Source organism: Acinonyx jubatus, chromosome X (genome assembly GCF_027475565.1).
Source record: "Acinonyx jubatus isolate Ajub_Pintada_27869175 chromosome X, VMU_Ajub_asm_v1.0, whole genome shotgun sequence".
NCBI classification, from domain to species: domain Eukaryota; kingdom Metazoa; phylum Chordata; class Mammalia; order Carnivora; family Felidae; genus Acinonyx; species Acinonyx jubatus.
In genome coordinates, this window is record NC_069389.1 from 93006315 (window position 1) to 93078403 (window position 72089).

Consider the following 72089-nt stretch of genomic DNA (forward strand, 5'->3'; position numbering starts at 1 on the left):
GAGCCTTCTCATCACACGAGTGGACTTCTCTCCCTGGCTGCCTAAAAGGCCTTCAACGGGACTTCTCTGACAAAGGGCTTAATTTAAGCTCATAGTAACAATGATTGAGAGTAGTTTTGGGAGTTGAAAGAGAGATAATAAGGAGATTGGAAAAAGGCAAACTACATGTACAAAGATCTCCTGAACCTGCTCAGTGCTCACATCGCCTGGGAATAATTCCAGTTCAGCATAAAATCCTAGGCCATTCTTTTTTTTTTTTTTAAGTTTATTTATTAATTTTGAGAGAGAGAGGGAGAGAGAGCGAGCAGGGTAGGAGCAGAGAGAGGGAGAGAGAGCGAATCCCAAGCAGGCTCCAAGCTGTCAGCACAGAGCCCATTGTGGGGCTCACACTCACGAACTGGGAGATCATGACCTGAGCCAAAATCAAGAGTTGGATGCTTAACTGACTGAGCCTCCCAGGTGCACCTCCCCCCCACCTTGCCCACTGCCCCCCAGTGAATTGTTAATGTAGATCTGCTTTTATGGGATCTGGCTGGAGGCTGGACTACTTCCTCAACTAGTAACAGGGATTCCTTAAACCACATAGCAATCAAAAGGGATATCCTTGGCCGCTTTCTTTGCATGATAGTAGTGATGAGAACGCGTTGGGAAGAGAAGAGGGATTGCAAAGAGCAATTTTCTGGACTCGCTTCAGGACCGCCTTGTCTTTCTGGAGCAATCTGGCCTGCTACTAAAACACTAGTGTTCACATCCAAGAGAGTTGTTTTTTTTTTTTTAATTTTTTTTTAACGTTTTATTTATTTTTGAGACAGGGAGAGACAGAGCATGAACAGGGGAGGGTCAGAGAGAGAGAGACACACAGAATTGGAAACGGGCTCCAGGCTCTGAGCTGTCAGCACAGAGCCCCACGCAGGGCTCGAACTCACGGACCGCAAGATCATGACCTGAGCCGCAGTCGGCCGCTTAACTGACTGAGCCACCCAGGTGCCCCCAAGAGAGTTTTTTAAAACGATCACCACACCACTCCATGTGAACTGTAGGGATGGTTCCTGCTGTGTATTTAACATGTCAGTTGAAATTTGCAAGAGGCTTCAACTTGTTCTGGACTTTTTTTTTCATTTCCGTAAGCTCGGTCGGTAGATGTGTTTGTAAATTCCTGCTTGTTTCTAGAAAGTGGGGGTGGGGGTGGGGAAAGAGGAAGGGCCTTATCTCCAACTGTTCCCATTAGTCTGTACCAAGTAATTTAATTTTTTTCCCCGCTGTTGTGCTTACAATGTTTTCATTCCTATGTCCGTGCTACGTAATTAAAAATTATTTCTTACAAATCTGTCTAATGAGTAATGACTTTACCATCAAAATCCCCCGACTCCCACAGAGTTAAATTATAGGGAGGCAGTTAACATTTGCCTGAAAAGTAATGGAAATAACTTTTGGAATCAAAGAAATGAGACAAATCTAATCCGGCGTGGTCTCTTAGGCTCTAGGATTTACGTGCGTGTGTCAAGTGCACGCATATCATGCGAGACGGGGCCCTTGGTGGTCTGTATTAGCTATGATTTCTGTTTGAGGATTCCTCTTACTCTCTCTAATACATCCGAATTCACATGCTTTTTTTTTTTTCCTCTCTCCAGCAGATTGCTGGAATCTGTCCTCAAAAAGGCTGGACTTCTACAAATGCTATTTCAACTATCGGGTGTCTACTCAAGCTAGCACTCTCCTGGTTTGGCCCGAGGGTGGCTGAGAGGACCCGTGGCCATTTTGCAAGCTTCTGCTGGTTCTACAGCCCATATCAAGGTCTGTCTGCCTATTGCCCAATGCACAGGTGGATGAGGCCCTCCCAGGTCCCTTGATATATGGCGCTGGATCCTCCGATTCCCACTGAGGTGCTTTTGTTTGCGAATGGATGCCAAATTAATTGTTAAAAAGGGAGGACAAAAAGGAGGATGTCCTATGCCACCATGATGCTGACATCACTCTCATTGCTTGTTCTTCGCATTGTTCAGTAGTATTCTACGGTATGCATATAACGCAGTGGGGTTTTTTTTGTTTTTTAGCCATTTACGCGTCAAAGGGCATCACGGTTGTTTCCTTTATCTTTTAATGTTTATTTATTTTGAGAGGAAGAGTGTGTGCACAAACGGGGAAGGGCAGAGAGAAAGGGAGAGGGAGAATCCCAAGCAGGCTCCTGGCTGTCGGCACAGAGCCAGACGTGGGGCTCAATCTCACAAACCACGTGATCACGACCCGAGCCCAAGTTGGATGCTCAAACTGACTGAGACGCCCAGGTGCCCTGCTTGTCTTTTCTTTTTTTTTTAATTTTTTTTTTCAACGGTTTTTTTATTTATTTTTGGGACAGAGAGAGACAGAGCATGAACGGGGGAGGGGCAGAGAGAGAGAGAGAGAGAGACACAGAATCGGAAACAGGCTCCAGGCTCCGAGCCATCAGCCCAGAGCCTGACGCAGGGCTCGAACTCACTGACCGCGAGATCGTGACCTGGCTGAAGTCGGACACTTAACCGACTGTGCCACCCAGGCGCCCCCCTGCTTGTCTTTTCATCCCGGGTTTTAGGCAAAGCAAAACTTTCCAATTTTGATGAAGTTCAAACATCAATTTTTCTTTTCGTGGATCATACTCTTGGTGTCAAGTCGGAGAGCTTGTCCCCTAGCCCTGCGTTCTCCAGATTTTCTCCTGCTGTTTTCTAAAACGCCAGTTATACATTTTACGTTTAACATCAGTGATCCATTTTTAATTCATTTTTATATAATGTGTGCGATTTGGCTCAAGGTTAAGCGGTGAAACTTAGGTAATTTTTTTCATATTTTTTTCATAGCTTTCTGTTTAGATTCCCTATCTTTTCCTTAATTCCGCGTGTGTTTTCTGTTAACTCATTGACCATCTTTTGAAGAGCGTTGACATTTTTATTTACGCTCAAACTGAAATTTTTGTCTCGCTTGGAGTGGACATAAATTCTGATCCCAGGTCTTTTTTTTTTTAAAGTGTTAGCTGTACTCTGTTTCTAGAGTGTCTTACATATGCTTGATTAACCCATCAGACAGAAATTTAGGCAGTGTTTATACACAGAATTTAGGCTTTCTTTTCATTACTTCTCTCCTCTCTAGGATTCCCTCCTCACTTTCCAGTGGCTGTTGTTGTTTAGTGGCTATGTTCTCTGGTTCTGTAGGACAGAAAATAGGCATTTTTTTTTTTAAAATACAATTTTGGAGGCGCCTGGGTGGCTCAGTTGGTTAAGCATCTGACTTTGGCTCAGGTCACAATCTCACAGTTCATGGGTTCAAGCCCCGCTTCGGACTCTGTGCTGACAGCTCGGAGCCCGGAGCCTGTTTCGGATTCTGCGTCTCCCCCTCTCCCTGCCCCTCCCTCGCTTGCACACTCTCTCTCAAAAATAAATGAACATTTTTGAAAAAAAAGAACATGAAAAGAATTTAAAAATTAAAAACCACAATTTTTGTGACCTCGTGTTGCACCTGTACTGTGATCTATACTTTGGCTAAATTTGTAAAAACAGTACAATTTATTCGTGTCAGTCTGTTTTTTCAAATTTCAATTTTTGTACAGAATCTGCCTGTTTTTTGTTTATTCTCCAGAGGCTTTACATGGCTGCACTTTGTACTTTTTCTCGAGTTTACGTAACGGCTTTATTGATATGTCACCTTGGCCGGTCTGCAGCACCCAATTGTTCTATAAAGCAATAATCTAGGTGTTGGATTGAAGGCATCTTGCAGATACAACTAACGTTTCTAATCAGCTGATTTTATGTAAGAGAGAGTATCTAGGATAATCTTGGTGGACCTGATGGAATTTGCTGGAAAGGCTTAAAAGCAGGGACAAAATTTCCCTAAGAGAAAGAGGCAAAATACTATCTGCAGGCAACAGCTTCAGCCCATGCCTGTGGAGTTTGAGCCAGCCCATGAACTTTGCTTCCTGAGTGCCTGCTCTACGGATTTTGGACTTGTCATCACAGGGATTGGATAAGAAAGTCCACAATCCATAAGGCAGACACCTGGGAAGTCGGGGGACTAGGGGGATGGGGAAGAGAGAGAGAGAATATATACCCTATTGGTTCTGCTTCTCTGGTTCAACTCCGACTGATACACTCCTTCATTCCAAAAATCACTGATAGTTTATATTTTGAATGTGATAATTGCAGGATGTAAAGCCCCTAGAGGAAATCTGTCTAAATTTGATATTTGCGATCCCACTTGACTCATTTCCTTTTGTTAATTGATTGTTTTTCATTGTGAACCGATTTAGGTGATATTAATCTCAGGAAATACTGAAGTAACTTTAGTGTTCTGTGGGGCACATCGTCCTTGCTTGTTCTTTTTTCCTCCAGAATTGCCTTTGTTCTTCTTTATGTTTATTCTGCCACGTGGGTTGTCCAATCACTTTGTACTAAAGTCATATTGGGTGGGTGCCTGGATGGCTTGGGCGATTAAGCATCCGACTCGTGGTCTCGGCTCAGGTCATGATCTCCCGGGTTTGTGAGATTGAGCCCTACCTCGGGCTCCGTGCTGACAGCACAGAGCCTGCTTGGGATGCTCTCTCTCCCTCTCTCTCCACCCCTCCCCGGCCCACTCTCCCTCTCTCTTTCAAAATAAATAAATAAACTTAAAAAAAAATCTCACCTAGAGCTTTAAGAAAATAAAACATAAAATCCTATCAGGATTGGAAGGACACCAGATTGCTTAATCTGGGGTTATGTCACATGTTTACAGAATTGCATCTTCCCACTCATGATCACTGTGTTTCTCTATCAAGCCTTCTTTCACCTTCTTTAGAATTGTTTCATAATTCTCTTCTTAAAGGCTGTCTGTTGCTTTTCTGGTTTTAGTCTAAGGTTGCAAGATAAACCATTAAACTATATTGATGGTATTCTGAATAGGATTATTTTTTCATTTATCCTTTCTAATTCATCTGGGCTGCTATTTACTCTTGTATATAGACATCGTGTCCCCCAAACTTTATGAATTTGATTATTATTTCCGATCATGTATCTTAAGAATTTCTCTCCACGAAATTAAGAAAACAGTCTCATCTACGAGCGCGCCAGAAACAGGAACATATTCAGGAATAGACTGAACCAATAAGGTGAAAGGCCTGCACTCTGCAAACTACAAAACACTGGTGAAAGAAATTGAAGATAATGGAAAGAAATGTGGAGACATCATTCCATGCTCGAGGATTGGAAGAACAAATATGGTTAAAGTGTCACCCAAAGCAATCTGCACATTTAATGTATCAAAATACCACCAGCATTTTTCACAGAAACTGGAACAAACCATCCTAAAATGGGTGTGGAACCACAAAAGACCCCGAATAGCCAAAGCAACCTTGAAAAAGCAAAGCCAAGCCAGAGGCGTCACAATTCCAGACGTCAAGTTGTATTACGAGGGTGTAGCGATCGAGACAGGATGGCACTGGCACGAAAACAGACACATAGATCAATGGAACAGAATAGAGAACCCGGAAATGGCCCCACAGCTACAGGGCCAATTAATCTTTGATAAAGCAGGAAAGAATAGGCACTGGGAAAAAGACAGTCTCTTCAACAATTGGTGCTGGGAGAACTGGACAGCGACGTGCAAAAGACTGAAACTGGACCATTTTCTTACACCGTACACAAAAATGAACTCAAAATGGATGAAAGACCTAAACGTGAGACCTGGAACCATAAAGATCCTAGAAGAGAGCACCGGCAGCCATGTCTCTGACCGCGGCCCCAGCAACATTTTTCTAGATCTGTCTCCTGAGGCAAGGGAAGTAAAAGCAAAAATAAACTATTGGGACTGCAGCCTTGTACAATGTTAGCATCGGGTTATTAAAACTAGCTCTCAAGTGCATGTTAGCAGAAATAAAGCAACCCATGGATGAATGGAAGACAAAGATCTTGCACACAAAATCACACTGGAATAAAAAGACAAAAAGAAAATATGAGAAAACTGGAGGCTCTCCTTAGGAAGTGAAATATTTGAGTAATATGAATTCTGTCATAAGAGAAAAATGTGAAAGGGAGAGGAAGTAATTCAAAGAAGTGATCCAAGGTGATTTTCATTTCCCAGAACTAAAGGGCACGAGTTTCCAGACTGAGTGGGCCCACTGAGAACAATACGTGGAAAAACATCCACAAAAAGGCACATGATAGTGAAATTTCAGAACAATAGGGATAAAGAGACAGCAGTAAGAACTCCCAGGTAGGAAAAAGTAGGTTACTTACAAAGGATCAAGCCTCAAAATGACATCTGAGTTCTCAAGCACAACACAGAGCTATGAGACCATGTAGTGATTCCTTCAAAATTCTGCAAGAACGTTATTTTTCATTTAACATTCCCTATTCAGTCAAAAAGTAGCCATCAAGCAGGAGAGTAAAATAAACATGTTTAGGTAGGCCAAGTAAAAAAAAATTGAACTATCACTCACCTTTTTGTGGGAATCTGCTGAAAGACAAACAAAGAATACCAGTAAAAGAAAGCAAATGAACAAACAAACAAAAAAGAGGTTGAGGGGCAGTTGACATTGGCAAGATGGCAGAGTAGGACGTCCTAAACCCTTCTTTCCTCAACAGACACATTGATTCAGCAGTAATTCATGGACGCATTCCATCCGTGAGGGATCAGAAACCAATGGAAAGTCTCCGGCACCAGACTCACCAAAGCCGGTAGGGAGATTCAGGACACCTTTACATGGAGACCCTGCTCTCCGTGCATCACCATAATAGGAGGAAGCGACTCCCTAGCCCCCGACCTCCCCTAGTGGCCCAACTATTCTGAGGGGGCTCCCAGAGAATTAACTTCTGTCTTACTGGTATTGGAACTCTTGAGTCCAGCATGGACTGGCTGCCCAGGGAAGCATGGAGGTGGTCGCTTGTGCCATTGATCCTTACCCCCGCTCAGCACAGCGTGACCAGGTGAAAAATCCTGGCTGTCAGTTTCCTCCCGTGGAGGAAAAAAGTTGATCCATGTGTCTAGTGCCCCAATTTCCTAGAGGCTTCCCAACGAACTAACATGTTCCCTTCCCGGAGTCCCCCCGTCCCTTTGACCTTATTATCATTGTTTTTCTTTTATCCTGTCCCGGCTGAAGCCTGCTGCTTTTCACAGACTATATCTTGGGCTCTAAGGTAATCCCTATAGAAAACTATCGATTGAAAAATGATCATTGAGAAAATTATCAAACCACGTTCATGGAGTTCGTTGAAAATTCATCTTCCCTAGTCTTAGAGGGCCCTCGTTATATTTAAAAATCTTTGTCATCTTACAGAGTCCCTACCTCAGTAACCAATTACTGTTCCAGACTTTTTTAGATTGCGGCACACTACTTGACTTATACATTGTGTGCTCCCTCGGGATCTATTTTCTCCATTTCAAAATCTCTCTGTCTCTTCCTTTCTTAGAAAATGTTTATTTATTTATTTTGAGAGAGAAAGCACAAGTGGGGGAGGGACAGAGAGAGAAGGAGAGAGAGAATCCCCAGCAGGCTCCGTACTGTCGACACGGGGCTCGAGTTCACAAACTGTGAGATCGTGACCTGAGCCAAAACCAAGAGTCAGACGCTTAGTTGACTGAGCCACCCAGTCGCTCCTCTCCCTTTTGTTTGCTTAGCTTCTTTCCTTCTTGTTCTAGAAGAAAGATGTTTTCCTTTCATTCCCAAGGCAAATCTCTCCCGTCTTTCTAGTCACTCTTTTTCTGGGACCATAACTCCATCAATTATAATCCTCTCCAAGCAAGTCTAGGCTCTTTATATTCTGGTTTCTTTCCTTCTGTTTACACTTGAAAGCCAATATAACATAATGTTTACAAGCACAGACTCTGGAGAAAAGAATGCTTAGATTTGAACCCCGATTCTACTATTGAAGTGCCGTATGAGTTTGAATAAGTCACCTAGCCTTTCTGAGCTTAATTTTCCTATCTATGAACAAATAGGATTGTTTCAAAGGATTAAGTGAGATAATCTACAGACAGTGCTTAGCAGAATGCTTGGCATATGGTAAGAGCTAAATTGTTAGGTATTATGCTAGAAAGTATGATGTCGACCAAAAAAATGAAGTTCAGTTTTCCCCTATCCTAGAACAACTCTCCCCCTTCCATGCTCCCTCCCAAGTGACTTTTAATTGCAACTCTGGCTTTTAGAAATCCCCACCAACAATTTAGTTGGTTTAGCCCATGCCCACCAACCCCTCCTTACTTAATTAACCACAGCTTTCTGTTCTCACTGCCTGACTAACACTGCTCTCTTTCTAGTCCCAGTCCAACGCTCAATCACCTGTACACCATAATACCTCCTGTCAAATATGTTGGCTGATTCCACTGGTATGTTTTCCCAATCATACATGATCTATCTGGATCTAAAAGATAGATCTTGCATTTGCCCTCATGTAGGTTGTCAGAAAAGACAAGATAGGCCTTCAACAGAAAAAGTGACATTTAATTTCTCAAGTGTCATTTCTTGAAGTACTATAATCCGATGTTTCTGACCTGATTTCAAATCATTCTCACTCACTCCCCCACTCTTGTCAATCTTACCACCCTTCATCTACTCTGTGCTCTCCTAAGAAATTTTAAAAATAAAATATTTCATAATACTCTACAAAAGTTGAAGATTCTGGTTTTCATTTTTATTATTAAAAAAAATTTAGAGAGAGAGAGAGAGAGAAAGGGGGGGGGAGGAACAGAGAGAGAGGGACAGAGAGAATCTCAAGCAGGCTCCACACTCAACGCAAGAGCCCCATGCGGACCTCAGTGTTAATACCGTGAGACCATGACCTGAGCCGAAATCAAGAGTCGGAGGCTTAACCGACCGAGCCACCCGGGCGCCCCTACAAAAAGCTGAGGATTCTTGAATCGGTAGTCATTATAATATGACTTCTTCTGCGCAGTAGGTCGGCCTTTGAAACCACTGAACTGCATCCCAGACCTGGGTCGTAACGTCCCTTACTTTGAAAATTGAGCTGTAGCTCCCTACACAACTTTCTTGAGAAAGTGCTGAAATCATTCTGCCATTTCAGGGAAGGGGGAGGGCCCTGCTCCAGGCGGCAGGGAAATCTAATTTTAAAGTCTAATGAGGAAATCTGGGCAGATGAATACCAAGGAGAAGGTGATGTTGACCTAGTTGAGTGCACCCGCAGAATTAAAACTTGGTGGGAAATCATTGCGCTTCCGGGAACGGGACCAGTGAAGGCTTAGAGGACGGTGCGAAGATCAATATTGGAAGAATAAAATAATTGAATTAGCAAATCCTCAGGACAAATAGGCTGAAGGGAACAATGGGCAGCACGGCTCCTACCGACTTAAGGGAAGTTAAGAGGAATTAGGAAAGGAAATGGGCCCAAATCTTTTGGAGTTAGGCCTGCTAATGCCATGGCTGCACACGGAATGCACCTTGCTCTAGAGGTGAGACTGACACTGCCTTTCACAGCAACCTGAGGCTCATTATCTTGGATCAAAGATTGGTCAGCAATCGCGAGGTGGGCTCTTCTAAGGAAAAGGGCACAGTGTTCATTTCAGTTTCTGTTTCAGACACAAGCTGTGTGACTTGGGCAAGACATTTAAGCTCAGTTCCCCAGCTGTAAGATGGGGATAAAAAGAATCCCTATGCTTTAGGGATATTGTACTGCTAAAATGAGATGGCGTGTGTTAAATGCCTAGCACAGCGCCTGGCACATAGTTGGAGCTCCATAAATGTCCATTTCCTTTATTTGTTCCTATGGCCACCCCACAACACTTTTGTTTCGTACCACCTCTCTCAGACTGTAGGGAAAACAAAATAAAAACGATAGAAACACGACGGCGGGGTTTTTTTTGTTTGTTTCCTTGTTGCAAAAACCGAGAGACTTAGTGAAGGAGTTGAAAGCATTAGCTAAAACAAATTTAAGAATTATCAGCGATTCCAGGGGCACTTGGGTGGCTCAGTCGGTTAAGCGTTCGTCTCTCTATCTCAGCTCGGGTCTTGATCTCAGGGTTACGTGTTTGTACCCTGCACTGGGCTCTGTGCTGGGCGTAAAGCCTACTTAAAATAAAAAGTAAAAAAAAAAAAAAAAAAGAATTATGAGTGATTCCATGACGTGTACTTTTATTATTTTACTTTAAACAATTAAGTGACTACACATTACACTGTTTTTTTAAGTTTTCTTTTTTTTTTTAGTTTATTTATTTATTTTTGAGAGACAGTGAGAGCAAGTGGGGGAGGGGCAGAGAGCGAGGGAAAGAAAGAATCCCAGGCAGGCTTCGCACTGTCAGCATGGAGCCTGATGTGGGGCTCGAACTCACAAACTGAGATCGTGACCTGAGCCGAAACCAAGAGTTGGAGGCTTAACCGACTGAGCCACCCAGGTGCCCCTGGTGTTTTTGTTTTTTTTTTTAATGTTTATTTATTTTTGAGAGCGGGAGAGAGACAAAGCGCCAGTGGGGAAAGGGGAAGTCGGGGCGGGGGGAGAGAGAGAATCCCAAGCAGGCTCTGTGCTGTCAGCAGAGAGCCCAATGTGAGGCTTGAACTCAAGAGTTGTGAGATCATGACCTGAGCCTAAATTAAGAGTCGGACGCTCAACTGACTGAGCCGCCCAGGCACCCCCACGTTGCACTGTCTTTTTTTTAAACTTTTTTTCTATTATTTTTTAATTTTTTATTGAACTATGATTGACGTGCAATATCGTATTAGTTTCGGATACACAACACAGTGATTTGATATTTTTATACATCACAAAATGATCACGGCAGTATGTTTAGTCACCATCTGACCCAACACAAAGCTATTATGATATTATTGACTACCTTTCCTGTGCTGTACATTACCTCCCCGTGACTTATTTATTTGTTTTATAGCTGGAAGTTTGAGGCTTTTCACCTATTTGGCCCAGCCCTCTACCCGCGACGCCGTTTTGAACTCAGGTGGCTGAATGTTGGCTGGCTATCCTCTGTCGGAACAGTTCTCATTAAGGGCACGTGAAAAGGTGTGATTAAAAAGAAAATGGGCTCACGGATGGCTGAGTCACCGAAGCGTCCGACTTCAGCTCAGGTCCATGATCTCCGGGTTCGTGGGGTCGGGCCCTGGGCTGACCGCTCAGAGCCTGGGGCCTGCTTCAGATTGTGTGTCTCCCTCTCTCTCTGCCCCTCTCCCCCTCCTCGTGCTCTTTGTCTCTCAAAAAAAAAAAAATCACAAACCACAAATAAGTCGATCGATCAATCGATCGAAAACAGACTCCCTTCCACCTCAGCTAACTCAGAGACCAGAAGTTGAATACGGTTTGTAGTAGTAAAGACTTCCTTCACAGAGCTTCTACTCTTGGCCCCAGCTAGGTGCTTTAGATATCTCCAGTCTTCACCAAAATTCCTGAATGGCAGCTCTTATTATCCTTATTTTACAGACAAGGAATCTGGGATGCAGAGACATCATTCAACCCAATAGCCAAGTCTCCAACTCAGGTCTCCGTGGCCCCAAGTCGTACACCTTGTTTGCCATGCCAGTGTGCCGGGCTAACCAAACAGCAGCTGGTGGCTTGGCCAACCTCACTTGTTCTGTGCTTTCAACTGGTATCACGCTTTTGAAGGGAGAGTGCCAGATACGATCTTTAGGCTGGGAGAGGTGTGCCTTCTTAGCAAATCTAAACTATTCCAGGAGAACGTTTTCGTAGGAAGGCCTTGTAAACATCCACCGTTTACTGAAGTTGAAGTGAGCTTTTTTTATGCACTGTGGTGTGAATCTCGCCTTTTGTGGGAGGGATTTGTGACACAGTAAACGTGTGCGTGTGGTTGAATTTGCCAGCCACACCTGCAGTCTTTCCCTAATAATTGCCAACTTCCGTTCTCACTCTCAGGCTAGGGTAAGTAATAATCGCTGCTGTTTATTGGGCTCTTAGAAGTGTTCAGTGTTGTGTTGGATGCATACAGTATGTTATTTATTCCTGATAACACCCTGTGAAGGTAATGGATGGGGAAACTGAGGCACAGGGAGGTTATTTAACCTGCCCCAAACCAGCCAGCTTGTAAGTATAAGAGCTAGGATTCATACTTGGTCTCGCTCTAGACCCCAGACTCTAACCCATCCGTTCTGCGGAAACTTGTGGAAGTACAGTGACTTGGCCAAGACCACTTGGATAGTGTCGGACCTATATTTTCTACACGAGTATGTCAAGTTCTAAATCCCATGCTCTTACCACTATCAAGTGAGCAGGTCGCACAAAGGTTCATAGAACAGCTTAAAATGAAAAATCGGTGGGCTTTTTTACACCAAAATAGAGTAGTTGTGATCTTGTTGACAACACTTAGCTAGACATTTAAACAATTTTTTTTAATGTGTATTTATTTTTGAGAGAGAGGAAGAACACAAGCCAGGGAGGGTCAGAGAGAGGTGTAAGGATTAAATGAGATAATATATAGGAATAGTACTTTGCCAACAGTATAGTGATCTGCAAATATACCGCAAGTTATTGGTCTCGGTAACTTACGCAATCCTTTTTTTTTTTTTTTTTTTTTAAGATCTGAAGTAATCTCTACACCCAGTGTGGGTCTCAAACTTATAACCCTGAGATGAAGAGTCACCTGCTCTACCAACTGAGCCAGCGGGGGCGCCCCAACAGGATGGTTAGCGAAATGGAAGAGGTAAGTCTCTTTTGACTCTTGGACATACCTAACAGATGTTATTATTGTTGACCTTTTCTGCATTCACTTCTTTTGTCGTTGCCCTTTCCTTAAACGTACAATGTGGGGGAGAACCTGAACGTGAAGTAATTTGATTGGCTAATTGAGGGTTTATTGTATGTAGCTGTGTATGGCTGTGGCTGATTACAAAGGGATTTGCTTCTGTTGTCGTTTCTGACTCGAATAGCTTTCTAAATACCTCGCCCCGTCTTTGCATTCCTAGTGGGCGTGACAACGTGGAGGGGAAAGCCTTTGTCACTGACTTCCTGGTATCTTCCTTTCGACCTAGCTGGGCTCCAGAGAGCCAAGACCCCTCCCCCTCCTGTGCACAGGCTCACACTGACACACGCATTCACACATACAAAGGTGTGCTGTGTGTGTACGTGTGTCGTGCGCGTGTGGTTCAGTGTTGTGTTGGCTTGGGGTTCGTGTGGCGTGTGTGAACGGTATCGCTGTGGTGTATGCGGTACAATCGGTGTGTGTTGATCTTGTGATGTCTAAGAAGAAATACGTATTTGGTCTTGGCCTTAGTTTTAGCACAGAGCTTCTAAAACCCTTGGAATTTCCTCAGTGGTGAAAGATAAAGGTGTTTTTGTTGTCCTCACGAGGCAACTTACAGAAAGCATCTACGCGTGGGGGCTGGTTGCCCAGAGAGCCAACCTTGCATCTAGAGGGCTGGAACTTTCCGTCCCGCCCCCAGACCTCCAGGGAAGGGAGAGGGGCTGGAGCTTGAGTGGATCACCAGCGGCCAATGATGTAATCAATCAAGCCTCTGTAACGCAGCCTCCGTGAAAGCCCAAAACGACTGGCTTCGGAGAGCTTCCGGGTTTGGCTGCAGATTCGGGGAGAATGGCGCTTGCGGAGAGAATGGGGGTTTCGCAGCCCTTCCCCATAGCTCATCCCACGTGGTTCTTCCATCCGCTGTTCCTGAGTCACATCCTATCATCTTGCAACCGGTAATCTGGTAAGCAAAATGTTTCTCTGGTTCTGTGAGCAAATTCATGGAACGCTAGCTCATCAATGGAACCCAAAGAGGTGGTGGTTGGAACCTCTGATCTACCGTCAGTCGGTCAGAAGCACAGGTAACAAACCTGGGTTTGCAACTGGCATCTGAAGTGCGTGCGTATGGGGAGTAGTCTTGCGGGACTGAGCCCTTGACCCGTGGGATCTGATGCTATCTCTGGGTAGACAGTGTCAGGGTCGAGTTAAATCGTAGGACGCTAGCTGGCATCTGGGCACTGCTTGTTAGTGGTGTGGGGGAAACTGCCCCCCACCCCGTCCGAATTGGAATTGGGTGCTCTCTCTCACACCTAGACTCTAAGCTGTCTGGGAACAGGAGTAATGTCTTTCCCTTTCCTGTAACATTTTGCACAGCTCCAAAACTGGGTCGGTTGCTTAATAAATACCGGTCAAGTATTAAAATTGGCTCTAAATGTTGTTGTGGTATTATAGTTGTTGTTCTATACTACACCTTCCGATTTGAAATATCTCAGAGGGAGAGTTTAAAGTTGGTGTTTTAAATATAGGCCCATAGCTTCGTCCTTTAAAAAGAGGCAGAAATCAGGGCGCCTGGGGGGCTCAGTCGGTGAAGCGTCTGACTTCAGCTCAGGTCACGATCTCGCGGTCCGTGAGTTCAAGCCCCGCGTCGGGCTCTGGGCTGACCGCTCCGAGCCTGGAGCCTGTTTCAGATTCTGTGTCTCCCTCTCTCTCTGCCTCTCCCCTGCTCATGCTCGCTCTCGCTCTCTCTCTCTCTCTCTCTCTCTCTCTCAAAATTAATTAGTATTTTTAAAACAACAATAGCCAGAAATGGGCCCCATTTCATACCTTTGGGGCCAAAGGTCTGTAAGTCATTCCTGAAAGATACATAGTTCCTGTCTGGCTTCTGGACCAACTGTAGTACATGAAACATCTTGCTGGCCTGGTATCTGCCAAGTGCGGAAGGGGCACGATGGGGGTGGGGCGCTTGTATCTGTGTAATGTGGGGGGTTGTTTAAGGATAGCTTTGGCCAGAAACTGACATCCACGAAGAGCGGTTGGTGTGGTCATTCTCCTGGTGCGCAGAACCCACTAGACGGCAACCTCAGCTTCGTTCTGGATGCTCCTCTACAGCCCGAGCTAAGAAAAAAACACCACTGGTAGTTGGGCTTGGATGGATGCCTGCAGCCCACAGGCAAGATGACCCAATGGTCTGTGGCCTGTTGTCCCAAGAGTAGGAAGTAACCCCACAGAGGAAATCGGAGCTGGAGCCCAAGGAACTGCCTCAGGCACGATGCCTAAGATGAACAAAGCTATTAAACTTCCAGAATCTGCCTTTCATCGCTTCCTAGGGTTCCTTCCCCAGAGCATGCATCAGATCCATCTAGGTAAGAGAGTGAAGCCTGCTTGGAATTCAGATTCTTGGGCCCCACCCAAGATTCTGAATCAGAATCATTGGAATGGGGACCAGAAATGCGATTTTTTTTTTTTTTTTTTTTTTTGGAAGGTGCTCCAGATGGCTCAGGTTTGAGGACGAGCTATCCGGAAGACTCCAGTCGCTGAATTCATTGTTATTCTCTGTCGCTTTCCTGCGTTTCTGCATTCTCTTCTCAATATTTAGAATTCCCTCCCCGTTCTCCATCACTCATGAAGATCGGGTAGAAATGTCATCAGGATTTCAGGAGGCAGTATTTGTTTTTTGAGAACTCTGAACAAAAGAATCTCAAGTATTTCATGGTAATTCATCCCCTCCACCAATCAAGGAAGATGCTAGCACTACTTTATTGCATTGCTGATAACGATTTGACTTATGTGCTCCCTCGCTAGAGTACGAGCCCCTTCAGGACAATCCCAAGAGTAGTGATGAGGCCATTCATTGGTTGCTCAATACGTCTGCTAAATGGACGGCCGACAAGTGATAGGAAGAAGAAATGGAGATTCAGGCTGTCCAACACATAGTGTATGAACCTGACCGGAGAAGACCACACAGCAGAATAGAGTCAGAAATGCCCAGAATTCAATCCAAGTTTTGTCGCTTTCGGTCTCCGTGACCTTTGACAGTTGCTTAAGCTTTCTGTTTTCTCGTTTATGCTGTTGAGATAATAATGGTGCCAATCTCATACGATTGTTAGGAGGATGAAGTGAAAAGGCACGCACGAAACCCTTCTCTTAGTATCTGGCTACAGGATACATTTTCTTTTTTTTTTTAATTTTTTTTCAACGTTTTTTATTTATTTTTGGGACAGAGAGAGACAGAGCATGAACGGGGGAGGGGCAGAGAGAGAGGGAGACACAGAATCGGAAACAGGCTCCAGGCTCCGAGCCATCAGCCCAGAGCCTGACGCGGGGCTCGAACTCCCGGACCGCGAGATCGTGACCTGGCTGAAGTCAGACGCTTAACCGACTGCGCCACCCAGGCGCCCCACAGGATACATTTTCAATCAATAGTAGCTGTTCTTATGTCTGTAATTACTGCTCAGACTTGTAATGTCTCGACAAGCCCAGGGGCCATTAAGTTGGTAGGGCTGTTTGTCTCTGCAGCAAATGGCTCTAGGCTGTGTGTATTTGTGTGCGCGTGTGTTTTAATAATTTTGCTATCCGCTGTTTCTTTCGTTACAGTCAGTCTCCAACAGTTTTCGCCATGTGTCCTCCCCCTTCCTTTTAATTTGCGGCTCATAATCTTTTGTGAGATGGAACACCAGATAAGCAAACTTTGAGTTTGTGAATCCACTTGTTATCGGCAACACCTCTAATCAAGTAGAAAAATGATTCTTTACAATGCGTTGATGACTGAACTGCACTTTAGCCATGCTGAAAGGGCATTGTGACCCACTTTTTCTACCAATAAGTCCATATGGGAATCTGCTAGATCCTTCCTTTCCTTGGCATGATAGCTGGAGGCATACCTTTCCTAAGGAGGCAGCCCCCATTCAAAGATAGGAACTCTTTGTTATCACAGTGGATATTTAATAACCAGTCATCTGTATACCCTCATGGATATTGAAGACAAACTATTTCCCTTCCTTATTTTATCATTTTACACATGAGGATTTTGAGGCTTAGAGGTTATGTGTGATCTTGCCCAAGGTCATACATTTATTTTGGTTAAATTTTCAATGTTTAGTTACCATTTATATTTTCCTTTTAATGACTGTCTCTTAGATGCTATGCCCTGTTTTGATAAGTGACTTTTTAAAATTTTTTAAATATTTATTTATTTTTGAGACAGAGAGACAGAAAATGCGTGGGGGAGGGACAGAGAGAGAGAGAGAGAGGGAGACACAGAATCCGAAGCAGGCTCCAGGCTCTGAGCTGTCAGCACAGAGCCCGACACGGGGCTCGAACTGATGCGGGGCTCGAACTCCCGAACCGTGAGATCATGACCTGAGCTGAAGTTAGCCACTTAACTGACTGAGCCACCCAGGCACCCCATGCTATGCCCTGTTTCTATTGGGCATTGATACTCATTTCTCTAATTCACTTTTTAGTACTTTTATTCTCAAAATGATAATAGTTTTCGGTTACAAACATCAAGTTTTGATAATCACTCGTTTCCTTCTGGTTTCATTCTGTATTGGTTGTTTTATATTTTATTTTTTGGTTTACCTATTGTATAGTTTAGCGATGTGAAATAATACTGGATTCCAACATACCAGTGTTTTCCAAATAGTCACTTGTATCAGGAAATGTATTGAAGAAAACATTTTACTCTTATTTGAAATAATGTATTTACTTTCTTCTACATTATTTTATATTAGAATATTTCAAGGCTTTCTATTCTCTTCTGTTGATCAGATATGCTACTTACAATAGTGTTACAATTTTAATTACTTAGACTTGTGATGTGTATTTATCTGATAGAGCAAGTCTTTCCTTAAAACTCTTTCTCCAAATTTTCCATTGCCCTTTTATTCACTGTTACGAATGTTGGTACCCATTTGTCAATTCCCAATCATTGAATTTAGTATTTGATTAGAACTGATCTACACATATACGTTAGTTTGGGGACAATGAACAAATTCACAGTGTTGGGTAACAGAAACTGTAAGTCTTGGGGCGCCTGTGTGGTGCAGTCGGTTGAGCGTCTGGCTCTTGGCTTCGGCTCAGGTCATGATCTCACAGTTTGTGAGTTCGAGCCCCAAGTCAGACTCTGCTCTGACAGCACAGGGCCTGCTTGGGATTCTGTCTCTCCTTCTCTCTGTCCCTCCCTCACCTGTGTGCTCTCTCTCTGTCTCTCAAAACTAAATCAATAAGCTTAAAAAAAGAAAAAAAGAAACTGTAAGTCTCAATGTATTTGTCTGCTGTTATTTATACAATTATGTACTTGAAAAAAAAATCTGCCCCTCCCCCCCCCCAAAAATCTGGGCAATTTAACTGAACTCTATTCCACTTGAAATTTATTTTCATGACCTGAGCTGAAGTCGGACACTTACCCGACTGAGCCACCCAGGCGCCCTGGCATTTCTTTTTATGCTCTCCCTTTCTTCATTTGTAAGATGGAGATAAATAGTACTTAACGGCTAAGATTGCTGTGAAAATCAAAAGGGGATAAGTCATCTAAAACAAACAACACCATTGTTTTACAAATGGTAAATCCTCTGTAAATGCTGTTCTTGCTGAGGTTGTTACATTTTTTGGCAACATGGGGGAAAATATGGAAAACGTTGGGATAATCCCTTATGGGGATGTTTACAATAGATGAATTACATCCTATTAAGGAAATACGCCTCTGTACCTCGTTTATTTAAGAATTTCAGAATCGGTAATAAAACTTTAATTTTATCAACGACTTTGTTTTCCATCTGATATTTGCCTGTTTTTTTTCTCACTTGGCTTTTTAATTTGATGGGTTATATTAATAGATTCCCTAATGTTGAAAAATCTTTGCGATCTACATTTCCCTGGGATTGTCATGGTACGTTTTTTCATATACCAATAAATTTGTTTTCTCATAATTTTAATTAGAACTCATCTATATTATGAGTGAGATTTATCTCTTGCTTGCTATTCTTTGAGCTATTTTTGTCAGATTTCAGTATCAGGGTTACGTTCTATTCAAAAAATTATGTGGGAAGCTGTTTGCATTTTTCTGTGCTTTGAAATAATTCATGTAAATTGCAAAATATTTGTCTTTGTGTCATTTAAAAGAACATCCATATATTTCCACAGAATAGTTATACTTTCCTTTTGAAAAGTAAATCAGATTATATATATTCCTTCTCACTCTAAAACTTCTTGATCTTGGGGGCGCCTGGGTGGCTCAATGGATTAAGCGTCTGACTCTCAGTTTCAGCTCTGGTCATGATCTCACAGTTCGTGAGTTCTAGCCCCACATCGGGCTCATGCGGAGCCTGCTTGGGATTGTCTCTCTCTGTTCTCTCTCTCTCTCTCTCTCTCAAAATAAATAAACTTTAAAAAATACCCAACACGTCTTGATCTTGGAATAAACCTACAAACTATTGCTATGGCCAACAAGAGCCTACATGATGTGACCATTCCCACCAGTCTGGTTACCATCCTGTCCCACCATACTTGCCCAGGCTCGCTGTGAAAGAAACTGGTGAGGCTGTAGCTCGGTTCTTCCAGTGTGCTACGCTCCTTCCCTGCACAGGACAACTGCGCTTGTGGTGACCTTCACCCACAGTGCATTCTGCCCCTCTCTTCCCCAACTGGTCACATTCCCTTCCTTCAAGGTCTCAGCTTCAATGCGACATCCTGAGAAAGTTATTCTCTAAAAGTGGGTCGCCCAGTTTTTCTCCATCACATCATCTTCTTTGCTTCCTTTACCAATGGCTTCTTTTGTTCATGTATTTATTTATCCATGTGCTCAATCATTTATTAATTTTCCATCTCCCCAACCCCCATCAGAGTTTGAGATCTAGCTCTAGGCACGCAATTATGTTTTTGTCATCATAGGTCTCTTATGATACAACTTTTTGCCATTGGCATTCAAATTTTCTAATTATATCCCTTTGGGGGTGGGGTCTGTATTTCATCCACTTCGGTGACCAATGGGCAACCTCTTAAGGTTAGAATAGCTTTTGCTTAACTTATTCATTTAGCTTCGTTCCTGGCTGCGCTGGAATATGTAGTCAAGTATTTATTTTTTTAAGAAGGGCTTCTGGTTGGTGTATTTTTTCAGGCTCTTTCATATCTGATATAAATAGATGATAAGTCACTTAGGTATAAAATTCTTGAGGCAGAATGTTTCTTCTGTAGAATTCTGTATGTATCGCACAATTATTAACAATGTCTTTGGAGTATATCCAGGAAGATGTGTGAAGTCTGAAATGTCTGATTTTTATTTCTATGTAGAAAATCTTGCCCCAACCCATGCGTGCCTGAAATTTGTAGGATCTTTTTAATTATTAATTAATTTAAATCAAATATTTGTGAGAATGCATAGGGTAGGCCTTTTTTTTTTTTTCAAAAAGTATTTCTGCTGTATTAAATCCTGAGGATTGTGTCCTCTGATATTTATTCAGTTCAGAAACGTTTCCAATTATTATAGCTTTTGTGATCATATCTGCTCCCTTTATTCTAGTCTTTTGCTTAGGAACACCAGTTATCTGTAGTAGAGTCTTTTTTATTTCTCTCATTGTTTTGGTCTTTTCCTTGCTGATACAGTTTCTTAATTTGCCCTCTATTTCGTTAATTTTTTAAACCCTTCCTTACCCCTTCCTTTCGGTTCTGTTTTCTGCTTGTTGACCATGTTTTATTCAAGGTGTGCTATTTTAGTTTCTTCAGAATCATTTTCCTATGCAGCTTCTTTTTAGCTCATCTAGATGCCTTTGCATAGTATTCTCTAGCCTTCCTCATTTTTCTCTGTTCTCATTTCATAAAGACCATGTCTTGTTGAATTTTATATAGGTTGCTAAGAAGTTTAATTTTTTATTTTTTATTTTGCCTAGAACAAATAATTGTCAGAATCTGCCCCTTTACAAAACCTTCAAAACCTCACCTTTTCTGGGGCGCCTGGGTGGCTCAGTCGGTGAAGCATCTGACTCTTGGTTTTGGCTCAGATCATGATCTTAAAGGTTCATGGGTTCGAGCCCCGCATCGGGCTCTGTGCTGGCAGTAGGGAGCTTGCTTGGGATTCTCTCACTCCCTCTCTCTCTGCCCTTCCCCTGCTCACTTTCTCTGTCTCTTTCAAAAATAAATAAACTTGAAAAAAACCAACTCGCCTTTTCTTTGTTCTGCAATACCGCTTCATAGACCCTATATTAATCATTTATTCTCCTTCTTTGAGGACGAGGAGAGCTCTAGTCCATCCCAACATTGGAGATACATGTAGGCAACCCTTTTTCCCTAATCTTTTCCAGCTCATACATAGATAGAACCTTATTCTCAAGTTAGATTGCTGTTTGTATTTTCCTGGCCCAATTTAAAGTGCTAGTACACATTTATCTAATCCAGGGTTTCTCACCTTCGGCACTATTGACATTTGGGGCCAGATTGCTCATTTGTTGTGGGGGGGCTCTCCTGTATATTCTAGGATTCTAGCAGCATCCCTGCCTCTACCCGCGAGATGCCAGCGTGACCCTCAAAATTGTGCGTCCTCCCTTAGCGTGACCACCAAAGATGTCTTTAGTCTTTCTCTAATGTCCCCCCGGGGGCCAACATGACCCCCGGGTTGAGAACTATTTCCTAAGCAGACTTTGTTGAACTGATCGTCCATGTTTTCGTTTTGTCTCCACGCTCATTGCTGACATTGAACTAAAGAAGAACCTGAAAACGTCTAAGTTCCAGAGTCTACCAGTGCCAGTCCCTTTTCTATCTCTTCCTCCACCTATAGCCTTTTACTTCCCGGGACTCTTCGCAGCTGCCAAGTATGGTTGTACAGGTTGCGTTCTACAAAAGGGTGTCTGGTTTGGGGGGGGGGGGGGTGTGATCTAGCATACACTTCATTCTCCTAGGTATGTGCATGTGAGTCTGGATCCGCCAAGAAGGAGCATCTTTTTAAAATCAAACCAAGCAAGGGGCGCCTGGGTGGCTCAGTCGGTTGAGCGTCCGACTTCGACTCAGGTCATGATTTCGCGGTCCGTGGGTTCGAGCCCCGTGCTGGGCTCTGTGCTGACGGCTCGGAGCCCGGAGCCTGGGAGGGGGTTGGGCACTGAGGAGGGCACTTGTTGGGATGAGCACTGGGTGTTGTGCGCAAATGATGAATCACGAAATTCTCCTCCCGAAACCGATATCGCACTGCATGTTAACCAACTAAAACAGGAACGACCAAACCAAATCAAACAAGGCTCGTGAACGTGGGTCTATTCCTTGTGGAACGCAGGGTATCACTGCCCGTTCTTATTTCACATCACGCCTTCCTGCCACACTGTTTTCTTGAGTTGCGGGCCCTGGATCATCACCAAGGTAAAAACGGACACAAGAGTATAGGAGTATCTTGGTCCCCCACAAAAGTTACCTGCATCGCATCGGTGTGATTGCCTGTTTTTCTGAATAGTGCGCATCCTGGGGTCAGACATGTGGGAGGGATGACGCCTTCCCCGGTGCCATAGTACAACAAGGTGGTCTTCATTTCTACTTGCAAAGCATAGGCCGCCTTCTAATTGCAATCGCCAGTTTCATTCTCGGGGTCCAGTAATTAGAGAAAAAACTGTTCCACGTCCTGGAAGTCACGTGGTTGTGCCTCAAGTCTTTTTCCTTTGGCACTGTGACTTTTTTCTTGTCTCTTTCCTGCCCCCACCCCCGCCCCCCGCCCCGCATCTTTAAAGGTATTATCGCAAAGTGATGGAGTGAGGGAGGGAGAAACAGGAACCTGCTGGCGGGCGTCATTTTAAACCTGAAGTTCTGCATCAGATTTTCAACTTGGAAGGCAGTTAAACTTCCAAGCAAACACATGCTTTTGAAGTTTTTTCTCTGGGGTGAGGGACATAAGAAGATGGGGACGTGATCCCTGCCCTGGAGGAGTTGGTAATCTCACAGGGGCAAGATAAGCATACAAGGGAAAGGAAGGAGGCAAAGTAAGAGAAATGTCATCAGAGAATTACAGGCCGGACACTCTGGGGTTTAACGGAGGAGGAATCTTGTCCATCTCGATCAGGAAGTGCTTCCTAGAAGAGATGACAGTTGACCTGATTCTGAAAAGATCAGTAGTGGCACCTCAGCAGGAAATCACGCGTTAGAGGCAGGGCTGACGGCATGGAAATAAGCACAGCTAGAGGCACTGAGAGCTTTCAGCCTGCAGGCTTAGACCCCCCCCCCCCCAATTTTTTAAACCAAACATGACCAGCCAGCCAGGTGTTCTCCTGATCGTATTCATTAGCCAGATGGATAATATTGGCTCTGAACGCCTATGATACTCCTGGGTGCCTGAGCCGCGGCCGTCCCCCATCATGTTATCTGTGTCTAAATCCGTATCCTGTGGCTTCTATCTGGATTCCGTCATTTGCACATCAGGCCCCTTCTGGAACTCCTAGACTGATCGAGACGGTTCTAGATTCCTTAGAGGGTCCCAGCTCCATTTTGTTGGAGGCTAGATCCTGATGCCCTTCTCACCGTGGCTAGTTATACCAGTGTGTATAAAGCCCAATTTTACCCATCTTTTTTTTTTTTTTTTTTTTAGTGTTTATTTTTGAGAGACAGAGCAGGGGAGGGATAGCGAGAGAAGGAGAGAGAAAGAACCCTAAGCAGGCTCCATGCCGTCAGCGTGGAGCCCCACGTGGGGCTCGAACTCACAAACCGTGAGATCATGACCTGAGCCGAGATCAAGGGTCATACGCTTAACTGACTGAGCCAGCCAGGCGCCCCTCATTATGACCCTTCTTAAATTGGCTGACATAAGTTGTCCTGATAGAATATAGGAAAGACAGCACAGCAAAGGATTGTTTTTTCCCCCCTTTCCCTAAGGATTGTTTCTTCCCGAGGAAGAAAACTCAGCTATATTTTTGTCGAAGGACTTTGTCATATGTAGAATAGATCCAACTACCATTCTGTTTCTAAATGAGGTTCAGGCAGGAGACACTAAAATGATTACAATGGAAGGCTTGGTAATAAAATATTGAACCAAATTCTGTTTACTTATTTATAAGCTTCCGACTGAAATTTTGTGAATATTCCATTGAGAGTTTCAAATATACGCAAAAATAGAACAGTGTAACCGACTCTCATTACAACTCATTTAGCTTCAACAATTATCAACTTGTGACTGATCTTGTGTCGTCTACACCCCAGCCACAGAGTTAGCTTTATTGTAAAGCAACTTCAGATATAATATTCTTTAATTTGCAAATATTGGGGGATATTTAAAAGTATCCCTTTAAAATATTTTTTTTTAATTTTTTTTTTTTAACGTTTATTTATTTTTGAGACAGAGAGACACAGAGCATGAAGGGGGGAGGGGCAGAGAGAGAAGGAGACACAGAATCGGAAGCAGGCTCCAGGCTCTGAGCTGTCAGCCCAGAGCCTGACGCGGGGCTCAAACTCACGGACCGCAAGATCGTGACCTGAGCTGAAGTCGGACGCTTAACCGACTGCGCCACCCAGGCGCCCCTAAAATATTATTTTAGGAAGGCCTTGGTGGCTCAGTTGGTTGAGCGTCATGGGTTTGAGCCCCACGTTGGGCTTTGTGCTGACAAGCAAAGCCCACTTCAGATTCTGTCTCCCTCTCTCTCTCTGCCCCTCCCCCCCCAAATACATAGACATTGAAAACTTTAAATGTTATTTTAAACATTACCTCTGAAAACAAATGAGAACAATTCTCTAATATCCTCAAGTAGCCATTCCTCTGTAGTTACCTTCTTATGGTTTGTCGAAGTAGGGATCCAAATATAATCTCTAGATTCTCCGATAACTAAGTTTTCTTTGTAAACTTTTTTGGAGGAAATGGTTTTTTTGTCCGTGGAACTTTCCACAGTTTGGTTTGGCTGTCTGCCTCCGCGTGGGGTCATGAGCATATTTCTCTGTCCCTAGTATTTTCTGTAAATTGAACATTCGATGCACAGGCTGGATCGGATACATTGCAGATTTTTACTTTATTTTACCTATTTTTTTGTTATGGCCAGCCTGTACCACAGGGAAGTGACAGAGTGCTTCCCTCACGAGTGCCCGATATCTGTTGTGATACACAATAGGGGTTTCTAAATGGTGGTATTCACATGCAATCATAACTTTCTTCATTCATTAGCTGAGATGCTTTCACAAAGACAAATGCTTCCTAATCTATCATTAGTTCTCATGAGGTACATGTCATGTAGGAAAAGCAAGAGAAATGATTACTTCTCCTCATTTACCAGTTTTCGGAATAATGGATTTCTTTCTTGGCATCTGCCACAAGTGAGTCATGATTCTCTGAGTGTCATTAGAAAGCTATGGATGTCAACATATTTAAAATATTTAAAGTACTTAAATTTTTTGTAGCTTGAATCCTTTTTTGGATAATTTTTTAAAAAATTATTTACTTTCTGGGGCGCCGGGGGGCTCGGTCGGTTAAGCGTCTGACTTCAGCTCGGGTCACGATCTCGCGGTCCGTGGGTTCGAGCCCCGCGTCCGACTCTGTGCCGACAGCTCGGAGCCTGGAGCCTGCTTCGGATTCTGGGTCTCCCCCTCCCTCTGCCCCTCCCCTGCTCATGCTCTGTCTCTCTCTGTCTCAAAAATAAAAACATTAAAAAAAAAAAACCAATTCTTTATTTTCAGAGAGACAGACTGCAAGCAGGGGAGGGGCAGGGAAAGAGGGAGACGCTGAAGCAGGCTCCTTGCTGTCAGCGCAGAGCCCACGTAGGGCTCGAACTCATGAAACTGTGAGATCGTGACCTGAGCCGAAACCAAGAGTTGGACGCTTAACGGAATGAGCCACCCAGGCGCCCCTATTGTAGCTTGTATCTTTATTTATGCTCATACGATCCCCTCTTAAGCCATTCAGAGTTCATTCCGATTGGTTTTTGAGTCCTTTTGACGTAACTCCAGAAGGTTTTGATGGGTTTCTTGCTTGATGACCTTAAAACATGTTCCAGGCTCCTTTTGTACATTTCATACACCGGCGCTGAAATCAGCCATTTCTCCAAAGAGTTCCTTGATAGTTCCTTTTAAGTAGGAAGTTGTCTTTCAAAACGACAACTGGGGCACTCGGAATGTTTGCCGCTATCGGGATGGCCTTTGTCTCTACTACCCTTTAGCGTTCAGAGCTAGAGAATGTGTGTTGTTTGTGTTCAGTTTTAGGGTAAAGTATATTACACATTTATAGCATTACTTTGTCTTGCTTCCCTAACCTTATTAATTTCACCTGTGTATCTCTCGTTAACCACTTGAAAATCCGACTTCTCAACGATCCCGATATAATTGCTCATTGGCTTTAACTGCAGAATAACAATGTAAAACTAATAATGATATGATTACTGGAAAAAAAAAACTGTCAAGATGCTTTTTGCAGTCATTTTTAAACATTTTTTTAATGTTTATTTTTAGTATATGTGCTGCCGAAGCAAGCACTTAATGTTTATTTTTGAGAGAGACAGAGAGAGGGACAGAGTGCAAGCAGGGGAGGGGCAGAGAGAGAGAGAGAGACACAGAGTCCGAAGCAGGCTCCAGGCTCCGAGCTGTCAGCACAGAGCCCGACGCGGGGCTTGAACCCATGAACCATGAGACCATGACCTGAGCCGAAGTCGGACACTTAACTGACTGAGCCACCCAGGTGCCCCTGCGGTCATTTTTATCTGCAGGGCTTATCCCAGTAACTCAGTGCCACTAAATCACCGTGATTTAAAGTCACTTGGAATTGTTCTTCTTTTTGTGGTTATGTCATCAATTGGATACATAGCTAGGTTTATTTGTTTCACATTGCTTTCTTTTAAAAAAATTTGTTTTTAAGTTTATTTATTTATTTTGGGAGAGAAACAGCACGAGAGTGCACGGGAGGGGCAGAGAGAGAGAGGGGGGGAGTCCCAAGCAGGCTCTGCGCTTTCAGCACAGAGCCCAACATAGGGCTTGAACCCATGAACCACGAGATCAGGACTGGAGCTGAAATCAGGAGTCAGACACTGACCCTTGGTGCATGGTCCATAGTGCATCCATTTTGTACATGTACCATAGTCTTTCTTGCACTCAGTCTTCTGGAAAACGTGGGTGATTTTCTGGTCTTTCACCGTTACAAATCGTGCTGCAGTAAATAGTATCGTGTAAACATTTTGTCCGTACTTTTGCCTGTGTGTCATTGAGATCAATTCCTACAAGCGAGATTGCTGGGTCAAAAGCTAAACCATATGATAATTTCCCTCTATAGTCCCAACGGTCCCTCCACGGAGAGGATAGTATTTGGTGTGCTCGGCAGCAATGATTTAGATGTTTCTGTCCCCACGGCCTCACCAACAAAAAGCATGTTGTTAAACTTGGAGGTTTTTCTCTGGCCAGTAGGTGAAAAGGGCCTCTTAGCTCGGTTTTGATTTGAATGTTGAGGCTGAAATTTAAAACCCAACTTTTTTCCAGGGGTACCCGGGTGGCTCAGCTGGGTATGCGTCTGACTCTTGACTTGGGCGCAAGTGATGGTCTCACAGTTCGTGAGTTCAAGCCACGCATCGGGCTCTGTACTCGCAGTGCGGAGCCTGCTTGGGATTCTGTCTCCCTTGCTCTGTGCCCCTCCCCGACTTGCTCTCTCTCTCTCAAAATAAATAAAAATACACTGTAAAAAATCCAAGTTTATTCTGTTGGATGTGTGCATTTGCTGTGTACCTATTGTAGGCAGGGTGTAGTTCTGTGCATAACGATTCAGAGATGAATTAGGCACAGAGCCCAATGCGGGGCTCGAACCCACAAACCGTGAGATCATGACCTGAGCCGAAGTCAGATGTTTAACTGACTGAGCCACCCAGGCGCCCCTGGACCTGCTGATTTCTAAGGCCCCTTTCACCCTTTATTTTATGAATGCTCCTGCTTTTCTTCTCTCTGTGTGTTGGCTTCACTCTCCATCCTCAACGAATTGAGGGACAGAGTAAAATAAATCATTAGCACAGGCTAGTTCATTTACATGCAGTGATCTCAGTTGTCAAGAAAGGATTATGGAGGTAAAACTTGGATCAAGTGACTAAGAGTTAGAGAAACGGCGGAAAGGTAACCAATTTAACATGCAGCCAGTGACAAACTTGAGCCAAAATGGAAAATATTATTATGTGGGAAACTGAAGAGCCAGCACCCGTTCTCAGGGGTTAGTTGTTCAAGTTGCAAACTAGATGATTGTTACGGGCAGATCAGCTGTGACCAAAAGTTCCCGCGATGGTAAAATTCTGGAACACAAAAAGATACTTGCAAAAGCGTTCCCGTAGTTGGCAGGTGGTCATTAGGTGTACTAAATGCCCTTCATCTACAGAGAAAGACATTTGAACTCATCATTGACTGGAACAGTCCCGGTACATCAAACAGAACTTTATTCCAATAAATGAAAGGAGGTAATTAGTGAAACGGTAGTTTCATTTTCCAGCTGGGACAGCTTTCTATAGTCTGGGTAAATGTAAAGCTTCTTTGAAATGTGTTCTTTGCGAATAAAATCCCCAAAACGCCTTTTAGGGACCCTCATTTATACAGATACAAAATAATCTTTTTAAAATAGGTGACCCATTTTTTTTTTTTCTCCCAGGCAATGTTCATAAGCAAATACGGAAGACTTGACTAAAGTTGAGCAGGAAAACTTTCGTTTGATTCTGCACAGGAGACCAGAACAGACATTAGCTTAAATATTCACACAGAAATGTCAGCTCGTAGATCAGGGGGCACACTGGGAATTATGTGGAGGGAAAATCTGCATACATCATTTATGGGGACGGGGGGGGGGTGGCGGCAGGGGGAGATGCACAGTTTTGCCTAGAAAATTCTCAATGATATTTGTTTCAAAGCCACATCCATATTCTTTCTATGGAGAAATGAATGAACGGTGGCTCTTCTGAGCTCCAGTTTTTGTTGTCCTGTAACTTGGGAGGTGATTGTTGCCTTTTCTTTTATTCCAGTTAAAGTTTGGAATGGAAATTAGTATACAGCATGCTCAAGCAGATAAAGTTTCCTCGCGTTGCACGGGGATCTAACTTGTGCATGAATGTAAATAAGCTGGAAATACCCACTTGTATTTTGGGCATTGTATTTGAGACACACAGAACAATGTCACTGAGCACGGTCCATTGGGAAAGCACATGAGCAATTCTGGTTCATTGCCACTGCTTCTGTCTGACCTGCTTTGCCGAACCTACATCTGTCGACGGCCTTCACCTCTAGGTTCGGGCTTAGCATAGTGCCTGAGGAGTTGACCGAGGCATGAAGGAGTTTCTTTTTTTTTTTTTTTAATTTTTTTTTTTCAACGTTTATTTATTTTTTTTGGGACAGAGAGAGACAGAGCATGAACGGGGGAGGGGCAGAGAGAGAGGGAGACACAGAATCGGAAACAGGCTCCAGGCTCTGAGCCATCAGCCCAGAGTCCGACGCGGGGCTCGAACTCACGGGCCGCGAGATCGTGACCTGGCTGAAGTCGGACGCTTAACCGACTGCGCCACCCAGGCGCCCCAAATGAAGGAGTTTCAAAGCTTCCACGGAGGGGGCAGGGTGAGGAGAACTCCATTTTGATCAGAGCTCGAGACTCCTGGGTCCGGTGATCTGACGCTCAGTGGTTGATGATAATCATGGTTCTGCTACTATGTTTCTTTCACTTCCCTGCATCTCCAACGTTGTCAGCACCACCCAACTCTGATCGGACTCTGTGAGACCTTGGGCTAGGCACTTAATTAAAAAAAAAAAAAAATTGCAGGTAATAATGATTTTTTTATATATAACAGCTTTATTGAGAATGTGATTCATATACCATAGAATTTGCCTGTTTAAAGCTTCGGGTGCCTGGGTGGCTCAGTCGGTTGGGTGTCCGACTTCGGCTCAGGTCACGATCTCACAGTCCGTGAGTTCGAGCCCCGCGTCGGGCTCGGTGCTGACAGCTCGGAGCCTGGAGCCTGCTTCGGATTCTGTGTCTCCTTCTGTCTCTGCTCCTCCCCTGCTCACGCTCTGTCTCTCTCTGTCTCAAAAATAAATAAAAACATTAAAAAAAAAAATTAAAGTGTACAATTCGGAGGGCCTGGGTGGCTCAGTCAGTTAAGCATCCAACTCTTGATCTCCGTTCAGGTTTTGATCTCATGGTTGTGAGTTTAACCCTGTGTTGGCCTCTACGCTGAGCCGGAAGCCTACTTTAAACAACAACAACAACAAAAACACAATAACGTGTACAATTCAATGGTTCTTATGTGTATTTGCCAAGTTGCAGTTACCTAATTTCAACCTCAATGCTCTCCTCCGTCCATGGAGTTAATAAAATTTGAACTTCCTATGTCACAGGCTTTGTGGGAGAGAAGGCTGAGCCAGTACAAGTATAGGAACACGGGAAGATAAAAATAGCTCTGGAACCACGAGCTGGTTTTGTCATAATTAATGAGATGCTAGGTGTGACCAGAGCCTTGAAGACCATGGATAGATCGACGGGAACTCGGCAGTGATACAGTCCTTTAACACGTACACAGCCCTTTACGGCTTCACCGTGCTTTCACGTAAACAAGCTCTCACTTGACACATGGCTGAGGATTTGGGGGCACCGCATGGCCAATCCCGTTCCCCAGGACAGGAGGAGAGACCCCACTTTTGAAGCTCAGAAAGAGTCTTCTGTAAATAAGGGGAAAACATCTGGCCAATCGTGGGCTTTTCTCTTTTTGAAGTCCCGAATTTTGTCTGACATAACCTACTTTGGAAAAAAAACGGACTCACCTCTTGGCAATTCCTGCCATAGCCCCCATTCTAAGGGTCGTTCTTAGAGGGGTTTGTAGACATCAGCGGTAACAGGACCATCTGAAGGGCGTGTAGTCCCAGCCAGCTGGATAATGTTACAGCACTCAATTTTTTCATGTTAATCACCATACTCTTTGCGATGGATGTTGTTAAAGACAGACAGGATGCTTATAAAGTATTTCGTTGAACATTGCTGCCCTTAAGGCTTATTCTGAGGCTTAATGATCATTTTTATCTAACAGTTAACAAATGTTCAATAAAGGAAAAATCAAATCTAGCAATGGGAGTATTGCCAGAAACTTCCTGATGCAACGACTGGTTTTGTTCTTGTATCCGTTTCCTATCGCTGCTGTTTAAAAAAATCACCACAAAAAATGAATGAATGAATGAATGAATGAAATTTTAGAAATCACCACAAACTTGGTAGCCTGAAACAATACAAATTTATTGTGTTATAAATCTAACATGGGTCTCACTGGGTGAAGTCAAGGTGTCACCATGGCCGTGTTCCTTCTGAAGGTTCTAGAAGGCTTCGACAAGCCATCTACACTCCTTGGCCCATGACCCTCCTCCTCCGTGTTCAAGTCAGCAGGCTGCATCTCTGTGACCTCCTTCCATCATCACATCTGTCCCTAAACACAGCCGGGAAAGCTTCTCTGCTTTTAAGGAGTCACATGATTAGATTGGTCACACTCAGATAATCCAGGATAACCTCCCCACCTGAAGGTTTTAACCTTTAAAAAAAATTTTTTTTAAATGTTTTTATTTACTTTTGAGAGAGAGACACAGAGTGCAGGTGGGGGAGGGGCAGAGAGTGAGGGAGACACAGAGTCCGACGCAGGCTCCAGGCTCTGAGCCGTCAGCGCAGAGCCCGACGCGGGGCTCGGACCCACGAACCGCGAGATCGTGACCTGTGCCGAAGTCCGACGCTTGACCGACTGAGCCACCCGGGCGCCCCTGAAGGTTTGTAACCTGGATCATATCTGCAAAATCCCTTGGCCACGTAAGGTAACTGTTTATAGCCACAGGTTTTGGGGATTAGGGCATGGACATCTTGAAGGGTTCTCCGCGGAGTATTTGCTTCGTATTGAGGTCTTCTTCAAAACTAAAATATCTTCAAAGTCTTGATGGGTGATCTGTGAGTTACATGTAAGGATCCTGTCTGGCATGTTTTTCAGACTTGCTCAATACCACGTAGTTCTGATTCAACCTACTGGCGGAAAATGTCTGTACAAGATGGATCTATTCATCCAGTCAACAGATACCCGGCGACTGTCTACTCTGTGCAACGCGTTGTGCTTGACATTATGCATATTGAAATGAATAAGGGTTCCCTAAGCATTCATCCTCCAGTAGAGGAGACGGACAAAAAGGACTACGATAGAGTGATATAGTGGGTGCCATCACACATAAGAATATAGTCCCCTAACTCCTTTTAATTTCAACTGTTGAGAGTGAGAAACGGGAAGCCACCAGAACAGTAAGGGTTTCGGGGAGCGAAGTCTTCCAAAGAGGACTTAACGTGGAAGACATTCTTTTCTCTCCCTACAGTCAGAGAAGTTATAAAATTCGTCTCACTGCACCTCCAAAAGCTATTTTGCAGAAGCCGTTGGCAGAAACTGCTGTTTTTCTGAGGTCATGACACTCCCTGCTTTCAGCGCTGACCGCACTGACCAGTAGTAACCCGGAAAGGAAGTAGCTAGAGCAGTAGACCCGCAGCTGATTTTCTTTCTAGAAGTGGCATGTCTCATACGAGCTCATAGGATCTATCCTGGCACAGGATATGGCCATAGAAATGCCAAGCAAACAGACAAACAGACCAAACCCCAACAAACAAGCAGAACTCACACAACTTATAAATGCAGAGAACAAACCGGTGGTTGTGGGAGAGGAGGGGAGGGTGTGCTTTGTTTCCATTTTCATTTCTTTCCAAATACTTTGCCATTTTACTTATTATTTCTCCCTTGCCTCATTGTGTATTTAGGAGTGTGTTGTCCAATTTCCACATGGTGCATTCTTGAAATTTCCTTCTGTGGATTTCTAATTTTACTTCACTGTGGCCCGAGAACGTATTTTCTTTGATTTCAATCCTTTTTAAATTTATGGAGGCTTATCTGTGGCCCAACATATGGTCTATTCTGGAGAAGGTTCCATGTGCACTTGAGAAGAACGTGTATTCTGGTTTTGGTGAGTGTAGCATTCTATAGATGTCTGTCAGGTCTAGTTAATTCATAGTGGTGTTTAATTCTTCTCTTATTTATCTTCTGTCTAGTTCTACCCATCACCGAAAATGGGGTTATTAAGTTATCATTAAAGTGTCTATTTCTCTCACTCTTTCCATTTTCGCCTCATGTATTTCACAGGTACAGGTCTGAATATTTGGAAGCGTGAAAGGCAAACGTGGAGGACCGTGATGTGCCTGTAGCCGGGACACATGGTGCAATTCCAGGGATGACAAAATAGATTGTAACCTACATTGAGGACAAGGAACAGTGTCCGTTTCATGGTTGTCCCTTCAAGGTCTAGGAGAACCCAGAGTTGCAGCTAAAAAAAACAACAACAACAAAAAAAGTGAACGATGAAGGACGTAGGATTAGAAATCAGATTCTGCCATTGCTTAGTTATGAAAGCTTGGCTAAATCCCTTGGTTTTTTGGGGGGTTTTTTTTTGGCCCACTCCCTTACCTGTCACATTCACATTTCCAGCACCTCCCTGATACTGCTCTTTGGTTGACCCCGTCATCAGACATCTGCTCTGCTGTGCTGTTGCGAAGATTCTTGCAGAAGATATATAGTTTTATGAATAAAGATGAAATGCGACATTTCTTTTCAGGAAAACCTTCTGTGACACGCTAGTCTACTCTCTTCATTCCTGGGATGATCTTCAGCAATTTTTTTTTCATCTCGAAATACACTTTTTGCCCGACATCACTGCTCTCCTGACCAGTTATCTTACTGTAATAAGAATTCTTAGGCGGGCTGGGAAGTGCGGCCACTGGTTGACAAATTCTCATTTTTTTTTTTTTTCATTTAGAAGGAGGAAAAAAATGGGAATTGTATTCGAAAATCAACTGAAATGTTGCTCATTCTGTCTTTTGAAAACTGGAGTAGTGAGGCTTCGTTGACGCCGTATTCCGTGTATTTGTTTTAGGCTTTATTATTGTTTAGAGCAGCTTTTGGTTTGCAACAAAATGGAGAGGAAACTACAGAGATGTCCCATATACCCCTCTGCCTCCACATAGGCCTCGCTTCCTCCATTATCAACATCACTTGCCAAAATGGTACTTTTACCAAAGATGGACCTATATTGACACATAATCACCCCAAGTCTATCATTCACCCTAGGATTCATTCTTGGTGTCGCATGTTCTGTGGGTTTGGACAAATGTATACAGCCATATATCCATCTGTATAATATCATACAGAGTGCAATTTCCCCTTGAACAATGCAGGGGTTAGGGCCACGGACACCCCACAGAGTTGGCAATCTGTGTAACTTTTGACTCCCTCCAAACTTAACAAGTAATGGCCCACTGTTGACGGGAAGCCTACCAATAACATAGTCGATTAACACACATTGGGTATGTCATATGTATTATATACTTGTTTTTACCATAAAGTAGTCTGGAGAAAAGAAAACGTTAAGAAAATCGTAAGGGGGATAAATACATTTCTAGAACTGTACTACATTTATTTAAAAAACCCATGTGTGAGTGCACCCAAATAATTCAAACCCACGTTGTGCAAGGATCAACTGTATTTTCACTGCCCTAAAAATCCTCTGTGCTCTGCCTATCCACCTTTTTCCCCTTTTCTCCTGGCAATCACTGATCTTTTTACCGTCTCCATAGTTCTGCTTTTTCTAAAATGTCATATAGTTGGAATCCTATGGTATAGAGCCTTTTCAGATGGGCTTCTTTTACTTAGTAGTATGCGTGTAAGATTCTTTCATGTTTTCCCATGACTTGATAGCTCCTTTCTTTTTACTTACTGAAGGATATGCTGGTTGCTCTCAAGTCTTGGCAATTAGGAACAGGGTTTCAATAAACATCAGTGTGCACGTTTGTATGGACATATTTTTTACTCCTTTGGGCAAATACCAAGGAGTGTGATCGCTGGACTATATGAAAAGGGCATGTTTAAGTTTCGTAAGAAACCATCCAACTGGCTTCCAACGTTGCTATACCATTTTTCACTCTCACCAGCAATGAATGAGCGTTTCGGTTGCTCCAAATTCTCACCGGCATTTGATGTTGTCAGTGCTCCAGAGTTTGGCCATTCTTCTAGGTGTGTGGTGGCATCTCATTGTTGTTTTAATTGGCATTCCCCTGATGATATAGATGGAGAATCTCTTGTTGTATATTTATAACCCAAAGTACATTCTGCTGGCCAGGATAAATAAATCTCCACAGATACTCAGTTCTTTTCAGCTCTACCGGTCACAGATGACTTAGAAAGGAAAAGAAAGTTTGTAAAGCAATACAAATGAGACGAAGGGGCAGGAACTAATGTCTTTCACTTAAGATATTCGTCCGTAATGCATCTATTGTTTGATTCCCTTATTTTAATTTATAATCCCCTCTTTCTCCCTCTCTCTCTGTCCCTCTCCTGCTTTCTCTCTTTCTCTCTCAAAATAAACTTAAAAAAATTAAAAACAAAAAGCCAACTGGGTGGCTCAGTTGGTTGAACATCTGATACACATACACACACACACACACACACACACACACACACACACACCACTTTAGAAAGGTAACTGAATTGAGGAAAGGGAAAACAAAGTAACATCTACAGCGAGTTGCTCTGTAACAGCCACCGTATTCTCAGTCTGCTATTTAATTCTTACAGCAAACATAATAGCAGAGGTACTAGCATTCTCATTTTACAGGTGGGAGTCCTGAGGCTCGAGTAACTTGCCTGTGCTTCTACAGCTAACAGAAAATGGAAATGAGGTTTTGAGGGTTTTTTTGTGTTTTGTTTTTGTTTTCTTATTTAAAAATTTTTTTTAATGTTTATTTTTGAGAGAGAGAGAGAGAGAGAGAGAGAGAGAAGGAGGGAGAGAGCGCGTGTGAGTGAAGGAAGGGCAGAGAGAGAGGGAGACCCAGAATCCGAAGCAGGCTCCAGGCTCTGAGCTGTCAGCACAGAGCCCGACGCGGGGCTTGAACTCACGAACTGTGAGATCATGACCCGAGTCGAAGTCAGGTGCTTAGCTGACTGAGCCACCCAGGTGCCCCTTGTTTGTTTTTTTTTTAATTTTTTTTCAAAAATCTATAAATTTATTGTCTCATGAGATTTACAAAAAGTGGTCTTTTTACTCTGAAACCTCTACTGTATTTGTTATGACTTACTAAGAGGTTGAATATGTGAATTAGATTCCCTTAACATCTTTTTTTTTCAATTTCATATTTTTAATTCCAAAGATCATTTTCTTCTCACCATATCATTTCGCTTTCCTCCATAACAATACCTCATCGTTCAGCAGTCATTGCACTAATATTCTGTTATATACCTTTTAAGATCATAATATTTATTATATTCAGTGACTGGCATCTATATTTGCCATGTAAATAAAAAGCATCAAAACTTATACATATTTAGAGCACTAAAGAGCTTTAAAAATGTTTTAGTTCAAATCACCCATTTTATAGATGGAGAAACTGAGGCCAAAGTCCTCTATATAACTAGTTATAACTGAAGGAGGAAAATTATAATTTTTAGGGCTAGGGCCCCTCTTCAAACTGGAATGTTAGAGGGTGTAATAAAGTCCAAGATAAGCTACTCAGACTGAAAATTTTAAAATCTGTGTTGGAGTTCTCAGCATTTAGCAGGTTAATGTTATTTGTTTTTAATTTAATTTTTTATTTTTTAAAATTTACATCCAAATTAGCATGTAGTGAAACAATGATTTCAGGAGTAGATTCCTTGGTGGCCCTTCCCCATTTAGCCCATCCCCCCTCCCACAACCCCTCCCACAACCCTCAGTTTGTTCTCCATATTTATGAGTCTCTTCTGTTTTGTCCCCCTTCCTGTTTTTATATTATTTTTGTTTCCCTTCCTTTATGTTCATCTGTTTTGTCTCTTAAAGTCCTCATATGAGGGAAGTCATATTTTAATGTTTATTTATTTGTTTTGAGAGAGCTAGAGCACGAGCAGGGGAGGGGCAGAGAGAGAGGGAGACACAGAATCCAAAGCAGGCTCCAGGCTCCGAGCTGTCAGCACAGAGCCTGACATGGGCCTCAGACTCACGAACCGCGAGATCATGACCTGAACCCAAGTCGGATGCTTAACCAATGGAGCCACCCAGGTGCCCCAGGGAGAGAGAGAATCTAAATAGGCTCCATGCTCAATGTGGAGCCTCATGTGGGGCTTGATCCTATGACCCTGGGGTCATGACCGGAGCCAAAATCAAGAGTTGGACACTCAACTGACTGAGCCACCCAGGTGTCCCAAGAACTGAGTTTTTAACGCTAGGATCTGATCACAACGTCTATGCTTTATCTTCTATCGGACTCTATCTTATGCAGTATTTGAAAGGTGTTAGAGGAATATATTTTCACCTCTCTTTCCATTGTTTGCTTTTACCATATCACACATTTATCAAGGGAAATACTACATGTAAAGTGCCTGCATGATGCCTGGCCCATAGCAGGTGCCTAAGCAGACGGTGTTTTCACGTCTTCCCCCAATCAATCTTTTCGAGGGCAACTTTTTGACCTATGCATTTTGGGTGACTTACCACAGCAATAGTTGTCTTTTTAGTATCCTCGGATTGTTTTTTAAGAAAAGATGTACAAAAAGAAAATGGCTTTAGCAAACTTTTGACATGAAGTTTTGTTTTACGCTGACACGCCTACACACAAATACACATGTGCATACACGTGCACAAATTATATGCGTGGTGTGCTCATAGCTGTGTGTTATTTTCGCACCTTCCCACCAAAAATAACTGACATGTTGAGATAAAATTCACCTACCATACAATTCACCCATTTTAATGTGATGGGTTGTAGCATATCCACAGATAGGTGCAGCCATCACCATGGTCAATTTTAGAACATTTTGATCACTCCCCAAAGAAACTCCCGGATCCTTTAGCCTTCATCAACCAATATTCCCATCATGCCCCCCACTTAGGCCCACCCTCACCCTAGGCCATTGCTAATCTACTTTTCATCTCCATAGATTTATTTCTTCTGGACGTTTCCTATAAATGTAATCTCATAGCACGTTGCCTTGTTTATGTCTGGCTTCTTTCACTTAGCATAATATTTTCTAGGTTTAATCCATGTTATAGAATGAATCAGTACTTCATTCCTGTTGGTGGCTGAGTAATATTCTATTATGTGGATCTACTATATTTTGGTTATCTAGCCATCAGGGGATAGACTTTTTTTTTTTTTTTTTTTTTTTTGCATCCCTGTGTGGGTACGAAAGAGGACAAACATTTGGATTGATTCCACGTTTGGGCTCTTGTGAATAATGGTACAAGCCTTTTGTGCAGACATTTGTTTTCATTTCTCTTGAGTGAAATTTCATTTCTGGGGAGAATGAAATCACTAGGGCATATGGGAACTGTATGTTTAACAATTTGAGAAAGTGCTGGATGGTTTTCCAGAGCATCTGCCTCAGTTTACATTAATACCAGCAGTTTGTGAGGGTTCCAATTTTTCTATATGCTCTCCAAAATTTGTTGTCTGTCCGTCTGAGGAGACGCATCCTCGTGAGCGTGAGGTTGTATCAATTGTCCGGTGACTAACAATGTTGAACACCTTTTGTGCATATAAATCTGATGACGTTTAACTTCTGTTGGGCACCTGCAACTCACAAGGTGTAATGGTACAGTAGGGGACGTGGACGGAATAAGCATATAAACAGATCATAGGGATTAAAGTCTAGAGGGATTTTTAAGATAGCCCTGATTTTCATTCTGAATTCAGCCACGTGTTAAATGTGTGATCACGGGCAGATCACTTAATTCCTCTGCGCCTCGGATTTCTCAGCTATAAGATGAATTTAATAATCTATAGATCTCATAAGAATTTGTAAGAATTAAGCGAGATAATTCAATCAAATATTTGTGGCATCCCTCCTTTGTGCCCTGCTTTCTCTCTCTCTCTCTCCCTCCATATCTATAACTATATCTATATCTATATCTACACACACACACACGGGAATAAATGAGGTTCACGTATGTGCCTCGCCCAAAGCCTGGCTCCCCTCATTACCCGAGTAATGTCGGCAACGATCGAGATGACCATGTCGATGACAGAATCGGGGTGTTCTTGGATAGATTATCTCATGTTATTGTGACGAGAGATCATTTTAATTCAGAAGGTGGTGCTTTAAACAGATCACAAAGCGGAGTTTGAATGGCAAGTCTGTCTGTCTCAGTGCAGTGCATTTAGACTGCACTCCTCAAACTAAATCACTGACTTCTTTGCCAGTTCTTCGCCGCAAGCCCGTGTGCACGTTCACCCACAGCCCTGTTGGCACTGATTGGCATCCTGGTAGGCAAACCGCAGCCAGGAGATCAAGGACAGACAGGTGGAGAGCCCTGTGCCTTTGGGGAGGCAGAGGGAGAGAGCGCTCACCTGCCCGGCTCTGTCTGTGGTCTGGAGAAACAGACTCGCCGTCGTAGGCGCCAGCTTCCCATCTTCAGAAACTCCGAACTGTCATCATGGGAAAGGAATTAGGAAGCCAGTCCGGGTACCGGCTCTCCATCTTGAGGTAGTGCCTCCTCGGGGGGCTTTTAAGAATGCTGTGGAGGATACATAGGCTTTGTTTACTGCGAAATAGCCCAGCAGAGTTAAGAACTAAAAGCACAGTAGTTCATTGTTAGGCACCCTAGAAAACGTCTAATGATGTGATCGGTACATCTCAGGATCCTATTTTTCAAATATTTTCAGATAGAGGAATTTTGCAGTGTCTGTGGCTGGATACACTTTTTTTTTTTTTAATGTTTCTTTATTTTTGAGACAGAGAGCAAGCAGGGGAGGGGCGGAGAGAGGGAGACACAGAATCCATAGCGGGCTCCAGGCTCTGGGCTGTCAGCACGGAGCCTGACGCGGGGCTTGAAGTCGGGAACTGTGAGATCATGACCTGAGCCCAAGTCGGACGCTTAACCGACTGAGCCACCCAGGCATTCCTTGGCTGGATAAATTTTTAAATTGACACATTGAAAGGTTGATTTATATCATAATGGCTTGGACAAGGCATCTGTAAAAGCAAAACGAGGCTAAGTGGATAATTACAAGTGAGGTTTACTCTTGGGAAAGTTAATATGTGAAAATGCAATCATAGAAGATATGTATTCATACAACTTACAATACACATACATATTTTTAGAACGCTTCTTGTGAAGAGATAAAGTGATGATTATTATAGCCTGCTTTATGCTATATTTGCTATTATAAACACATTTCCTTGGAATTTCTTCACGTATGTTTTATCGTTTCCAGCGTGATTGGATTTGTGAAAAAAGTTGTATTATATGTGCACATTTTCAGGATTTTTAACATAAAATATGCATTACCGTATTATATTCAGAGTGTATGTGCATCACTGCATTATAATCAAATTGTACGTCGATGTGATTTTTTAGGAAAACGTATTTTTCTCGTTACAAAATTAATAAATGCTCTTTGAGTAAAACCTGAACATTATAAAGAAATAACAGCTGTTTTTACAAATGTCCATTTTTTAAAAATTCTTATCTCAAACCTTACAATCTTGTAGGCACATCTTCATTGTTTAATATTCCTTTTTTGGATTACTGGTGATTCTGTAATCACTTTTCAGTTGTCATTCCCATCTGTAATTCTTTTACAAACTGCTAGTGCAAAACTGCCTATTTCCCTCCCGAAATGTTCAAATTTTATTGCTTTCTAAGTCCGTTTTATAGTGAAGATTTTAACCCTTTGTCTATGGCAAATACTTCTCTCTGGCAAATATTTTCAACCAAGAACTGTTGACTTTGTGTAAGGCTTAAATAGGCCTTCTAAACCTAGAGATCAGAGATCATCATCTAATTTTGTTCGTGTTGCCCTTACTTAATGATTGAGGAACAATACTGGTAATACCAATACGATATTTTACATTTTCATATGCATTTCATGTAATGGTCTAAATAAAGCCGTACATGAGTTCTGCTTGGTGGGAACCTTTATTATCCTATATCCTGTTCCTCCAAAGAATGATCCTTCATTAGGCGGTAGAGCCCAACTCTATCTTGACTCCATATTTTATGGTTTTGCTGCATTCACACTGCATATCTGTATTGATTTGGGGTCTCTAATAGAGCCCTCAGATCACCTAAAAATCCTGTTAGTACCTGTTGGATATTCTAATGAGAAAAATAATAATGATTAGGAAGACTCAGCTCAATAGGACTAAAGAACAAAATTATTTGCCATAAAATTGTTTTCGAAAAGTGATTTTAAGAGTATGACGAGCACCTGGGTGGCTCAGCCGGTGAAGCGTCCGACTTCGGCTCAGGTCACGATCTCGTGGTCTCTGAGTTCGAGCCCCACGTAGGGCCCTGTGCTGACAGCTCAGTGCCTGGAGCCTGCTTGGGATTCTGTGTCTCCCTCTCTGTGCCCCTTCCCCTCTTGCGCGCTGTCTCTCTCTCAAAAATACATACTATTTTTTTTAAAAAGTGTTATAAAAAGAAAAAAATTACAGGGGCACCTGGATGGCTCAGTCGGCTAAGCATCTGACTCTTGATTTCAGCTCAAGACATCATGGTTCATGGGTTTGAGCCCTGCATCGGGCTCTGTGCTGATAGTGGGGAGCCTGCTTGGGATTCAATGTCTCCCTCTCTCTCTGCCCCTCCCCTGCTCGCGCTCTGTCTCTCAAAAATGAATGCGTGTAAAAAAAAAAAAGTACAACAGGTAATTTTATAAAATCTAGGGAAATCAAAATTTTAAAGCATCCCCCATAATCTCACCACTCAAAGGTATAAACACTGATAGCATTTTTATATGTAGTCTTGCCATTTTTGCTTATTTCTCTTTGTATATTTATATATGCATTTCTGATCATGCCATATATATGGTATTGCACCTTGTTTTTCCACTTAACATATTATAAAAACGTCTCCGTGTAGTTAAATGTTACTAGTTTATATTTTTGAATTTTAAATATTTTGTATATTACTGCATGATAGAACCAATCCTCTGTTGTTCAACAATTTATTGTTTTCTTCTGTTTTCCAACCCCTACGAAAACGCTTCACTGAATATTCTTGTCCTGTTATTTGTTATGAATTGCAGCTTCTGGGTCAAAGGCTATATTCACTTTTAAGGTTGTGTAATGCAACTTCTCCAAGCGGCTTCAAAAAGTATGTTTACTTGTACTTGACCTTCACGAGGCACTGAACTTCACACATGCAGACCTCCGGTACCTAGCCCGGTACCTGTGGTGTAATTAACAAATATCTGCGGGGCGCCCAGGTGGCTTGGTTGGTTAAGCGTCCGACTTCGGCTCAGGTCATGATCTCACGGTCCGTGAGTTCGAGCCCCGCGTCGGGCTCTGTGCTGACAGCTCAGAGTCTGGAGCCTGTTTCGGATTCTGTGTCTCCCTCTCTCTCTGCTCCTCCCCTGTTCATGCTCTGTCTCTCTCTGTCTCAAAAATAAATAAACGTTAAAAAAAAAATTAAAAAAAAAAACAAATATCTGCTGCGTGAGCAGGCGGATAATGAGGAAAGGGAGAAAAGAGTGAGAAAGAGAAGGGAGAATGTATGTCCTATTAAAGTGGGGGAAAATCAAGCTTGTGTATTCGTCTAGATCAGTGTCCATTACTCTATGGAACCTCATCTAGATCAAATCAGCTCTTGAGACGATGCTGACTGTTGGGCCCCCAGACTACCTACCCGATGATGAAAGAATAGGGATGCTTCATTTCATAGATCCTCTTTGCAAAGCGAGTGGGAGAATGAACAAACAAGAGACCTTTCTCTGGGTCTCATTTGCTCCTAAATTCGACCCTTGTCTTACTCTCCCTCCTAGTTGCTGTGCCCAACCTCCAAATTCCTCTCCCATTTGAACTCCCAAGTTTTGTCCTAGGCTAGACCTATTTCTGCGGAAACAAAAAAGACCCAACAGTGAGCATTTCCATACAAGAGTCGTTTACCTCGGGCCTATATCTTTAGCAAACCAAAGAACAATTGGAAATTTGAAATGATGATTTTTCTGGAATCGGAAGTAGATAGCTTCTCAGGTGTGATTTTCTTTCTTTCTTTTTTTAATTACAGACAGTTTTTTAAGTCTATTTATTTATTTTTGAGAGAGAGAGGGACACACAGAGCATGAGCAGGGGAGGGGCAGAGAGAGGGGGAGACCCAGAATCCGAAGCGGGCTCCCGGCTCCGAGCTGTCAGCACAGAGCCTGACGCGGGGCTCGAGCTCACGAACCGTGAGACCATGACCCGGGCCAAAGTCGGACGCTGAACCGACTGAGCCACCCAGGCGCCCCGGCGTTCTCTGGAATTCTAATCAGAATTTGGAGAGCTTTTGCGGGGGTAAAATTACGTTCTTGCCTACAATGGTGTCAGGGTTTACAGAGCTGGCCGAGTATCTTCGTAGATCCTTCCACCAATAGAGCAATTACTGTTTTTGTTTACGGATTCAGCTAACGAATTGACCGCCTGCTCTGTGCCAGGCGCCATGGCTGGGATTCAAAGTGAAATTGAGATGGGGCCTCTGTGCATTTTCTATTGCCGCTGTAATGAATTACTACAAACTTAGTAACTTCAAACAACATGAATTTATTATCTTACAGTTCTGGAAGTTGGAAGTTCTAGAAAAAAAAATCAAGATGCTGGCAGGGCTATGTTCCTTCTGGAGGCTTCTATGAGAGAATCTGTCTTCTTGCCTTTCCCAGTTTCTAGAGGCCATCTATAGTCCTTGGCTCGTGGCCCCTTCCTTCATCTTCAAAGCTAGCAGCAAATAGCATCTTCTCTCCTACCTGACCTCTGCTCCCATCTTTATGTCTTTCTCTGTTTCTCTGGCCCTCCTGTCTCTTTCAGGTAAAGATGTTTGCAATTAGATTTGTCTCTCTTGGATAAACCAGGATAATCTCTCCATCACGAGGCCCATAACCTTAAGCACATCCTCCAAGTGCCTTCTGCCCTATAAGGCAACCTATTCAAGGGTTCCAGAGATTAGGACCATGGACATCTTCGAGGGGGGTCATTATTCAGCCTACCGCAGTACCCCTGGCCTTGAACTAGTTCATAGAGCAGCATAAAATGATATACATTCAACAGGTTTTTATCATTAAATACAATAAATTATAAGATGATGTCTGTACAACTTACTGTGGAAACACAGAAGAAAGGATATCAGACTCTGCCCTGAGGAAGTGCTTTACACAGATTTAGATTTTATACTGAGGTTTTTTTTTTTAATTAATTAATTTATTTTGAGAGAGAGACAGTGTGAGCAGGGGAGGGGCAGAGAGAGGAGAAGAGAGAGAATCCCAAGCAGGCCCCGCACTGCCAGCACAGAGCCCGATGTGGGGCTCGAACCCACGAACCGCTAGATCGTGACGTGAGCCAAAACCAAGAGTTGGGTGCTTAACCTACTCAGCCACCCAGGCGCCCCAGATTTTTTATTGAGTTTTAAAAGAAGATGACAGATTCAGTAGGTGAGGAAGGAAAGGGTATAAGAGGCCGAGAGGGAGCCAGGCTTCTTGAAAGAGTGTGACTTTCTGAGGCAACAAGGACCAGTTCAGTATGACTGAGATGTAGGTGCAATGACCAAGGATGAGGCCAGCAGGGAAATGGTTGGAGCCAGATGTAGAAGGGGTTCGAAATCACACACCATCAAAACAGGCCTGTATGTTATTTTCCTTTAGGCAGCGGGAAGCCATGGACGTATTTCAGAAAGACCACCCTGGGTGTAGGGTGGAGAATGCTTGGCTGGAGGAAGAGAGGAATAACAAGGCAAGGAGGTCACTGTTCTTATACCACGATGCCTGAACAAATGGAACTTACCATCAGTAGAAGCATGGTGAAATCAACAAGCTGCGTGATTTGACTATGTTTCTATCTGTGGTAGGTTGAAAGATGGCCCCCAATGATATGAGGTCCCAAGACCTAGAACCTGTAAATGTTACTTGATTTAGAAACAGGGTCTTTGCGAATGTTGATTAACTTAAGGATCTTGAGATGGAGAGATTTTTTTCTGGATCATCTGGGTGAGCCTTAAATGAAATCACATGTATCCTTATAAGACGGGAGTAGAGGGAAGTGACAGAAGAGGAAGAGACAGTGTGACCTTGGAGACAGAGATTGGAGTGATGTGGCCACAAGTCAAGGAATGCCAGCAGCCACCAGAAGCTGGAGGAGGCAAAGAACGGATTCTTCCTGAGAGCCTCAGGAGGGAATACGGCCCCGTCTCCCCTTGATTTGGGTGCAGTGAAACTGACCTTGGACTTCTGGTCTCCAGAACCATGAGGAAATAAATTTCTGTTTGATTTTTCTAAGCTACCAAATTTCTGGGAATTTCTTACAGCAGCCACAGGAAAATACAGGTGCCCTTTGAGCAATGCAGGAATTAGGGGAGCCCACCCCCCTGCCCCCCACAGCTGAAAATCTGCATTTAACTTTTGACTTGCCAAAAACATTACTGATAGCCTACTGTTGACTTGCAGCCTTAACAACATAGTCCTCTAACATGTATTTTATATGTTACATGTATTATACCCTGTATTCTTACAGCAAAGCAAGCTACAAACAAGAAAATGTTATTAAGAAAACCGTAAGAAAAAAAAAAACACATCACAATACTATGCCGTATTTATTGAAAAAAAATCAGCACGTACGTGGACCCATGCAGTTCAAGCCCATGTTATTCAAGGGCCAACTGTAATACTCTTCTTTACTCTGGATGGACATGTCCCTAGGTATTCTTAGGGCACCACGATGCTCAGAATTTTATGCCAACTTTAATTTATACGACGCATGTCTCCCAAATAGCGCGCTTTTAGTTTTCCGTCGTCATAGCTAAGAGGTTAACGGGGGAGACATGTTTCTATTTTACACAAACAGAGAAACCATTTTATAGCTCTTGGCACAAGCCTTGCCATGCTCTATATAAATACGTAGTGTTGGAGGTTTATCTTAAGAAGTTGAGACGATGCGTGCGGCAAAAAACAGACAAACGAGAGTGTTAGCCGGGCTTGAGGATCAGCAACCTTTCCCCGGAAGGGCGGCACCATTCTGAATGGACGCTTCATACGGAGAATGTTTGAAAAAGAATGTAGCCTCTGGTGGCACTTTGAAGAAGTTGCCATTCTCAGGGGGGCAGCGATACCGCCATTCAGAAGAGAGCCTTTCACGTGTGCGTAACGTTTTTGTGTACGCACATCAGATGCCTGCCATATTTTATTTAATGGGTGGTAAACTTCGGTGCACATTAAAAAGCGCTGGGTGGAATTCACCAGTGCATGAGAGGCAGTGGAGTAGAATGTAAGGAGCAAGACGTTTTTTTCCAACCTCAGGACGAACAAAACAAGTGGAGAACCTCAGTTTGTTTGTTTATTTGAGACAGAGAGGGAGAGAGAGAGTGTGGGGAAGAGGGGCAGAGAGAGAGAGAGAGAGAGAGGGAGAGAATCTTAAGCAGACTCCATGCTCAGAGCAGAGCCCAGCATGGGGCTTGATCCCAGAGCCCTGGGATCATGACCTGAGCTGAAATCAAGAGTCAGGTGCTTAAATGACTGAGCCACCCCGGGCTCCCTGAGAACCTCAGCTGAGGAACCTGTGATATGGGATTAAAAATGATACCTGTGTCACTGGGTTGTTGCAGCAACTAGGTGAAATACAACCTACGATACCTGGCATAGCTTTTGACACATGCCCAACACTCCATGAATATTTGGGGTTATTAAAATGAAAGTCATAGTGATGGGTGACGGCGTTATGTTTGTTATCCTGCATGGCTATGTGGTGAGATGCCCATTAAGAGCAACATCTTGTAGGGGTGCCTGGGTGGCTCAGTCGGTTAAGTGTCCGACTTCGGCTCAGGTCATGGTCTCACGGTTCGTGGGTTTGAGCCCCACGTCGGGCTCCGTGCTGACGGCTCAGAGCCCAGAGCCTGCTGTGGATTCTGTGTCTCCCTCTCTCTCTGCGCCTCCCCCACTCATGCTCGCACTCTCGCGCGCTCTCTCTCTCAAAAATAAACATTAAAAAAAAAAAGGAGCAACATCTTATAGAAAATTCTGGAAAAGTACAGAAACTATGTCGATAACCTCAGTTTTGAAGGGGGTGTTAAGCCCTGAGCCGATAGCCCTTTTGATTATACTGCTTTGGCTCCAGGGGGGTGCAGAGCGATCAGTAAGAACACCCTGCCTCTGATAAGAGGAACCAAATGAGAAGTAGGCCAGGCCTTTAAGGATTAAGCTAATTTTACCTTGGATGTGGTAAAAGCTGGCCCGGAACGACTTGGTATGTTCACAGCCAGCGTAACAGGAGTGACTATGCACTATGCAAGACAGTGGTTTATTAAGGTACTAAACTGTATAATCCATATGAAATGCTACGACTAATCAGACAAGGCCTGGGGTACTCAAAGGAAGCTGAAGGAGGTGAAAAATTAAGCTGTTTTTTTTTTTTTTGGAAGAAAGAGGAGGGGCTGGAGAAGAGTGGGGAGTTCAGAAGATAAGGGGAACATTTCAGCCAGGGGCCGCTGTAGGAAAAGTAAAGCACCACACGAATGGTCCTAATTCCACCGGTTGGTCTAGGTGAGTCCCTAGCTCCTTCTATCCCCATATGCCTTTGCGGCCAAAATAAACTAATCATTAGTCTCTGAATTCACCCTTGGCTTTCCTGCCTCTCCGTGTATGCTGATACTGCTCCGAAATCCAATTCATATCAAAGTCAATCTTCAGTCCTGCTTCTTTAAAAAAAAAAAAAAAAGTTTATTTATTTATTTTGAGAGAGAGAAAGAGAGAGAGACAGCAAGTAGGGGAGGGGCAGAGAGTGAGGGAGAGAGAATCCGAAGCAGAGCCCGACACGGGGCTCCATCTCCCGAACCATGAGATCGTGACCTGATCCTGTATCAAGAGTTGGACGCTCAACCGACTGAGCCACCCAGGCACCCCCAGTCCTGCTTCTGCTTTGAAGCCTCTTCTCATCGCAAGATGATGTGTTCTTGTGATTCTTCCTATAAGGTGCCCAGAGCACCGTGGGTGGTCCTCGCTGGTCTACTGATAACATTTGGCCTCAAAGTAGAGTTCTTTGTATAATTGTCGGAGCTCCTCAAGGACAGGGGTCGGGACTTATTCATCTCTCTACATCCTGGAACAACGTGCAGAGAACTTGGGCCTCGTAGACGCTCTCAGGTATTTTTGGATTGAACGGAAGGATACTGATCGCTATACGTTCTGAGAACTTCTCAAATTGGGTGCAGAAATAACATTCGCGGGATATGTAGCCACCTAGTGTTGGAACGGGTGGGCTCTGGGGTTTATCCAAATATTTTTTTCTTCCATCCCGCTTCCTGGGTTGCTCATCTATGAGGAAGCGTAGCTCATTGCTTAGCATATAGTACGTAAATACTATACAGGCAAACCTCAGAGATTTTGTGGGTTTGGTTCCAGACCACGGCACTAAAGCAAATATTGCAATAAAGTGAGTCAAAAAAGGAATTTTTGGTTTCCCAGTGCATATAAAAGTGATGTTTATACCACACTGTCGTCTATTAAGTGTGCAGTAGCATTATGTTTAAAAAACAATGGTGGGGGGGGTGCCGCCAGGGTGGCTCAGTCGGTTAAGCACACAACTTCGGCTCAGGTCGTGATCTCACAGCTCATGAGTTCGAGCCCCGCGGACAGCTCAGAGCCTGGAGTCTGCTTCGGATTCTGTCTCCCTCTCCCTCCGCCCCTCTGCCCTGCTCTCTTTCTCTCTCTCAAATAAAAAAAAAAAAAAAAACAGTATATATACCTTAAAAATATGGCTAAAAAAATGCGAATCTGAGCTTTCAGCAAGTTGTAATCACTGAACACTGATCACTGTAAGAAATACAGTTGTAATGAAAACGTTTGAAATCTTGTGACAATTACCAAAAGGCGACACAGAAACCCGAAGGGACCAAATGCTGTTGGAAAACTGGTGCTCGCTGACTTCCTCCGTGCAGGCTTGCCGCAGACCTTCAAATTGTACGAAATGCAACTTCTGCAAAGTAACATAAAGCAAAGGGTAGTAAAACGAGGTATACCCGTAACGAGAGTACGCAAATTCTCAAGCGATCTGTTTACAAATTGCGGCCAAACATGACTGACTTAGATGGGTGCAGATGAAAGTCCTTTATTCAGTGATTTAAATTGTGACGTCAGTTAAAATGTGGTACTACAAAAAACTCAGTTTTGGGGGCAGCCGGGTGGCTTAGTCGGCTGAGTGCCCCACTTCAGCTCAGGTCATGATCTCATAGTTTGTGGGTTCGAGCCCCCTGTCAGGCTCCGTGCTGACAGCTCGGAGCCCGGAGCCTGCTTGGGATTCTGTGTCCCCCTCTTTCTCTGTCTCTGTCTCTCTCTCAAAAATGAAAATAAACATTAAAAAAAAATCAGTTTTTGTAGGAAGTTCTGAATCGACCTTTCTTTGCATTTAGGCCGGTGCTGATAAGAAATTTACAGAGAGCCCACCATGTTTAGAAACAGGCTAGTTTCTCCATACGCACGGTAGTATATGCATTTATGTATGTCTGATGTGGTTGTTTTCATTTGTCTGCTCATTCTCAGCGCTCAATAAAATACTGACTTACTAAAAGACCATGACCTCAAGAAAATTGATGGTGACAGAAATATTTGATGAGAATTGTTGGCAGGATAGCCTTGTTCTTTTGAAGAGAGAGTCAAGCACGGAGGCAATATTAGAGGTCTGGTTCCGAAGTCTAGTTTTCTGTGTTGTATGCAAACTGGCCATTTTCTTTAAATCCCGTTAGATCCTATCAAATAAAAACAGATTTCCCTCAGTTCTTTGTGTTTGTTAATGATGGCGAAGTAGAATCATCTCTATTCTCTTCTCCCCGATTTCTGGTTTATGAGGGCTTCGTAAATCCTGCATTGATTACGTGTCTGTGGCTTGGTTCACAAATTAGGGAATTTTTTATTTTGCATAATGACTCTAGAAAAGGACCTTAGCGTTATTTATGCGCCTGATTCTAAACGACAAAGCAGATTATCCCCCAGTGGTAGTTATTTCACATACCTGACTACATTATTTTTCAGGGATCTGCTATGTTTTGCCACTCAGCAGAATACATAATCCCCACCACCCAATAAAAAGCGTAATGGTTCAAGTACAAATTCTATTTTCTAACTGGGGACTTCTAGCATTGACTATATGAAACTTAAGAGAAAGATCAGTAAGAGAATATCTATCACCAAATATATATATACACACACACACACACATATACACACACATATATATACACACATATATATACACATATATATGTATATATATCATTGCTGTATCTATATAAAAAAAATAACCTTACATGAGCCAATTTCACTGCAAAGTGAACTCTTTAGTAAGCCAGAAGATTTATCCTCAGTAAAAGAAAACACAGGCATACTCACACCTATTCATTATTTTATCAGTTCTTAAACTAGAGTATCATTTATGACTCCCTGTGTTTTATGGATGAGTTACATAATAAAAATGTCCTGCTGATCTCTTCCCAAGTATTTCTTTTTATGGTTCTATCCCTAACTATGGTTAAACTAAATGAAAATAACACATTTGAAACCGGAAAGAGTGATTATTGGGCGATTTCTCAATGATACCAAATGGCTAGGTTTAAAGCTCTCTTTTTCTCACTCACACAGCTTGAGTCTATATATTTTGTGTAAGACCAGCCACTAGATGTTCTAACTGGATTTTTTTTTTTTGTATAACACCTGTGATCTGAACTGTGTAGAACCCGAATTTGCCAGTTAACTGTATTCATGTTTTACTTTGTAACTGACGGACACTCAGAGTGAGCTTTGAGGCATTTTTTACGAAGGGTTTTAAGATGTTAAAATATTCAACATGGACAAAGCAGGTCATAATCTACCTAGGAATTATGCAGTAGGATCCTGGTTCCCATTTTTAGGATTTTGGAACGGAATCTGGGATTGAGAGAATCAGTACTCTAGCGCATGCTTCTAGACTTTCTTCAGTGACTATAGACCTTCCTACCCGTATCTACTCTTACCAAATGGAAAATCACCCTTGCCCTCCACGGGCACTTTGAGCTCCTGAATCATCACCCTCGTCTTTACCTTTGGAAGGTAACATGGCAGGCTTATCGAGAAATAACCACATCAGTCTGATAGCAGAAGAAGCTACCATTACTCACGACGTTAATGAAAATTATGATGATGCCAAAGACAGACTTCCTGGAAAACCTAATTATGCAACAGCACTATAGCAAAAAGCAATTTGAAGGATAATGTTCACTGTCAAGCATCAGGCAATAAACAGCTATCGCAGGTGACTGAATGCCCCCAAAGAACCAGAAACATTTGATCACCATAAAGACACCTTATTGTAAATATCCTCAATCCTGGATGGTATTCATATCCCACGACACACAAAAAACAGCATGCAATAAAATGCATCAGACGATTGCTTCAACCCCTTCACCATCCAAGGTGTAATTCCATTTTCTCAACCCTGGCTCAGGAGTCACTTACTAGCTATAAAAATGTGGGCAAATTGGGTTTGAGTCTCAGTTTCATTATCTGTGAAACGAGGATAAAACCAGTTGTTGTCCATAACTTATAGGTTTATTTCTAGCATCAAATAAAAGAATTGATGGGGGTGGGGGGCGCCTGGGTGGCTCAGTCAGTTAAACATCTTCCATCTGCAAATCCAAACTTCTCACACTAGCTGATATTCTAGACCACTGGCCTCTAAGCCTGTCTGATAATTAGAATCACTTAGGGGATTTTATAAAACCTACACATCCCTACTGAGAGTTGGCACTTTTTGTGTGTGTGTGTGGAGGGGTATTTCACAATATTCATTAGAATAAAATTTCACATCTCTCTTTTTTTTAATGTTTATTTTTGAGTAAGAGAGAGAGAGACACACACACACAGAGCGCAAGCGGGTGAGGGGACAGAGAGAGGGAGACACAGACTCCGAGGCAGGCTTCAGGCTCCGAGCTGTCAGCCCCAAGCCCGACGCGGGGCTCGAACTCACAACAGGTGAGATCATGACCTGAGCCGAAGTCAGATGCTTAACCGACTGAGCCACCCAGGGTACCCAATTTCATGTATCTCTTGATCAGCAAATTCTGTTTCTGAGAACGTGTACTATGTGGACACTTGCACATATGCAAATATCATAAATGTGAGAACATTCGCTGTCCCATTGTTTCGTAATAGCAAAAAGTGGGAAAGTGTATCTCCATTTCCAGCAGTGGGGAGGCTGTTCAAATATATTGTTGCTTCTCCAAACAATGAAATCTGTGAAACTGGGATATATATATTATATATATAATATATATATATAACTCTGTGTATATATATATAACTGTAACATATATATATACAACTGTAATATATATATGCATATATATATATGCATACGTATATACATATATAGTTTCTTTGTGAAATAATCTGAAACAATTTCAAAACACGGGAAGTGGATAAAGAATGGTATAAAGTGGTATGTATAGCTTGTTCCTCTTCGTGATAGAAAGATATATATGTAAATATTTGCTCGAATATATATATAATATATATATATATATATATATACGTTTTTTTCATAAAATGCTCAAGAAACTGGTAACCGTATACTCACTACATTGGTAACAGTGGTTTCCTCAGGACAGGGGAAGTAGAGGAGAGGAGTAAACGAGATTACGTTTTATTGGATACCAATACTTATATGTGTGCTTTCTGCATTTGGAACCACACTTATGCATTGCCTAGTACAAATAAACAAATCCCTAAGTATTGTATAGTTCAATCCAGCAGGCAGAGGTGGGGCTCATAATGTATACTTGCGCGAAACATATGGCACAAACTTCCTAAGTGATTCTGTGAGGGGGCAGTCAGGTTTGGGAAGTCTTGAACTTCACCGCTAGGCACTCAGAGCTCTCTTCCCCATGAGCACATCACGGTGGGACATAAAAGGGAAGGTACATGCTCATCCCTCCCCTCTCTGTCAATCCACTGCCCATCTCTTCCAGAAAATAAGAATTTTAGCCTCGTCTCCCCTGAAAACAGACTGGCAGAGGGCAGGAGGTAATCACCAGATGCGTCCGTGTTGAATTTGCACAAGATTTTACCGCAAATGTTTCTTGGTAGCTTTCTTCAGGTGTGAAACAAAATACTAGTTGATTCTTGAACAATTCAAGGGTTAAGGGAGCTGACCCCCACACAGTCCGGCATGCTGGTGTGACTTATATCTCCCCCGAAACGTAACTAATAGCCTATGGTCGACCGTATGCCTTACTGGGAGCCGTCGATGAGCACATATTCTGTATGTGTCTGATATACTGTCTTCTTACAATAAAGTAAGCTAGAGAAAGGAAAATGTTATAAAAATCATAAGGAAGAGAAAATACATTTACAATAGGGGAGCCTGGGTGGTTCAGTCGGTTAAGAATCCCACTCTTCATTTTGGCTTAGGTCGTGATCCCTGCGTCGTGGGATCGAGCCCTGGAGCCCTGCATCAGGCTCCATGCTTAGCATTCTCATGTTTAAGATTCTCTCTCTATCTCCCTCTGCCCCTCTCCCTCTCCCTCTCTCTCTCTCAAATAAAAAAAAAATACAATACTGTATTTTAAAAAATTGTGTATAAGTGGATTCACACAGTTCACACCCGTGCTGTTCAAGGGTCAACCGTACACGATTTTGTAGAGGTTGTTCTTGAACTTTAAAACTATCTGATGCTTATTATATTTATGCATGTAAAGATTTGGGATGAAAGAGTTGACTTTTTCCCCCTACAAATTGTCCTCGTACAAGACATTGTTTTTAGATTTTTTCCCCCTCACAACTCTTACAGTATGCATTTCACCTGCTTCAGAAGGAGGAAACCAATATTGTACTTTTCTTAAGATGGAGGGTGAATGTATGGAATTGGCTTAAGTGTATGTACATATGGGTTTTTATGTGTATCTACACACACGTGTCAAAATTTACAACTCTCAACTTAGAGGCACAAGACATCACACCTCTCAACTCAGAGGCACAAGATATCGCAACTCTCAACTCAGAGGCACAAGACATCGCAACTCTCAACTCAGAGGCACAAGACCAGATGTTCCTTTATTGTCTAGAAGATCCTTTCTTGCTCTGGAACCCCATTCCCACAACTGTGAAGAGAATGGCTTTGTTTGGACTCAGGGGTGGTATACCCCCCACCCCCATCAGATAGCACAAGTCTAGATATATACTTGCTGGGTTTAGTAAAGCTTCCCCACTGTTCCCTAAGATTGGATCACATTATAGCTCATTTCGAGTTTCCTATTTTCGTTAAGCTGAGCTGCTGTCAATAAACTGTACTGTCCTATCACTTTAAAGTGCTTATTTTTTCTCTCAGTGTATAAGTAGGATCTACTTAATCTGGGAGTATTTGTCTGATCTACTGGTTCTTGACAAATGGGAGGGATGCACATAGGATGTTCAGGTTGTTAACAAGGTGCTTAGAGTTTATAGGAGATAAGAAGGGCCCCTCTCAGGACCGAGCATCCAAATAGAGGTCATAACGGAAGGTCATAAACCCTCCCTATTACCTCTCTGCTTGTTTGGGCAATAGGAAGGCACTGACCTGGAAGGCCGTTGTGCAATTTTACAATGGGAACATGAAGTTTTCTCTAATGTAAGCCGTTTAAAAAATATAGGCTGTAGACGGGGCGACTGGGTGGCTCAGTCAGTTAAGCGGCCGACTTCGGCTCAGGGCATGATCTCGCTGATCGTGAGTTCGAGCCCCGCGTTGGGCTCTGTGCTAACAGCTGAGAGCCTGGAGTCTGTTTCAGATTCTGTGTCTCCCTCTCTCTCTCAAAAATAAATAAACACTAAAAAAACAACTTAAAAAATATATAGGCTGTAGAGCTAGGCAGGGGACTATCTTAATCTGATGGTAAGACAGGAAAAATATCAGAAGCTCTTCAGAAAACAAATAATAAAGGGGGTGAGAGGAAACCTTGGGTATGTCGGGGATGATGGGTGCATTTACAGCCTTGATGGCGGTAACCGTTTCGCAGGTGTGTGCTTATCCCCAAACTCATTGAGATGCGTACGTTAAATATGTACAACTTTGGGGCGCCTGGGTGGCTCAGTCATTTGTGTGTCCAACTTTGGCTCAGGTCTTGATCTCACGGTTTGTGAGTTTGAGCCCAGCTGTCTACACGGAGCCTGCTTGGGATTTTCTCTCCCTCTCTCTCTCCTTCTCTTTCTGCCCCTCCCCCTCTTATGCTCTCTCTCAAAAATAAATACACTTAAAAAAAAATGCCAGCAGAACTGGTGTCTGGTTTCACAAAGGTGTTGGGGCCCCTGGGTGGCTCGGTCGGTTGAGCGTCCGACTTCGGCTCGGGTCACGATCTCGCGGTTTGTGGGTTCGAGCCCCACGTCGGGCTCTGTGCTCACAGCTCGGAGCCCGGAGGCTGCTTCGGACTCTGTGGCTCCCTCTCTCTCTGCCCCTTCCCTGCTTGCACTCTCTCTCAAAAATAAAATAGAAACATAGAAAAAAATTACGCGAACAAAAAAACAAAGGTGTCGTAAAACCACTAAGGGGCAAAGGCTGCAGATTGTGGGGACCTATACTGGCAAGAGACTAAGCCATGGGAGTGGCTTGGTGAGCATTGTTTATTTTCCAAACCCCCTGTTTGGTTTTGTGTTAAGCACGAGGGATGGTGTGTATTTAGGAAGGCTCGAAATCCCAACGTTTCCAAACTTTCCGAAACAGGAAAGCAAAAGACATTTTCCTTGCCGTTGAGACGGTTTTCTTACTGCGTAGGTGACCTTGCATTATGTCGCATATCTAATTATATATTTCTGCTTGGGAGTTAAATGTTTCTTTTATTGCAATCGGGGGAGAAAAACAACTGTTCCTCCAAGTCACTTGATTTTTCACAAAGTTGTTTACTGTTGGACTGGCTCCGCCTGAAATTGTAGCTTTATGAAAATCAAATGTGACTCCATATGCCATTTGGATGGCAGGGAAAAATTATTAATATATTTAGCTAAGTATTACTTATGATCGGTCGAGGTGCTGGAAGGAAATAAACCCAGCTCCAGTATGTTTTATTTAGATATGTTCGTTACTATATATGATCCTATAGGCAATGAAGATTCCGTGCCAGCCTGGTTCTAAACTTTGAGCTGTGTGTGCATGACCATGAGAAGGGGTGCCGGCACCCCAAACTGTTAGAGTGAATGATAAGTATGCTTCTTACCCCAGCACCCAATATGGAGGCCAAAGGTCCCACAGGTACTTATTTAATATTCTGTCCCAAGCCCCTGCATCCCAATTTACACAATGTGTGCTATGCTGATGTCTGGATAATTCCCAGGAGGAGGCAATTTAGAATATAAATGGTTTTGATCCATAAAAGAGACAGGCTTCTGGAATTTGGAGCTGTGAAATCCCGAAGCCCCGAGAGAGCGCTATGTGCGATGAGGTATTAGAAATTAGTCACGAGACTGTGTTCGACGTGATGTTTTCACGTTGCACAATAAGGCACAAGACAAAAGGTATAACGATGGATTGGACTGTTCTAAGAGGAAAAACGGTCATGGTGAATGGAGTCAGGGAATCCATGTGACATGAAGGCCTTAGATGAGTTTGGCATGCAAACGTGAAGTCATGGGGGTGCCTGGGGGGCTCAGTCAGCCAAGCGTCTGACTCTTGATCTCGGCTCAGGGCACGATCTCCTAGTCCGTGAGATCGAGTCCCGCGTAGGGCTCTGCACTGTCAGTGCTTGGGATGCTCTCTCTCTCTCCCTCCCTCTCTGCACCTCCCCTGCTTGGGCTCTCTCTCCCTCTTGAAATAAATAAATACACTTAAAAAAAAAAAAAACAGAAAAACCCAACGAAGACAGGGATGGAGGCATGAGTGGAAGAAGGTAACGGTGAGAGGGGTAGCTGTTTCCCCAGGCCTCGAGGCTCTACACAAGGAAGAGAGATTAGATGTGTCATCTGTGACCATAGGAATTAAAACTGGGGGCCGAGGAAGATCGCATTTCACCAGGAGATTGTGAGTCCTCAAATGCTTCTGGATCTTCTAAGGGGATAATAGAGCCTGAGAAAAGTTAGTTGGACTAGATGGCTTCATTTTGACCCCCCTTGGTTTACTAATATCTTATGGATTACACCTAGAATTAATGTAGGAAACTGAAGGTATGCTTTCTTAGGGTAAATTGAAGTCAACTTCAAGGTTGTACACTCACAAGCAAACTGGAAAGAAATTGCACCACATCCTAGATAAGAGCTAAAATCTCCACCAGGAAAAAGCTTCTTCAATTGAATAGGCAGCAAAGGAAAGATAGGCCAAGAATACAGAAGATAAGTTTATGCCGAAAAGTATATAAGCGATGGCTGATATTTGTATAGCACTTATCGTAGGCCCTATTCTAAGCGCTAAATTCACCCGGTCCTCAAAACATTTCAAGCTGAGTACGGTTATTTTCCCCATTATACAGATGAATGAAAACAGAGGCAGAGAGAATGAAGTACATTGTCTAATGTCACATAAACGGCAGAGGGGACGGGTATATGAATCCAGGATGCCTTGGCTCTGAAATCTGTACTTCATCATTACTCTATACCATGGGTTCCCAAAACTTGTCCTGTAAGGACCGGTCAGTCAATACTGTAGGCCTTTCCGGCCGCAGAGTCTCTGTCAAAACCATTCGACTCTTGGGCTGTAGCGAGAAGGCAGCCAGACACATCGCGGAAGAGAACGGATGTGGCTATACGTTCCAATCAAACTTTACTTACGGACAGAAAATTGGGAGTTCATACAATTTTCATACGTCATAAAATATTATCCTTCTTTGGACACCTTTACCAAGCATTTAAAAAACGTGAAAACCATTTTCAGCTTGCAGGCCGCACGATCGATCAAGGGTGGTGGGCCAGATTTGGCACGCTGGCTGGTTTGGGCCCATGACCCGGGTTGACCCCTTTTCTAAGCTGTCACGATCAGTGCCGTGCATACCAAATGATCCAGAGACACATGGAACTGTGACCAGTTCAACAGAAATTAAAGGAGTGCCAGCAAAAGCCAAGATAGAATGAGTAAGTCCTCAAATTGAAATAAGGCGGGAGAATAAATTAGTGGGAATAGGGAGCGGTTTGACAATATAAGAAAAAAATGTAACGTGTATACACTGCGATCGGGGAGTCCCATTCCTGAACTGTCCTCCCAAAGAGGGAATTAGGTCCACAAAGATGTGTATCGAAGTACGTTTCATGGATCTTTGTTTATATTAGAGAAGAGTGGGGGCATAAAGCTTTCTCTAATGTAAGGAACAGGAAACATCCTAAATAGTCTTTCAGAGGAGATTCGTTAAATACATTATGGCACATCCTCACAGTCAAAGGATATCTATTTAAAGTGATCCGTATTGACTGAAACAGAAAAAATATCCATAATGTATTATTGAGGGAACTGTCGGGTTACAAAAGGGCATGTATAGGGTAATCTATTTAAAAAATTTTTTTAATGTTTATTTATTTTTGAGAGAGAGAAAGAGCACGAGCAGGGGAGGGACAGAGAGGGAGATACAGAATCCGAAGCGGGCTCCAGGCTCTGAGCTGTCAGCACAGAGCCCGACGCGGGGCTCCAATCCACGGACCAGGAGATCACGACCTGAGCAGACGTGAGACATTCAACTGACTGAGCCACCCAGGCGCCCCTCAGGGCTTTGGGCATGCGATTATGGAGACGCTAGAAAGTCCGTTCGTTGAAATGTTCACAGGGATCATCCCTAGGCAGTGAAGGTTGGCGTGATTTCATTTTTTTGGAGGGGGCAGGGCTCATTTTTGTGTCTCTAAGCGTTCTGCGTTGCTTCAGTTTTTAACCGTAGTATTTATTATTTTGCTCCGTAGAGAAAAAGAAAAGCAAACGTACCTTTTATTTGGAACGAAAGCAGGAAGGTTTAATATGAAACCTCCGCTACACTGTCTTTGATGCGTAACTTACAGCAGGTGCACCTGGGCGCTGCCTCCAGCCCTGACCTCCCCTGTCTCCTCCCTGATTTGTACTCACTGCTTTATACCGAGAAGCCTTAAAGCCACGGTGTGTTTTTCTGTCCGTCTTCATTGCCTCGCTGCTTTCAGGCTCAGGGGCTAATTTTGTGGCTTTTTCTACCGGCCCCGAGGAAATCCCTCCGCCCCCGCCGGGTCTCTGGTGTTGGGGCAAGATTGCAGAGACGTTTTCTTGCAGGTAACAGGGGAGAAAGCTGCGAGAATTCGATTATCGGCACCTGCTAGTCTCTTGAAGTCATTGTGCTGCTGTGTTTTGGCCCTCGGGAATGCATCCCTCCTCCCAACAGCCTTCTGGACTTGGCTCAGAGAGATAGATCTCCTTCATTCTGCAGCCCGGCTTCACTTTTGATGCCCCGAAAATGTATGTGACAATTCCCAAGGATTGTTGTTTTCCTCAGACGTTGCCATGGCTCTGGAGCCTCCCTAGATAGCAGGTGCATTTGAGTTTTCCGTCGGCCCAGGATACCCTGCGGTCAGGCTAGGTCTGTTCCAAAGTGAACCTCCACACTCGCCTTAGGCGAATTCTATTTCTGAATTACCCCTTCCTCCTGGGATCCTCGGGCCCCGGCGGTGGCTTAGTCCGTCCTGGGTTTCTTCTGGCTCCTGCAGGTTACAGGGCGGTGCTACTTTCTGTTACAGTTCCTGCCTGCTTCCTGTCTGAAGGAGGATGACAGAGCCCGGGGACAAGTGGGGTAGCGAGAGAATTTGCCCCGTACTTGACACTCTTGGATTTGCCACGAAACACGCCAGTTGTCAGATTTGGTTTCCCTACCTGGTCTTAACTTTCCCTACAGCGTCCCTCCTCTCATTTAGCTTTATCTTTTTTTTTTTTTTTTTTAATTTAAGAGAGAGAGCGCGAGCACATGTGAGCAGGAGAGAGGGGCTGAGGAAAAGAGAGAGAGAGAGAGAGAGAGAGAGAGAGAGAGAAACTTAAGCAGGCTCCACACTTAGCGCAGAGCCTGACTCGGGGCTCGATCCCACGACCTTGGGGTCATCGCCCCAGCCGAAATCAAAGAGTCGAACGCTCAACGGACCGAGCCACCCAGTCGCCCCATCCATTCGCTTTACCTCTGATGCCCTCGAGATCCATGGCACAGGATGCATGGCTTGCAGGATCCCCCGGACTCTGTCACAGGCACAGGAGGAAGCGCTGGGGAGACCTGGGCACCGAGGCAGCGGAAAGAAGATATACGTGCTTGTCACATCCCACCTGCCGGAGCCAAGAAGGAATCTTTAATCTGACACAGGAGCCTGTTTCCTCCTGTGGTCTTACATGTCCACCTAAGGAGAATGATTATGCATGTTAATGGTGTCAGATGATGAGCCTCTGAGGATGAAGCTCTTCCCTCCTGAGGCCCGGGATCCCACCCTTGATGATCGATTTCTCTGTTTGAAACGCAGTCATTTCTGTGCAGACTTCATTTTCTTTGTCTCTGTCTTTTAAGTTTCTTTATGTATTTTGAGAGGAAGAGAGAGAGAGAGCAAGCAGGGGAGGGGAGAGGGGGCGGAAGAGAGAGAATCCAAAGCAGCCTCTCGCGCCGTCAGCGCAGAGCCGGAGGCGGGGCTCAAACGCACGAACCGTGAGACGGTCACCTGAGCCAGAGACCGAGCGGTGGGTGCGCTTAACCGACTGAGCCACCCAGGCGTCCCCAGACCTCATGGTCAACAAAATTGTTCTTGGGCGGGGAAACCTACAAAAACATAAATACCTTTCGGGGGGGGGGGGGAGGGTGGAAACGTGAATTAACAGTGCCACGGGTCATTCCTTACAACCCGGGACAGAATGAGGAGCTTGCTATGTGTTAGTCGTATGGGTGTAGGGTTTACCCAATCTGGTCTCAAGGAACACACGGTCTAGTCAAAGGCAGAAAGGTACTAACGAGAAGTGTTGACCTACATGCATGGGTTTCTGTGAAGAGAGGGGCAGCCAAGGAGAGGTGAATTCACCCTAAGATGTGAAGATTTCCCAGGCCAGGGAAGTAGCTTTTAAAAAGGAACTTGACGAGGCGCCTAGGTGGCTCAGTCGGTTAAGTGGCCAACTTCGGCTCAGGTCATGATCTCACGGTCCGTGAGTTCGAGCCCTGCGTCAGGCTCTGGGCTGACAGCTCAGAGCCTGGAGCCTGTTTCCGATTCTGTGTCTCCCTCTTTCTGACCCTCCCTCGTTCATGCTCTGTCTCTCTCTGTCTCAAAAATAAATAAACATTAAAAAAATTTTTTTTTAAATAAATAAAAATAAAAAGGAACTTGACAGTGAGCGACACAACCAGATGAAGAGAGCCGGAAGGACACTTCCGGCAAAGAGAACTCCATGGGCAGTTTTAAAGGGACTCAGGCATGAAATTGCGTGGCTGTCAAGGAATGGCGGGCGGGTAGGTCTGAGGTGGGGGCGGGCAGGACGCTGTCATGAGCAGAAAACAGGCAAGGTCCAAATTGTAAAGGGCGTTAGTGTTTGGCATTCACTACGTAGGCCAGTTGTTTTCTACAATACTGATGCCCAAGTCCCACCCCCCAAAATTCTGATACGGACTGTGGGCCTCAGGACTGGCATTTAAAAAAAAAAATTTTTTTTAATGTTTATTTATTTTTGAGAGAGAGACAGACAGACAGACAGCGTGAGCATGGGAAGAGCGGAGGGAGGGGGAGACACAGAATCTGAAGCAGGCTCCGGGCTCTGAGCTGTCAGCGCGGAGCCCGACGCGGGGCTCAAACTCACGAACCGCGAGATGGCGACCTGAGCTGAAATCAGACGTTTAACCGACTGAGCCACCCAGGCGCCCTTGGACCGGCATTTGTTTAAAAAAAAAAAAAAAAATTTGTTTCGCTCAAGAGAGAACACATGCACAAGTAGGGGAGGGGCAGAGAGAGGGGGGGAGAGAGAGAATCCCAAGCAGGCCCTGCATCATCAGCACGGAGCCCGTCGTGGGGCTCGAACTCACGAACCACGAGATCATGACCTCAGCTGACGTTGGATGCTTAACCGACTACGCCACCCCGGCGCCCCGGGACTGGCATTTTTAAAAAGTTCTGGTGTCCTAATACGCAGCCAAGATTAAAAACCGTTGTGGAGACCAATGTAAATCAAAGGCGTTGCTTAAACGCAACTGTGTAGGTGAGTTTATCAGCTTCCTCCTACCTGACAACAGAGGGTAGCAGGACCCTGGAGTCAGATGACAGAGGAAGGGGACCGAATGCCTAAGGAGAGGAACAGTATGATAGAGCGGCTATGAGCCCACGATATGGACTCAGACACACGGAAGCTGAAATCCTCGCTTCACTGCTTCTAGCTAGTTCACATTTTAAAGTGTCAGTTTACACATCCATGAACTAGAGAGAGTTAGAGAGAATACCCTTCTCACAAGGTTTTGGGGAGATTCCATAAGATACCCCACGTAAAGGCATCTCCTAGGGGGCCCGGTACAAATAAAACATCAGTATGTGCTCCCAGTTATTTTTATTGAAAGTAATATATTTTTTTAACGTTTTATCTATTTTTGAGACAGGGAGAGACGGAGCATGAACAGGGGAGGGTCAGAGAGAGGGAGACACAGAATCTGAAACAGGCTCCAGGCTCCGAGCCGTCAGCACAGAGCCCGACGCGGGGCTCGAACTCACGGACCGCGAGATCGTGACCTGAGCCGAAGTCGGCCGCTTAACCGACTGGGCCACCCAGGCGCCCCTGAAAGTAATATTAATAGGCTGGTCTAAAACTCAGTTGACGTAAGGTGGATTAACAGTAGCAAATTTTAATTTTGTGCACATGGGACTCCCACACAGACCAGAGAGGCTCCCAGAAGGGCCGTTGAGGCTTAGATGCCATGCTGAGCTTAAGGAGAAAGGGGTAGGGGCCCGGGACGTCTAACGGAAGGAAAGCAATTCACAGGAAGATGAAAAAGAGTAAACGTTTGGCAAGCCAACGTTTGCCAGGTCGTACAGGCCAGTGTTTTCTCGTGTTAAAAAGTTGTCTCGGGGCGCCAGGGTGGCTCCGTCGGTTGAGCATCCGACTTCGGCTCAGGTCGTGATCTCACGGTCCGTGAGTTCGAGCCCCGCGTCGGGCTCTGTGCTGACGGCTCGGAGCCCGGAGCCTGCTTTGGGTTCTGTGTCTCCCTCTCTCTCTCGGCCCCTTCTCTGCTCACGTTCTGTCTCTCTCTGTCTCTCAAAAATGAATAAACATTAAAAAAATTTTTTTTCTCTAAAAAAAAAAGTTGTCTCTGGTATTAGCTCTCAATTCTTTTAGACAGGTAAGGGACAAGTTCAAAACAACAAACAACAAACCAAAAACGACTCCTCCTGAGTCTCTTAGTCCTTGATTGCCTTCAGCTCAAGATAATCCAGTGGTGCGTTTGGGGTCATGTACTGGGCTCCCCCTCACTGGCTTTCTCAGTTTATTGGGTTTTTGTTTTTTCATGTTTGTTTATTTACTTTGGGAGGGAGGGAGGGAGCGAGTGAGAAGGAGGGGGCAGAGAGAGAGGAGAGAGAGTATCCCAAGCACTGTCAGCACGGAGCCTCCTGCAGAGCGCGTTGTCACAAACCCGTGAGATCATGACCTCAGCCCAAGTCAAGAGTCGGACGCTTAACCGACTGAGCCACCCGGGCGCCCCTCCTGGTGGGCTTAGAACTGTGATCTGTTCCCTGACGGTGGACACGTTCGTAGCAATGTGATGCTTTCCTCTTCATTATAACTAAAGTGATTTTCTCATTTGCCTGGATTTATAAAAACAGACATCATGGAATTCAAGACTGGGAAGGGATTTCAGAGGTCCTCTGGTAAAATTTATAATTCCATACAAGGATTCCATTTAAGACATCCTCAGAAAGCACCTTTGCTTGAATAATTTGAGTGATTGGAAACACAACTTCCTTTACAAAAAGCATACACACACACACACACACACACACACACACACACACACAACCCCAGCTTTCTTTGGATCAGGACAGATGAATTTTTTTAAGTTTGTTTACTTATTTTGAGAGAGAGTGCACATGCATGCAAACAAGCATGGGAGGGGAGAGGGAGGGAATCCCAAGCAGGCTCTGTGTTGTGAGCTTAGAGTCTGACATGGGGCTCGAACCCACAAACTGTGAGATCATGACCTGAGCAGACATCAAGAGTGGGAGGCTCAACTGGCTGAGCCACTCAGGTGACCCAGGATGGATGCATTATTTTTTTAAAATATCAATTAAATTCATATTTATATAGACTGGAACCAAGAAAAAAAAAAAAAAAGGATGGCCAGGGTCCTTTTGAAAAATTCCCATCCCAAACCTTCCTTATAGGCAAAGAACGCGATCGATTTCTTTGTCGTTGGATTATCTAAAACACCCAAAGACCTACAGTCTGGTGTCCTGAGTTGTAATAACTTTCCATCGTAGGCAGACACACACAATTATATGTAAAGGGATCGGAAAGGAATCGTTACTCGCCTCTTTTCGGTGTCCTGTACTGTCACACCTGAGCCTCCTCAGGGCCTCAAACTTTGTATAGAGAGCTATTTAAATGATCCGCTGTGCACCCGATAAAATTGGACGACAGTCTCATTTTTACGATGAAATTTCAAGATGGTGAACCGAAAGTATGATCATTCCTTTGAAATGCGATGTGGAACCTCTTAACCCTTGAGTAAAGTAACCACTCCAGAAGCAAATGAAAACGTGTTTTAACTAATCGAAATTAAAAAAAATTAAACTTTTCATCTTCTGCAGATGTACAAAGCATTATATCTAGTTTCACGAGGGTTTTTTTTTTTACAATGACTCCATTATGTAATTATATGTTATAGCTGAGTACATGCACTTACACTAATTATGTAATAAAGCATAATTACACTAATTACATAAACAGATGATCAACGAAAAATCAATTTTCTCCTAGAACCCAAGGATATGCTCAGATAACAAAGGTAAGAGATTCTTGTCGTGAAACCACCCACTCAGGGTAGTAGTTATTTAAGAAATTCTATAGCCACGTCTTTCGTAATGTAATTAATCCCGCAGCGGTGTCAGCCTTTCTTGGTGTGAAGGACACGTGTAAAAGGTTCAAATCAGAAGTTCATGTTCCTGTGACAACAATAACAAGTGGTAAAGTCCTTGCCAGATTTGACCCCTGGAGCCTGGAGAGGAAAAACGTTTTCAAGCTTCACCTTCGTCAATCGTGCTATCAAGATTTGTCATAGGTCTTTTTTTAAGAATAAAGCTCCCCCCACCCCTAGATTTAGTAGCGTCTCTGTAAGATAGATTCCCTGAAGTAGAATTATAGGGTCAAAGACATTTTAGGGGCCCCGGGGCGGCTGAATCCGTTGAGTGTCCAACTTCGGCTCAGGTCATGATCTCACCATTTGTAGGTTTGAGCCCCACATCAGGCTGTCTGCTGTCAGCACAGAGCCCGCTTTGGATCCTCTGTCCCCAGCGCCCCCCCCCCACCCCCGTCCCGTACCTCCTCTGCTTGTTTTCTCTCTCTCTCAAAAATAAGCATTTTTTTAAAGACATTGTAAGGCTCTTGATCCATATTGCAAAGGAGACCACCAAGGAGGTACTAATCCAACTACCAGAGCTTTTCCAGATACTTCTCCTTCCCTTTTGTCCTTTCGTCTCTCAAGAACCAAGTAACCTTTCTGTTCGGAACTTAGCCTGGCTCCACGTGTGTTCGTGACGCCCTTCCCTTTTAATCTACATTACATGGATTTTTAACAGCCATTCTGGGCAGAAGGAGTAGGCACTTTGGACTAGCCAATGATTCTTTCTTCATTAACTCACCATGCCTCCCAGGATTGACCATACTCCAAGGGTCCAGTAGTAGGGGTGTGGACCTCTTGGGAAGGCAAAGGAAAAGGAAGCTTTGTTGGCTTAGTCGGTAGCCTCTGGACTCCTGACGTTGACCTTGTGGGCGTGGCCGATTTAGAATCCTGCTCTGGCATCGAATAATGGCGCTTATGATTTGGACCATGGCCTAGCTGATTTTGATACACTTGGATGAAACCCGTGGCCTCTTCCCCAGACTGACGAGCGGTTATACCCTCATTTGATTTTCTCTATCCTGTCCTCATGCCCAGACCCAGAATGTTTCTAACGTTCCGTGTTACTTACGGTGTGAGGGAACGTGATACAGTGGGCAGGCAGGCTGAAATCAAACTTGGTTTTATACAAATTAACTGTGTGGTTTTAGGGGAGTTATTGCTTCACACTTCTTCATCTGAAAGTAGACGCAATACTACTTGCTTGTGTAAGAATACGGGGACAGAGACGCGATCACGAAAATAACACAGAAATGATACTACGAAGGACTATCCTTTACCGTTGGTGCTTTACTTACGTGATCACATTTGCATTTCACAGAAGAAGCTCAAAGCAGTTAAGTGACGTGCCCCAGGTAAAGCTGGTAAGTGGTAAAGACGCAATCTTAACTTCAGAGCCCACGTTCGTGACTATGTAAGAATAACTGACACGTAAAATAGGACACAGTGGGATCGAGTCCAGAGAGTGAACAGGGGATCGGTGTGAAAAATATGGAAGGAATCTCTGTATGTTGGGCAGTGTGGTGTTCCTTAAAATGGACCCTCAGACCTTCAGCAACTAGGAATGATGAGAGCGAGTCGAAGCAAGGAAGCAGAAGGAAAGACAGATGGCCTTTATGGTGACCAGGAGGCCAGTGGTGAGCTCTGGTAATGAACGCAGGGAGCCAGACCAGCTAGAAACAACTTCTGCTTACCTCACCGGACGGTGGTGGGGACAAAGTGAGAAAGGAGATCCTAATAACAGTGACTTCCGATTAATGAATCCTTGCCAGGAAGCAGGCACTGGGCTGAACGTTTAGCGTATAGGAATCTTTTTTTCACCTGAAGCTTCTGGGATTCACCAAGCCTGGGTGGGGCCTGAGGTTCTGTCCCAACATACTCTCCGGCGATGCTGATGCTGTTGTCCTGTGGCCCGCACTTAGAAAAGCAAGGACACATATGCCCTCACTGAATCCTCAAAGCAAACACGTGGGGCACAGGATGAAACTGACCTAGGGAAAGGTCAGTCCGTCCCCTTGTCCACGGGCGCCACGAATGAAGATCCGAACCCGGCGTCATACTCATAGCCAGAATGCGCTACTGTTTCTCAATTATACGTGGAGGAAAAGGATGCCTTTACACTTGTACGATAGTTTTTTGACACTTTTCTGCAAGAGTCGGTCCTACAAATGCATTATCACTAAACTCACCGAGTGATCTCCTTACAGTACCGGTAACCGAGAAAGTCTGGGAACAATTTGGTTGGCCTTTCTGTGGGCCTGTCATGGACATGAATGGCAGAAAACTGGATCTGTAATGAACAATCCAGACTGAGAAGCCAAGGAAGTGGAGGAGGTCGATTTTCCTCTAAACTCAGGTATCGCCCTTTGGGACCCTCCACTTAGATCTGTGGCCTTAGGCAAAGTCCAGCTGGGCTGATTCTCTTCCAGAAGGAGTCGTGCCCATTGGGTCTCCCCAGAGACCTTCGTTTTGCCTTCCCCCTAAAGGAATTATGGTATCTTCCAAACGTTGAAAAAATCATGAGAGATCCTGGAGAAGAGAAAAGCATCTACATTGGCCAAGTGTTTCATAAGAGAAGCACAGAAAAAAAGTGTTGGTGCTACAAAAGAACTTTTGGAGATAGGGTGCCTGGGTGCTCAGTCGATTGAATGTCCGACTTCGGCTCAGGTCATGATCTCTCGGTTCGTGAGTTCGAGCCCCACGTCGGGCTCTGTGCTGACAGCTCGGAGCCTGGAGCCTGCTTCGGATTCTGTGTCTCCCTCTCTCTCTCTCTGCCCCTACCCCTGCTCATGTCTCTTTCTCTCTGAAAAATAAATAAATGTTTAAAAAAAAATAGGGGCACCTGGGTGGCTCAGTCGGTTGAGCGTCCGACTTCGGCTCAGGTCATAATCTCACAGTTCCAGGCTTCGAGCCCCGCATCAGGCTCTGTGCTGACTGCTTGCTCAGAGCCTGGAGCCTGCTTCGGATTCTATGTCTCCCTCTCTCTCTGCCCCTCCTCCACTCACACTTTGTCTCACTCTGTTTCTCAAAAATAAATAAATGTAAAAAAAAAAAAAATTTTTTTTTTAAAAGGAACTTTTGGTGATTAACTATTCCAAATCCTTTCTTTTGGACCCATGGAAATGAAGGCCGATGGACTACCTAAAGTCTCACCCATAGAGTTAGTTGAGGGCAGGTACAGCCCAGGCTGTGACTCAGGATTCCCGATACTGAATCCAGCGCTCTTTGTAGGGAACCACGCAAAACTGGGATAACACATGTGTGACTTGTGAGTCAGCTGGCCGTATTATCTTTTAGATATTTTGACATACTTCCTCAGTTTTTGAATTGTGTGAACGTGTCTCACGGTGCCCACGAGAGGCCCTACCCCGGAACTCCTATATCAGAACCTGGGTTTTGACAGTTTCCCCCAGGTGATTTGCGTGCAGATGAAAGTTTGAGACGCACCGCTTTATAGCGTGTCAGAGTTTGTTGCCTGACGTGTTCTCCAAATTTCCCCGTGGCACATAGGTGCCACTGTTTCTCTATTTCCAATTACGTAAGCTATTCTGAGATATAACAGAAGTGCATAGGTAAGGAATCATTTTGTGTGGAGCATATCGTAACTGCTCCTGCGATCCTGAGGGAAGAAGCAGAAGCCTGCTGCAAACTAGGGCTCAATGCAAATGAGGCTTACTGACCGATTTTGAATTCTGTTTCATTATTAAGCCAAAGAAGATGCATCTCCTGCCCCCGTCCGCCCCCCTTCCAAATTGCATGATTGAAAAGCAATTTAGTTAAGGGGACTCTGCTTGTAAATATCTAATTACAAAAGCAATTTTCCCGCTTGTCTATAAGAAACTAGAATAATATGCCAATTTATTCCTTATTACGCAGTATCTGTCAAGTGAGCGAGCTTCCGAAAGGCGTGGAGCTTCTTAAAATCGGGTCTCAGTTTTCCAGTAGCCAATTACTTGGTAAGTGGGTTTTCTTCTCTCTCTGTTAGCTCTTTTATCAGAAGATAACCGTGTGAAAGAAAGCTAAGAGTTGTGGCAAATGGTCGTGAGGGGAGGCTGAAACCCCTGTCCAAATGAAGATTATTGGCTTTTTTCCCCTTTTATCCATGCTTCATTTTTGCAGGAGTAACGGAATTTACTCATCAAAGTTAGCGTTGGGCTCCCACCACCTTGCGATGGAGGCCAGACTTTTGAGTCCTCTTCTCATTAGGTCAATTAAGTTTATCCCTTTTCCTGACAGCTATGTTTTGCTTGTCACAAAGAGACTGGATATCGAAGCATGGATGAATTAGGGGTAGATTCATCACCATTACTATATTAACAAGCTTTGTTGGTGTTGCATCAGTAGTATCCTATCAGTATACAGAAAGGTAGTATTTAGGGGCGCCTGGGTGGCTCAGTCGGTTGAGCGTCCGACTTCGGCTCGGCTCACGATCTCACGGATCGTGGGTTCGAGCCCCGCGTCGGGCTCTGCGCTGACAGCTCGGAGCCTGGAGCCTGCGTCGGATTCTGTGTCTCCCTCTCTCTCTGCCTCTCCCCCACTCGTGGTCCGTCTCTCTCTCTCTCTCTCTCTCTCAAAACTAAACATTAAAATAAAAGAGAAAAAAGAAGGTAGTATTTAGTAGGTGTGTGCGTCAAAGAGAGACATCTTTCACGGGACTGTCCTATCAGTAACGATGCTACCATTCTGTATGTAAGACTTCAGTGACATTAATATCTTCTCTTTCTGATCGGGCGTGGGGACAAAAGATAAGGCTCATTACCGGAGTTTGGAAGAGTCAAGTCACACGAGAACACGGAATAATAACTGCCACAGGTGTGAACCATTGTAGAATTTCTGGGTGGTGGTGATCAGGGAGCATGGGGCAGGCTGAGGACAGAATGCCAAGGTGGGATCTGTGTGACATTCCTCAGGCCCTCCTGGCTGCCCAAGGACAAAGGAAAGGAAAGAAAACAAATGGTGAACTGATAGAGGTCACAGTCATACAGGACAGGGGTCTCCAACAGTTTGCAAATATCTTAGTCAATTACAGGAAGAAGGCGATCTTATCAGTAGCCTAATCTCTGGAAACCTGTAGACTCAGTTTCCTGGAGCCCCAACATCACCCCCTCCATATGAGGCACAAAGGCACAAAGGCAATGGCAGGTAAAATTAAATTTCCTTATAACCCGCAGCCCGTTGACAAATACTTGAGGCAAACACAGAGTATAACATTTCTCCATTAACCCCCTGCCGCCCTAATGCCAATGCCTTGCTAGAGGGAAAAACAACCTTAGCTTGACAAGAGCAAGGCGCAAGCAGCTTAGGAGTCCTCTTTAGCAAATCAAAGTCCCTCTGGAGGCCTCAGGTTTGACTTTACCTCCCCAACTCCAGAGTATATGACCAGCCACTTCTCACAACCCCAGCGCGGCTCTTCCTGCCCACGGGTCCTGTCCCCGCGCTTTAATAAAATCACCTTTTTGCACCAAAGACGCCTTCAAGAATTCTTTCTTGGCCATTGGCTCCGGACCCCCCCCATCACCCCAAAACCTCATCAGTGGAGAAAAGACCTCTGTAAATGGTACCCCCACCATAAAAACAACGAAAGCACTGGACTCTCGATTCTATATTGGCCTATGTATCAGAAGCCTCACAAACCTTGGCCACTATGAAAATCAGGTTTTTGTAGTCCCGGGAGGAGGCAGACTGGGTGTAGAGCTCCTCAGAAAGTCCCCTTCTCAGAACATTCTCCTTTCTAGAGCGTTGCCACTCCGTGACCAGTCTGATAGCTCCCTGGAGAAACCCCCACTCCAAGCAGGTTGTCATTATTAGGACGAGAATCAGTGCTTACTTTGCATCCTTGCATAACAGCCCTCCCCCTGCCGGCATTGGTCGAAAACAATCAGTGGCAACTGTTTAACATCCCAATCGCTTGAGGCAGCAATAACAAGGGAGGGAAAGATGTTAATGGAGGAATCTGAAAAGCTCTGGAATATTGCCGGGAGGCCATCTGGAAGGGCCACCTGCATGTGCAGAGTTGTGTGCATGCTCAGGAAACACCTGCAAGGAAGCCAAGGTCTCATCCCTCGCTGACCTTGGCGCCTTGCACAAGCGGGATGTGCAGACTTGTAAACTACCTGGGTGAGTCCTGAAGGTGTGCTCCGAGACCTACTGAGCCCCTTGGCAAAGACTAGGAGGCTTTACCCGATCCAAACATTTAAGGAACTCTTAGCTCAATCATTAGCTGATCAAAAATAAACAGAACTTACATCGGCCACAAACTCACAGACAACAAAGAACACGCACTATATGAGATTAGCTCAAAAGTGTCTTTTAAACAAAAAGTAGCAAAAACAAGGAAAGAATAATACAAAACAAAAAAAGGGAGTGAAGTCTGGTTTCGAGAGTTACTACATTATCCGAAAGGTCCAGTGTTCAACAAAAAAATTATGGGACACGTGTAGAAACAGGAAAGTGGGTTCCATACACAGGAAAACAAAAAAATACGGTGAATAGATAATGTCCCTCTGGGGGCCTAGATGCTGGCCTTTCTATACAAAGAGTTTAAATGATCTGTTATGAATGTATTCAAAGAACTAACATAAGTCGTGTCTAAACTATTAAAGAAAGTAAAGCAACAATGTTTTAATGAGGGTATCATATTAATAAAAAGAGATAATATTTTTTTTATCTTAGAGTGAGAGCACACACAAGAGCAGGGGAGAGGGGCAAAGGGGGAGAGAGAGAGAAAGAGAGAGAAAATCTTAAGCAGGTTCCATGCTCAGCATGTAGCCTGATGCCGGGCTCAATCCCACAACCCTGGGATCAAGACCTGAGACATCCAGAGTCGAACATTCAACCAACTGAGCCACCCAGGCGCCCCGAGAAGAGAAATGATTAAATAAAGAAACCAGATAGAAATTCCAGAGTTGAAAAGTGCAACATCCTAACAGGTGTGAGGTGACACCATTGTGCTTTTGGTTTACATTTCCCTTGTAATTAGTGATGCTGAGCACTTTTTCATGTGCTTGTTGACCGTTTGTCTTCTTTGAAAAAACGTCTCTTCTGCTTATTTGTATTTTGGTATTGAGTTGTATGAGTTTGTTATGTATGTTGGATATTAGCTTCTTAGCAGATCTATGGGTTAGCCTGTACCAAATCCAGGTAAAAACATCGCAAGGAAAACATTGCCCAATATTTCCTGTGAATATAGATGTACACATCTTTAACAAAATACCAACAAACTGAATTCGACAGCATACGAAGTGGATTATACAGCATGAAATAATGAGGTTTCTCCTAGGAATCTAAGGATGGTTCAAGACAATGACCAAGATCTACAATGACCAAAAATAAATTGATGTAATATGTCACATTAACAAAGTGCAAGAAACAAATCACATGATGATCTCAATTGATGCAAGAAAAAGTGTTTGAAAAATCCCACCGTCTTTCATGCGAGAAATACTCAACGAGTTAGGAACTGAAGGGAACTTTTTCAGTGTGAT

The 72089-nt window shown here is 43.9% G+C and overlaps 1 long non-coding RNA gene across 1 annotated transcript; it reads left to right on the forward strand.

Moving 5' to 3' along the window:
• The first annotated feature begins 824 nt into the window (after positions 1-824).
• LOC128311424 (uncharacterized) lies at positions 825-28351 on the forward strand. The gene is made up of 3 exons (XR_008289824.1): positions 825-1794; positions 12487-12609; positions 28202-28351. It is a non-coding gene; the product is annotated as an uncharacterized LOC128311424 (long non-coding RNA).
• Positions 28352-72089: the final 43738 nt, after the last annotated feature.